This window comes from Oncorhynchus mykiss, chromosome 9 (assembly GCF_057628025.1).
Source record: "Oncorhynchus mykiss isolate SJ-2025 chromosome 9, ASM5762802v1, whole genome shotgun sequence".
In the NCBI taxonomy this organism is placed as follows: domain Eukaryota; kingdom Metazoa; phylum Chordata; class Actinopteri; order Salmoniformes; family Salmonidae; genus Oncorhynchus; species Oncorhynchus mykiss.
This window is the reverse complement of record NC_143030.1, coordinates 5,577,865-5,649,059: the sequence shown is the minus strand read 5'-3', so window position 1 is coordinate 5,649,059 and position 71,195 is coordinate 5,577,865. Positions and strand designations below refer to the sequence as shown.

General features: G+C 43.0%; 3 protein-coding genes and 1 long non-coding RNA gene across 16 annotated transcripts in view; 3 read left to right on the top strand and 1 right to left on the bottom strand.

The window, feature by feature from the left end:
- LOC149980726 (arfaptin-1-like) overlaps positions 1-13,940 on the bottom strand; it is a 15,733-nt gene extending 1,793 nt beyond the window's left edge. Inside the window, exons 1-9 of one of the 13 annotated variants that reach the window (XR_016483030.1) lie at positions 13,733-13,940; positions 11,615-11,710; positions 10,259-10,295; positions 8,316-8,422; positions 7,569-7,790; positions 4,083-4,240; positions 3,763-3,937; positions 1,136-2,984; positions 1-1,028 (exon numbers count right to left, since the gene is read on the bottom strand). The exon at positions 1-1,028 is cut by the window's left edge and continues 1,793 nt beyond it. Coding sequence is in view for 3 of the 13 variants with exons in the window: in XM_090183335.1 (XP_090039461.1) it covers positions 2,817-2,984; positions 3,763-3,937; positions 4,083-4,240; positions 7,569-7,790; positions 8,316-8,422; positions 10,259-10,298; positions 11,615-11,701 (957 nt within the window). In the remaining 10 variants the exon portion in view is untranslated. Of the gene's footprint in view, positions 2,985-3,762; positions 3,938-4,082; positions 4,241-7,568; positions 7,791-8,315; positions 8,423-10,258; positions 10,299-11,614; positions 11,711-13,732 lie in introns of all 13 variants that reach the window. The other 12 variants (XR_016483022.1, XR_016483021.1, XR_016483028.1 and 9 more) reach the window with 12 other exon arrangements.
- Positions 13,941-26,882: 12,942 nt separating this feature from the next.
- Positions 26,883-29,831, top strand: LOC149980725 (galactose-specific lectin nattectin-like). The gene is made up of 6 exons (XM_090183339.1): positions 26,883-26,959; positions 27,102-27,368; positions 27,869-27,963; positions 28,615-28,749; positions 29,392-29,530; positions 29,681-29,831. Exons 1-6 carry the CDS (start codon positions 26,890-26,892, stop codon positions 29,746-29,748), a joined length of 774 nt encoding a protein of 257 aa, XP_090039465.1. The 5' UTR covers positions 26,883-26,889; the 3' UTR covers positions 29,749-29,831.
- A 17,506-nt stretch (positions 29,832-47,337) lies between these two features.
- On the top strand, positions 47,338-47,866 carry LOC149980724 (uncharacterized). Its single transcript, XR_016483031.1, has 2 exons — positions 47,338-47,476; positions 47,591-47,866. It is a non-coding gene; the product is annotated as an uncharacterized LOC149980724 (long non-coding RNA).
- A 14,066-nt stretch (positions 47,867-61,932) lies between these two features.
- Positions 61,933-65,714, top strand: LOC118965971 (galactose-specific lectin nattectin-like). Its single transcript, XM_090183338.1, has 6 exons — positions 61,933-62,002; positions 62,441-62,696; positions 63,280-63,385; positions 63,757-63,891; positions 65,268-65,406; positions 65,561-65,714. The coding sequence occupies exons 1-6, from the start codon at positions 61,933-61,935 to the stop codon at positions 65,626-65,628; spliced, it is 774 nt and encodes a 257-aa protein (XP_090039464.1). The 3' UTR covers positions 65,629-65,714.
- The last annotated feature ends 5,481 nt before the right edge of the window (positions 65,715-71,195 follow it).

Below are 71,195 nucleotides of genomic sequence, written 5' to 3'. Positions count from 1 at the left end.
ACCTATAGAGTAAGAGGATAACCTATAGGATCTATAGGGTAAGAGGAGAACCTATAGGGTAAGAGGAGAACCTATAGGATCTATAGGGTAAGAGGATAATCTGTAGGGTAAGAGGAAAACCTATAGGGTAAGAGGAGAACCTAAGATGAGGACCTATAGGGTAAGAGGAGAACCTATAGGACCTATAGGGTAAGAGGAGAACCTATAGGACCTATAGGGTAAGAGAAGAATCTATAGGACATATAGGGTAAGAGAAGAACCTATAGGAAATATAGGGTAAGAGAAGAACCTATAGGGTAAGAGGAGAACATATAGGTTCTATAGGGTAAGAGGATAACCTATAGGTTCTATAGGGTAAGAGGAGAACCTATAGGGTAAGAGGAGAACCTAGAGGTCCTATAGGGTAAGAGGAGAACCTATAGGGTAAGAGAAGAACCTATAGGGTAAGAGAAGAACCTATAGGACCTATAGGGTAAGAGGAGAACCTATAGGACCTATAGGGTAAGAGAAGAATCTATAGGACATATAGGGTAAGAGAAGAACCTATAGGAAATATAGGGTAAGAGAAGAACCTATAGGGTAAGAGGAGAACATATAGGTTCTATAGGGTAAGAGGATAACCTATAGGTTCTATAGGGTAAGAGGAGAACCTATAGGGTAAGAGGAGAACCTAGAGGTCCTATAGGGTAAGAGGAGAACCTATAGGGTAAGAGAAGAACCTATAGGGTAAGAGAAGAACCTATAGGGTAAGAGGAGAACCTATAGGGTAAGAGGAGAATCTATAGGGTAAGAGGAGAACCTATAGGGTAAGAGGAGAACCTATAGGATCTATAGGGTAAGAGGAGGACCTATAGGGTAAGATGAGAACCTATAGGATCTGTAGGGTAAGAGGATAATCTGTAGGGTAAGAGGAGAACCTATAGGGTAAGAGGAGAACCTATAGGTTCTATAGGGTAAGAGGAGAACCTAAGATGAGGACCTATAGGGTAAGAGGAGAACCTATAGGACCTATAGGGTAAGAGAAGAACCTATAGGGTAAGAGAAGAACCTATAGGACATATAGGGTAAGAGATGAACCTATAGGACCTATAGGGTAAGAGGAGAACCTATAGGACCTATAGGGTAAGAGAAGAACCTATAGGACATATAGGGTAAGAGAAGAACCTATAGGAAATATAGGGTAAGAGAAGAACCTATAGGGTAAGAGGATAACATATAGGTTATATAGGGTAAGAGGATAACCTATAGGTTCTATAGGGTAAGAGGAGAACCTATAGGGTAAGAGGAGAACCTAGAGGTCCTATAGGGTAAGAGGAGAACCTATAGGGTAAGAGAAGAACCTATAGGGTAAGAGGAGAACCTATAGGGTAAGAGGAGAACCTATAGGGTAAGAGGAGAACCTAGAGGTCCTATAGGGTAAGAGGAGAACCTATAGGTTCTATAGGGTAAGAGGAGAACCTAGAGGTCCTATAGGGTAAGAGGAGAACCTATAGGGTAAGAGAAGAACCTATAGGGTAAGAGAAGAACCTATAGGGTAAGAGGATAACCTATAGGGTAATAGGAGAACCTATAGGATCTATAGGGTAAGAGGAGGACCTATAGGGTAAGATGAGAACCTATAGGATCTATAGGGTAAGAGGATAATCTGTAGGGTAAGAGGAGAACCTATAGGTTCTATAGGGTAAGAGGAGAACCTAAGATGAGGACCTATAGGGTAAGAGGAGAACCTAGAGGTCCTATAGGGTAAGAGGAGAACCTATAGGACCTATAGGGTAAGAGAATAACCTATAGGGTAAGAGAAGAACCTATAGGGTAAGAGGAGAACCTATAGGGTAAGAGGAGAACCTATAGGATCTATAGGGTAAGAGGAGGACCTATAGGGTAAGATGAGAACCTATAGGATCTATAGGGTAAGAGGATAATCTGTAGGGTAAGAGGAGAACCTATAGGGTAAGAGGAGAACCTATAGGTTCTATAGGGTAAGAGGAGAACCTAAGATGAGGACCTATAGGGTAAGAGGAGAACCTAGAGGTCCTATAGGGTAAGAGGAGAACCTATAGGACCTATAGGGTAAGATAATAACCTATAGGGTAAGAGAAGAACCTATAGGGTAAGAGGAGAACCTATAGGTTCTATAGGGTAAGAGGAGAACCTATAGGTTCTATAGGGTAAGAGGAGAACCTATAGGGTAAGAGGAGGACCTATATGGTAAGAAGAGAACCTAGAGGTTCTACAGGGTAAGAGGAGAACCTATAGGTTCTATGGGGTAAGAGGAGAACCTAGAGGTCCTACAGGGTAAGAGGAGAACCTATAGGTTCTATAGGGTAAGAGGAGAACCTATAGGGTAAGAGGAGAACCTAGAGGTCCTATAGGGTAAGAGGAGAACCTATAGGTTCTATAGGGTAAGAGAAGAACCTATAGGTTCTATAGGGTAAGAGGAGAACCTATAGGTTCTATAGGGTAAAAGAAGAACCTATAGGGTAAGAGGAGAACCTATATGGTAAGAAGAGAACCTAGAGGTTCTACAGGGTAAGAGGAGAACCTATAGGTTCTATAGGGTAAGAGAAGAACCTATAGGACATATAGGGTAAGAGAAGAACCTATATGGTAAGAGGAGAACCTATAGGTTAAGAGGAGAACCTATAGGGTAAGAGGAGAACCTATAGGGTAAGAGAAGAACCTATAGGATCTATAGGATAAGAGAACAGGAGTGTCGACAATACCCTCTGTTTTGGCCCACAGATGTGGCAGTTGAGAGGCCCCAACTTGCATTAAGATACTGGAAAGTTTCATGGACCCCCAGATATGGTGGATGGTCATTGGGGTGATGAGCTCTCCTCTAGCCAGGAAGGAGGCTCCGTGCCGGGCATGGGTAGCTTGGTGCTTGCCTGCTGCAAGCTGAGCTCCAGGTGCTGGTGGTTGGAGGTGCTGTTGGAGGCTACAGCACCATGGAACAATACCAACTGATGCTGGAGAACCTTTACCTGGGGGAGAGGAGGAGGGGGGGGGAGTGGGAAAATGACGGAGGGAGAGGAGTGAATGAGTGTGTTCCATCCAAATCCACCCCACCCCCCTCTCCCTCCAGGGTGGCAGTCAATAATGTCTGATCCCTGGCCGTGACCCCACTCTCTGAGGGTGACTCAGTAGGAAGTGATCCCTGGCCGTGACCCCACTCTCTGAGGGTGACTCAGTAGGAAGTGATCCCTGGCCATGACCCCACTCTCTGAGGGTGACTCAGTAGGAAGTGATCCCTGGCCATGACCCCACTCTCTGAGGGTGACTCAGTAGGAAGTGATCCCTGGTCACGACCCCACTCTCTGAGGGTGACTCAGTAGGAAGTGATCCCTGGCCGTGACCCCACTCTCTGAGGGTGACTCAGTAGGAAGTGATCCCTGGCCATGACCCCACTCTCTGAGGGTGACTCAGTAGGAAGTGATCCCTGGTCACGACCCCACTCTCTGAGGGTGACTCAGTAGGAAGTGATCCCTGGCCATGACCCCACTCTCTGAGGGTGACTCAGTAGGAAGTGATCCCTGGCCATGACCCCACTCTCTGAGGGTGACTCAGTAGGAAGTGATCTCAGGTCACGACCCCACTCTATGAGGGTGACTCAGTAGGAAGTGATCCCTGGCCATGACCCCACTCTCTGAGGGTGACTCAGTAGGAAGTGATCTCAGGTCACGACCCCACTCTCTGAGGGTGACTCAGTAGGAAGTGATCCCTGGTCATAAATGCACCCCCTATTTGACCTCGTCTCCTTACCTTATTCTCCTCCAGTAGTTTGAGTTTGACTGACAGGTCGTTTCGGCTCTTCTCATACTTCTCTCTCTGGTTCTGGAAGGTTCTCTGGGCCTGCTCTAGTTTGGGGAGGGTGGCGGTGTCTCGAGGTCCCAGGTTCAAGTCCTCCAGGTCACAACGGTACGCATCGTACTCTATCCTGTAAGACATTAGTTCTGTTAAATTTTTACATCCCGATGTGGCCCTCGAGCCAAAATGGTCGCTGGCCTAGCGAGATGACACAAAGGTTGTTGTGTTGCCTGGTCTCTCTCTGTTGGGTGTGTGTGTGTGTGTGTGTGTGTTACCTGGCTGTCTCGTAGTGTTTCACGTTAACCATGGTGTCTTCTATAGTTTTGTTAATCAGTGTGTTCATATCGGAGGTGAAAGAGTTCATAGCCGAGACCATGACCTCTCCGCTCTTCGACAGGAACCGCTGGGTGTCCCCGTTCAGACCAAACTCTACCTGAGAAATACAGACCAGAACAAGAGGATTTGAGAGGACATTTGCACACAAAAACTGTTGAAAACATTCAAGTCTGTATTTTAAGCCTTATCCAGAAATTAGAATTAAACCAACAATAAAAGCAATTGTCTGAGGACGGTGCTGGTCATTTCACCCCTATCTACATGATCTATATCTATCTATCTATCTATATCTATCTACATGTACAGATTACAATTTAAGTATCTCTCTCTCGCTCTCTCTCTCTCTCTCTCTCCCTCTCTCCCTCTCTCCCTCTCTCCCTCCCTCCCCAGACTAGAGAACCATCTGGCTTGATGACTCCTTGCTGTCCCTGGCGCCCAGGCTAGAGGACTGGCGCCCAGGCTAGAGGACTGGCGCCCAGGCTAGAGGACTGGAGCCCAGACTAGAGGACTGGAACCCAGACTAGAGGACTGGAACCCAGACTAGAAGACTGGTACCCAGACTAGAAGACTGGTACCCAGACTAGAGGACTGGAACCCAGACTAGAGGACTGGTACCCAGACTAGAGGACTGGAACCCAGACTAGAGGACTGGTACCCAGACTAGAGGACTGGAACCCAGACTAGAAGACAGGTACCCAGACTAGAGGACTGGAACCCAGACTAGAGGACTGGAACCCAGACTAGAGGACTGGAACCCAGACTAGAGGACTGGAACCCAGACTAGAGGACTGGAACCCAGACTAGAGGACTGGAACCCAGACTAGAGGACTGGAACCCAGACTAGAGGACTGGAACCCAGACTAGAGGACTGGTACCCAGACTAGAGGACTGGTACCCAGACTAGAGGACTGGAACCCAGACTAGAGGACTGGAACCCAGACTAGAGGACTGGAACCCAGACTAGAGGACTGGAACCCAGACTAGAGGACTGGAACCCAGACTAGAGGACTGGAACCCAGACTAGAGGACTGGTACCCAGACTAGAAGACTGGTACCCAGACTAGAGGACTGGAACCCAGACTAGAGGACTGGAACCCAGACTAGAGGACTGGAACCCAGACTAGAGGACTGGAACCCAGACTAGAGGACTGGAACCCAGACTAGAGGACTGGAACCCAGACTAGAGGACTGGAACCCAGACTAGAGGACTGGAACCCAGACTAGAGGACTGGAACCCAGACTAGAGGACTGGTACCCAGACTAGAGGACTGGTACCCAGACTAGAGGACTGGAACCCAGACTAGAGGACTGGTACCCAGACTAGAGGACTGGTACCCAGACTAGAGGACTGGAACCCAGACTAGAGGACTGGTACCCAGACTAGAGGACTGGTACCCAGACTAGAGGACTGGAACCCAGACTAGAGGACTGGAACCCAGACTAGAGGACTGGAACCCAGACTAGAGGACTGGAACCCAGACTAGAGGACTGGAACCCAGACTAGAGGACTGGAACCCAGACTAGAGGACTGGAACCCAGACTAGAGGACTGGAACCCAGACTAGAGGACTGGAACCCAGACTAGAAGACTGGTACCCAGACTAGAGGACTGGAACCCAGACTAGAAGACTGGTACCCAGACTAGAGGACTGGAACCCAGACTAGAGGACTGGTACCCAGACTAGAGGACTGGAACCCAGACTAGAGGACTGGAACCCAGACTAGAGGACTGGAACCCAGACTAGAGGACTGGAACCCAGACTAGAGGACTGGAACCCAGACTAGAGGACTGGAACCCAGACTAGAGGACTGGAACCCAGACTAGAGGACTGGAACCCAGACTAGAGGACTGGTACCCAGACTAGAGGACTGGAACCCAGACTAGAGGACTGGAACCCAGACTAGAGGACTGGAACCCAGACTAGAAGACTGGAACCCAGACTAGAGGACTGGAACCCAGACTAGAAGACTGGTACCCAGACTAGAGGACTGGAACCCAGACTAGAGGACTGGAACCCAGACTAGAGGACTGGAACCCAGACTAGAGGACTGGAACCCAGACTAGAGGACTGGAACCCAGACTAGAGGACTGGAACCCAGACTAGAGGACTGGAACCCAGACTAGAGGACTGGTACCCAGACTAGAGGACTGGAACCCAGACTAGAGGACTGGTACCCAGACTAGAGGACTGGAACCCAGACTAGAGGACTGGAACCCAGACTAGAGGACTGGTACCCAGACTAGAGGACTGGAACCCAGACTAGAGGACTGGTACCCAGACTAGAGGACTGGAACCCAGACTAGAGGACTGGTACCCAGACTAGAGGACTGGAACCCAGACTAGAGGACTGGAACCCAGACTAGAGGACTGGTACCCAGACTAGAGGACTGGAACCCAGACTAGAGGACTGGTACCCAGACTAGAGGACTGGAACCCAGACTAGAGGACTGGAACCCAGACTAGAGGACTGGAACCCAGACTAGAGGACTGGAACCCAGACTAGAGGACTGGAACCCAGACTAGAGGACTGGAACCCAGACTAGAGGACTGGTACCCAGACTAGAGGACTGGAACCCAGACTAGAGGACTGGTACCCAGACTAGAGGACTGGTACCCAGACTAGAGGACTGGAACCCAGACTAGAGGACTGGTACCCAGACTAGAGGACTGGAACCCAGACTAGAGGACTGGTACCCAGACTAGAGGACTGGTACCCAGACTAGAGGACTGGTACCCAGACTAGAGGACTGGAACCCAGACTAGAGGACTGGTACCCAGACTAGAGGACTGGAACCCAGACTAGAGGACTGGTACCCAGACTAGAGGACTGGAACCCAGACTAGAGGACTGGAACCCAGACTAGAGGACTGGTACCCAGACTAGAGGACTGGTACCCAGACTAGAGGACTGGTACCCAGACTAGAGGACTGGAACCCAGACTAGAAGACAGGTACCCAGACTAGAGGACTGGTACCCAGACTAGAGGACTGGAACCCAGACTAGAGGACTGGAACCCAGACTAGAGGACTGGTACCCAGACTAGAGGACTGGAACCCAGACTAGAGGACTGGAACCCAGACTAGAGGACTGGTACCCAGACTAGAGGACTGGAACCCAGACTAGAGGACTGGTACCCAGACTAGAGGACTGGAACCCAGACTAGAGGACTGGTACCCAGACTAGAGGACTGGAACCCAGACTAGAGGACTGGAACCCAGACTAGAGGACTGGAACCCAGACTAGAGGACTGGAACCCAGACTAGAGGACTGGAACCCAGACTAGAGGACTGGTACCCAGACTAGAGGACTGGAACCCAGACTAGAGGACTGGTACCCAGACTAGAGGACTGGTACCCAGACTAGAGGACTGGTACCCAGACTAGAGGAATGTTCTTTCAAAATAAAATGTATTAAAATCTCTCACGTGTAGTGGCGCCGTTTTGAGGCTGAGCTCGGTGAAGGCATCGCCCAGAGTCCTTTGCGTCTGTGTGACCTGGGCGAGCTGCGTGGCGAGTGTCTGGGCTAGGCAGGTCACGTGATCATAACGACGGCGGTCATCACGGAGAATGTCGATGCGGGCCTCGAGTTCTGGGTCGACCGTACGGGATCCACGACCCATCTTCTCTGACAGAACCTGCTTAGTACACTGGGGAGGAGGGGGAGGGTGGAGATGAGGGAAGGGCAGAAGGGGGAGTAAGGAATGGAGAGGGAGGGAAGAGAGGAAGAGAGAGATGTAACATGCAAGACAAGCAGAGAAAGGAGTTTCCCCTCCATCTCTCTCCCTCCTCCCTCATCTCTCCATCCCTCCCCCTCATCTCTCCCACTCATCTCTCCATCCCTCTCCCTCCTCCCTCCCCCTCCCCCTCATCTCTTCCCCTCATCTCTCCATCCCTCTCCCTCCTCCCTCCATCCCTCTCCCTCCTCTCTCCCCCTCATCTCTCCATCCCTCTCCCTCCTCCCTCCCCCTCATCTCTCCATCCCTCTCCCTCCTCCCTCCCCCTCATCTCTCCATCCCTCTCCCTCCTCCCTCATCTCTCCATCCCTCTCCCTCCTCTCTCCCCCTCATCTCTCCATCCCTCTCCCCCCTCCCTCTCCATCCCTCTCCCCCCTCCCTCCCCTCTCTCTCTCTATCCCCTCCCCCTCCCTCCCCCCCTCCCTCCCCCTCTCTCACCTTATAAGTAGTGATGCTCCATTTGCGAACCTGGTCCAGTTTCTCAATGGCGGGCATTTTCTGGTTTCCCGTGACAACCACTGGTCCTGTGGTTGGCTTCCGTGGACCTAGATGGTAGAGACCCAAACAGATATAATATTAGACGAAAACATCATTTAAAAACGTACATTTGTTTACCATCACATATCTCTGGAATGCGTGGGAAGAGTTTTGAACAGATTACCAAAATTAAAAATCACTTGGAGCTGATTTGCTGTTGTATAGAGTATAGTATATTAGTAGTAGTATAGTATATTAGTAGTAGTAGTAGTAGTAGTAGTATAGTATATTAGTATTAGTAGTAGTAGTAGTATAGTATATTAGTATTAGTATTAGTAGTAGTATAGTATATCAGTATTAGTAATAGTAGTAGTATAGTATATTAATATTAGTAATAGTAGTAGTATAGTATATTAGTAGTAGTAGTAGTATAGTATATTAGTAGTAGTAGTAGTATAGTATATTAGTATTAGTAATAGTAGTATAGTAGTATTAGTAGTAGTAGTATAGCATATTGGTAGTAGTAGTAGTATAGTATATTAGTATTAGTAATAGTAGTAGTATAGTATATTAGTATTAGTAGTAGTAGTAGTATAGTATATTAGTAGTAGTAGTAGTAGTATAGTATATTAGTATTAGTAGTATAGTATATTAGTATTAGTAGTATAGTATATTAGTAGTAGTAGTAGTAGTAGATTAGTATTAGTAATAGTAGTAGTATAGTATATTAGTAGTAGTAGTAGTATAGTATATTAGTATTAGTACTAGTAGTAGTATAGTGTATTAGTAGTAGTATAGTGTATTAGTAATAGTAGTAGTATAGTAATATAAGTAGTAGTAGTATAGTAGTATTAGTGGTAGTAGTATAGTATATTAGTATTAGTAGTAGTAGTAGTATAGTATATTAGTAGTAGTAGTAGTAGTAGTAGTAGTAGTATAGTATATTAGTATTAGTAATAGTAGTAGTATAGTATATTAGTATTAGTAATAGTAGTAGTATAGTATATTAGTATTAGTATAGTATATTAGTATTAGTAGTAGTATATTATATTAGTATTAGTATTAGTAGTAGTAGTATAGTATATTAGTAGTAGTAGTAGTATAGTATATTAGTAGTAGTAGTAGTAGTAGTAGTATAGCATATTAGTATTAGTAGTATAGTATATTTGTATTAGTAGTAGTAGTAGTATAGTATATTAGTAGTAGTAGTAGTAGTAGTATAGTATATTAGTAGTAGTAGTAGTAGTATAGTATATTTGTAGTATTAGTAGTAGTAGTAGTAGTATAGTATAGTAGTAGTAGTAGTAGTAGTATATTAGTATTAGTAGTAGTATAGTATATTAGTAGTAGTAGTATATTAGTAGTAGTAGTATAGTATATTTGTAGTAGTAGTAGTATAGTATATTAGTATTAGTATTAGTAGTAGTATAGTATATTAGTAGTAGTATAGTATATTAGTATTAGTAGTAGTAGTATAGTATATTAGTAGTAGTAGTAGTAGTAGTATATTAGTATTAGTAGTAGTAGTATAGTAGTATTAGTAGTATAGTACTATTAGTAGTAGTAGTATAGTAGTATTAGTAGTAGTAGTAGTATAGTATATTAGTATTAGTAGTAGTAGTATAGTGTAGTAGTAGTATAGTATATTTTATATAGCCAAGTTACATCGTTACTCTTTGTGGATTCATTATTACGCGTCTTACTTTTCTATTATTTCTCTATTTTCTGCATTGTTGCAAAAATAAAAGTATTATTGTAATTATTTTTGCTTAGAAAACCTGGGGGTCCAAATTAAAAAGTGCCAAATTCGGCCCACGGGCCACTAGTTTGGGACCACTGCTATAGGGTCTGGGGTGAGAGGTCAGGGGTGAGAGGGTGATTCATTGATTTTATTGCTGCCTTACCCTCATCGGGTTCTGTGTTGTCCTCGACAACGGACTCCTTCTGGTAGGAAGTGAAAACAGACAGAATGAAAGAATAGAACACCTGTGCTGAGTCACCTTGCAGTCCGGGCACACTGAGTCACCTCTACCTGCTGCACACAGTAACGTCACCTTGGACAAACACTGCTGTGTGTATGTGTGTGTATGTGTGTGTGTGTGTGTGTGTGTGTGTGTGTGTGTAAGCAAAAAGAAGAAAGACAAAACAGAGAGAGAGTAGACAGAGAGACGGGGAGGTTAGTAGACAGAGAGACGGGGAGGTTAGTAGACAGAGAGACGGGGAGGTTAGCAGACAGAGAGACGGGGAGGTTAGTAGACAGAGAGACAGGGAGGTTAGCAGACAGAGAGACGGGGAGGTTAGCAGACAGAGAGACAGGGAGGTTAGCAGACAGAGAGACGGAGAGGTTAGCAGACAGAGAGACGGGGAGGTTAGCAGACAGAGAGACAGGGAGGTTAGCAGACAGAGAGACAGGGAGGTTAGCAGACAGAGAGACGGGGAGGTTAGCAGACAGAGAGACGGAGAGGTTAGCAGACAGAGAGACGGAGAGGTTAGCAGACAGAGAGACGGGGAGGTTAGCAGACAGAGAGACAGGGAGGTTAGCAGACAGAGAGACAGGGAGGTTAGCAGACAGAGAGACTGGGAGGTTAGCAGACAGAGAGACGGGGAGGTTAGCAGACAGAGAGACGGGGAGGTTAGCAGACAGAGAGACGGTGAGGTTAGCAGACAGAGAGACGGGGAGGTTAGCAGACAGAGAGACGGGGAGGTTAGCAGACAGAGAGACGGGGAGGTTTAGCAGACAGAGAGACGGGGAGGTGTGTGTGTGTGTGTGCGTTTGCTACTTCCGTGCCACAGGTGAGTCACCTGTTGATGACATCATTGTGCCACACCCTTTACCTGACACGTCACTGGACAAATCACTTAGTCAGCTGGACAATGGTACTCTTATCTCATAAATACACTGATCAGAACAGTAGACAGGCTGAACGAACCAGTGACGTTACCCAGCCGATATCCTTGACATGATACAGTGTTATAATAATATTACTATTGTATATTACATACTACATTTAACATAACGCATTGTTCATACTGTTAAAGTAGACTCAGGGATCTGGAAACCTCTCCAATGGTCACTTTTAAATATTTTTCTATTTACCCAAATTGATTCTGGAAGAATATCCAGAGGAGACCACAGAGAGAGTCCGGGTTTTGTTGTTTTTCAAATCACAGAATGCTGTTTTTATATATATGTTCTCTTCTTGTCCCAAACATATTATCATCAACACTCAGTAGTGTCCTGGATACCTGGTAGTTCTTACCATGTCGATGGCCTCCTGTCCACCAGACCCCTCTCCCTCGCTGGGTATGAGGGTCTCCCCTCTCTGGTTCTCCACCTCCACCATCATCCTACCTTTCTTTGTACAGAATACACATTTTTACAGACAGTCAAACCCGGAGAAGTTGAAACATGGAAATATAAATATTAGATTCTACTTCCTTTCATTTCGAGCTGAACACTTCCCTTTTGACTGCCGTGCCCCTCCTCTCTGACTGAGCTTTAATCCTCTCCTCCTCCTCCTCCTCTCTGACTGAGCTTTAATCCTCTCCTCCTCCTCCTCTCTGACTGAGCTTTACTCTCCTCCTCCTCCTCTCTGACTGAGCTGTACGCTCCTGCTCCTCCTCCTCCTCTCTGACTGAGCTTTACTCTCCTCCTCCTCTCTGACTGAGCTGTACTCTCCTCCTCCTCTCTGACTGAGCTGTACTCTCCTCCTCCTCTCTGACTGAGCTGTACTCTCCTCCTCCTCCTCCTCCTCTCTGACTGAGCTGTACTCTCCTCCTCCTCCTCCTCCTCCTCCTCTCTGACTGAGCTTTACTCTCCTCCTCCTCCTCCTCTCTGACTGAGCTTTACTCTCCTCCTCCTCCTCTCTGACTGAGCTTTACTCTCCTCCTCTCTGACTGAGCTTTACTCTCCTCCTCTCTGACTGAGCTTTACTCCCCTCCTCTCTGACTGAGCTTTACTCCCCTCCTCTCTGACTGAGCTTTACTCCCCTCCTCTGACTGAGCTTTACTCTCCTCCTCTGACTGAGCTTTACTCTCCTCCTCTCTGACTGAGCTTTACTCTCCTCCTCTGACTGAGCTGTACTCTCCTCCTCCTCCTCCTCTCTGACTGAGCTTTACTCTCCTCCTCCTCCTCTCTGACTGAGCTTTACTCTCCTCCTCCCCTCTGACTGAGCTTTACTCTCCTCCTCCTCCTCTCTGACTGAGCTTTACTCTCCTCCTCTGACTGAGCTGTACTCTCCTCCTCCTCCTCCTCTCTGACTGAGCTTTACTCTCCTCCTCCTCCTCTCTGACTGAGCTTTACTCTCCTCCTCCCCTCTGACTGAGCTTTACTCTCCTCCTCCTCTCTGACTGAGCTTTACTCTCCTCCTCCTCCTCTCTGACTGAGCTTTACTCTCCTCCTCTCTGACTGAGCTTTACTCTCCTCCTCTGACTGAGCTTTACTCACCTCCTCTGACTGAGCTTTACTCTCCTCCTCTGACTGAGCTTTACTCTCCTCCTCCTCCTCTCTGACTGAGCTTTACTCTCCTCCTCCTCCTCCTCCTCTCTGACTGAGCTTTACTCTCCTCCTCCTCCTCCTCTCTGACTGAGCTTTACTCTCCCCCTCCTCCTCCTCCTCCTCTCTGACTGAGCTTTACTCTCCTCCTCCTCCTCTCTGACTGAGCTTTACTCTCCTCCTCCTCCTCTCTGACTGAGCTTTACTCTCCTCCTCCTCTCTGACTGAGCTTTACTCTCCTCCTCCTCCTCCTCTCTGACTGAGCTTTACTCTCCTCCTCCTCCTCCTCTCTGACTGAGCTTTACTCTCCTCCTCCTCTCTGACTGAGCTTTACTCTCCTCCTCCTCCTCCTCCTCTCTGACTGAGCTTTACTCTCCTCCTCCTCCTCATCTCTGACTGAGCCTTCCTACTCTCCCCTCTCCCCTTCAGCTGGTTTGGTTAGCATACACTGCCACCTGCGGTTATTCACCAACACTACAAACACACAATAGTTGTCTCGTAAATCATTTTTTATAACAACCGGATAAAATGTCTATAATTCTAGTATAATAAGCTTGGCCCATTGCAAATAGCCCCCCAATAAACATTCACAACACACATAGTTACTGGCCATTCATATTATACAACAAGTTGGCCAGGGCAGTGAGAGGTTTCGTTGTCTTCCTCTCATCTGACTACTAGTCACACGACGGACAGATAGTCATATCAATTAGAAATCATTCGCAATCCATTTCTCTATACAACATCCGCTGTTTCCGTGATTAGAAGTATAAGTTAGGCCTGTTTAAAGTACAACTTGTAGGCTACTTACTCGTTGTTAGTTATGAATGTCTCCTGGCGAAAAAATCGTAAACAACGACCAGAAAAGTTTGCAAAGTTTTACCTTCTATTTCTTTCAGATGTATTTCTTCGTCCGTTTTCTTTGGATTTAATCTCTAGATCAATGTAAAACTGCGCCAGGAAACTATTAGAGACTTTGGGACAAAAGTACAATTGGAACTTTTCTGAAAACCGGAAATGTAAAACAAAATATCAAAACTACATTCAAATCCCGGAAGTATTTCTACCTTGCTGTGCGCAAGGTCGTAACTAGTCAACACAGCCACAAAGTCATTAACAAACCGACTATTTCTAGAATTGATCTTCTAAAAATCGGATTTTAAATCGAACCTTAACCACACTGACAACTTTATGTCTAATCCTAAACTTAAATTAAGATTTTAAAAAACGAAGTTTTGTTTTCTAGAATTATTACTATCGCCAAATGTTGACTTTGTGGCTGTGCTATCTAGTGGGGATCTGTGCGTAGCCACAATGTAGGAGAAGCGTCAAGGGACGTTTTTTTCCCTGAATAATCTGAGACTACATTTCTTCTTCTTTTTATTATTTAAATCATCATCAATGTGAACCCAAAGGTTCACCAGGGCCCAGTTGATCTAAAAGTATCTGGATTTCGTCTCTCAAATAGGATTACATGAATAGAACGGACAAATCATTGAACTGAATGGAGACTTCCGATCTATTCATTCCATTTCTATGTATCTGATCGGGCGAAATCCAGATAGATCACGTTAGAAAAACTAGGCTCCAGAGTTGCTCGATCACCTATCATAGGACCATGTAACAGCATAACTCTAGACCGTCCCCTCGCCCATACCCGGGCGCGAACCAGGGACCCTCTGCACACATCAACAACAGTCACCCACGAAGTATCGTTACCCATCGCTCCACAAAAGCCTCGGTCCTTGCAGAGCAAAGGGAACTACTACTTCAAGGGCTCAGAGCAAGTGACGTCACCGATTGAAACGCTTTTTAGCGCGCACCACCGTTAGCCGTTTCACATCCGTTACATGTGTCACCACATTTCAATAAATACATGTTGTTATTCTTCCTGTAAACAACTAATCTCCCAACCTAGATAGGTTATTAGCAGAATACTGTCAATAAATTGTACAGATATTAATCTGAAAGGTATTTACCCCAAAACTGATCTGGGACCAGGCTAGCACTTTTGACTTCAATGGGACTTCCTGTTTTAATAAAGTTTTTTTTTTAAACGGCCGTTGAGATGCTCGTTTTTTGGTCTGCGGGTGTCTAAGTAAGAAGTTGAACACTTTACAGTGGGATAAATCCTTTAGGGGTGGCACACTTAGTTTCTGGAGGGCCGAGTTTCTGAGGGTTTTCGCTCCTCCCTTATACTTGATTGATCAATTAAGGTCATTGATTAGTTAGGGACTCCTTTCACCTGGTTGTCGAAAGGAAATAGAAAAAATATGCAGACAAAGGACACAGCCCACCAGGAATTAGAGACCCTGCTATAGGAACGGCTTCCCATCAGAGACAATGCTATGGGACCAGGTTCCCCTTAGAGACCCTGCTATAGGAACAGCTTCCCATCAGAGACAATGCTATGGGACCAGCTTCCCATTAGAGACAATGCTATGGGACCAGCTTCCCCTTAGAGACCCTGCTATAGGAACAGCTTCCCATCAGAGACAATGCTATGGGACCAGGTTCCCCTTAGAGACCCTGCTATAGGAACAGCTTCCCATCAGAGACAATGCTATGGGACCAGCTTCCCATTAGAGACAATGCTATGGGACCAGCTTCCCCTTAGAGACCCTGCTATAGGAACAGCTTCCCATCAGAGACAATGCTATGGGACCAGCTTCCCATTAGAGACAATGCTATGGGACCAGCTTCCCCTTAGAGACCCTGCTATAGGAACAGCTTCCCATCAGAGACAATGCTATGGGACCAGCTTCCCATTAGAGACAATGCTATGGGACCAGCTTCCCCTTAGAGACAATGCTATGGGAACAGTTTCCCCTTAGAGACAATGCTATGGGAACAGTTTCCCCTTAGAGACAATGCTATGGGACCAGCTTCCCATTAGAGACAATGCTATGGGACCAGCTTCCCCTTAGAGACAATGCTATGGGAACAGTTTCCCCTTAGAGACAATGCTATGGGAACAGTTTCCCCTTAGAGACAATGCTATGGGAACAGCTTCCCCTTAGAGACAATGCTATGGGAACAGCTTCCCCTTAGAGACAATGCTATGGGAACAGCTCCTTAGAGACCCTACAATAGGAACAGCTCCTTAGAGACTAGATACCCTACAATAGGAACAGCTCCTTCGAGACCCTGCTATAGGAACAGCTCCTTAGAGACTAGAGACCCTGCTATAGGAACAGCTCCTTAGAGACCCTACAATAGGAACAGCTCCTTAGAGACCCTGCTATAGGAACAGTTCCTTAGAGACCCTGCTATATTAACAGCTCCTTAGAGACCCTACAATAGGAACAGCTCCTTAGAGACTAGAGACCCTGCTATAGGAACAGCTCCTTAGAGACCCTGCTATAGGAACAGTTCCTTAGAGACCCTACAATAGGAACAGCTCCTTAGAGACTAGAACCCTACAATAGGAACAGCTCCTTAGAGACCCTGCTATAGGAACAGTTCCTTAGAGACCCTGCTATAGGAACAGCTCCTTAGAGACTAGAGACCCTGCTATAGGAACAGCTCCTTAGAGACTCTGCTATAGGAACAGCTCCTTAGAGACCCTGCTATAGGAACAGCTCCTTAGAGACCCTACAATAGGAACAGCTCCTTAGAGACTAGAGACCCTGCTATAGGAGCAGCTCCTTAGAGACCCTACAATAGGAACAGCTCCTTAGAGACTAGAGACCCTGCTATAGGAGCAGCTCCTTAGAGACCCTACAATAGGAACAGCTCCTTAGAGACCCTGCTATAGGAACAGCTCCTTAGAGACCCTGCTATAGGAACAGCTCCTTAGAGACCCTGCTATAGGAACAGTTCCTTAGAGACCCTGCTATAGGAACAGCTCCTTAGAGACTAGAGACCCTGCTATAGGAACAGCTCCTTAGAGACTCTGCTATAGGAACAGCTCCTTAGAGACCCTGCTATAGGAACAGCTCCTTAGAGACCCTACAATAGGAACAGCGCCTTAGAGACCCTGCTATAGGAGCAGCTCCTTAGAGACCCTGCTATAGGAACAGCTCCTTAGAGACCCTACTATAGGAACAGCTCCTTAGAGACCCTGCTATAGGAACAGCTCCTTAGAGACCCTGCAATAGGAACAGCTCCTTAGAGACTAGAGACCCTGCTATAGGAACAGCTCCTTAGAGACCCTGCTATAGGAACAGCTCCTTAGAGACCCTGCTATAGGAACAGCTCCTTAGAGACTCTACAATATGAACAGCTCCTTAGAGACCCTGCTATAGGAACAGCTCCTTAGAGACCCTGCTATAGGAACAGCTCCTTAGAGACTAGAGACCCTGCTATAGGAACAACTCCTTAGAGACCCTGCTATAGGAACAGCTCCTTAGAGACTAGAGACCCTGCTATAGGAACAGCTCCTTAGAGACCCTTCTATAGGAACAGCTCCTTAGAGACCCTACAATAGGAACAGCTCCTTAGAGACCCTGCTATAGGAACAGCTCTTTAGAGACCCTGCTATAGGAACAGCTCCTTAGAGACCTTGCTATAGGAACAGCTCTTTAGAGACCCTGCTATAGGAACAGCTCCTTAGAGACCTTGCTATAGGAACAGCTCTTTAGAGACCCTGCTATAGGAACAGCTCCTTAGAGACCCTGCTATAGGAACAGCTCTTTAGAGACCCTGCTATAGGAACAGCTCCTTAGAGACCTTGCAATAGGAACAGCTCCTTAGAGACCCTACAATAGGAACAGCTGCTTAGAGACCCTGCTATAGGAACAGCTTTTTAGAGACCAGCTTCCCCTTGCATCTCTCTGAGCTTAACACTAGCTAGTTAGCAGTGTGAAATGACTAGCCAGTTAGCGGTGTGAAATGACTAGCCAGTTAGCGGTGTGAAATGACTAGCCAGTTAGCGGTGTGAAATGACTAGCCAGTTAGCGGTGTGCTAGTAGCATTCAATCGGTGACGTCACTCGCTCTGAGACCTAGTTGTTTCCTTTACTCCACATGGGGAGCGATAGACAGGTAATTCTTTGTGGGTGATGGTTGCTGATGAGTTCAAAGGATCCCTGGTTTGAGCCCAGGTGGTGGCAATGAAGCAGTACTGTTACACTAGAACAGTTTGGTTTGGTGAGCATGTACTTCCACCTTGTGGTCATTCATTAGTCCTACACACACTGTTGCTTCTACTGGTTTAAATTGAACCTTTCTTTAACTAGGCAAGTCAGTTAAGAGTTTACTCCCTGTGTAACTCTGTGTTGTCTGTTCACACTGCAATGCTTTATCTTGGCCAGGTCGCAGTTGCAAATGAGAGCTTGTTCTCAACAAGCCTACCTGGTTTAATAAAGGTGAAATAAAATAAAGAACAAATTCTTATTTACAATGACTGCCTATACCGGCCAAACTCGGACGATACTGGGACAATTGCGTGCCGCCTTATGGGACGGCCGGTTGCAATACAGCCTGGATTCAGCCTGGATTCGAACCAGAGTGTCTGTAGTGACACCTCTAGCACTGAGCTGAAGTGCCTTAGACCGCTGCGCTACTCGGGAGTCACATTTAATGACAGAATAGTTTTTTGGTATAGTTGACCGAAAAGCGATCTATTGCAGCCAACTCAAGCCACAGAGTCTGCCGTAGCTTAGACTACTCGTTTGATTGGGGTATTTTATCAACGCACAGTAGTGATGCCAGAAGAATCTGTTTACATTGCAGTCGGCAGCTTTCCATCTTTATCTAGAGAGAACGGTACGTGACGAGAACATTCTAATCACACTTCCTTATGACATTCAAAACAAAATGAACCTAGAACAAATTAAATAAGGACATTGAATTATCATTGTCCATTGGCTTTGTTACAAATGGCTCCCTAATCCCTACATAGTGCACCACTTTTCACTGAAACCTATAGGCCCCAGGTATAAGTAGTGCGCTATATACAGAGCCATTTCGGGCTACATGGCAGCCCGCTGATGTCCAGGGAATTGGAAGAATGAGCACAATTCTCAGAACAATTATTCAGTACATTTAACAACCTAAAATGAACAGTTTAAAACACATGCTACTATCAAAAGCGCACAGTCGTGAATGTTTGAGTCATTTCAATCAGACATATCAGAAGAAGCTATGTAAACGTTGCAGTCAACTGCTTCATGTTTACTGTAAAGGACGTTTGTGGTACATGTGTGGCGAGTACCGCTTTCCTCCTGATTCCGCTGAAACTCTGAACCCCGCTCTGCCTACCTAAACACAACGTGACCCGTCCGTCCTCCTGAAGAGTCTCTACCCCGTCGCGCCCTTAGCCTTCTTCAACTAGGGGCAACACGTCAGGCCGAGGAAGGAGTTTCAAAAGCTACTCATCTGCTATATACGATTTATATGTACTATTTATTTCCCTTAACTAAATATTACTCTCATCACCTGGTTTATTATTAGGCAATGACCCACCTTTGTGACCCAAATAAATCAAGTTCTACATCAAGTTCTACAGTACATTTTCCCCAGTCTCCCTGTGACAGAGTTTTATCAACAGCTAACATATATTAGTAGTATAGGGTTTTGTGTATTGTTGTATTAGTAGTATAGGGCTGTGTGTGTAGTTGTATTAGTAATTTAGGGCTGTATGTGTTGTTGTATTAGTACTTTAGGGCTGTGTGTGTAGTTGTATTAGTAGTATGTGTAGTTGTATTAGTAGTATGGGGCTGTGTGTGTAGTTGTATTAGTAATTTAGGGCTGTGTGTGTAGTTGTATTAGTAGTATATGTAGTTGTATTAGTAGTATATGTAGTTGTATTAGTAGTATGTGTAGTTGTATTAGTAGTATGGGGCTGTGTGTGTAGTTGTATTAGTAGTATGGGGCTGTGTGTGTAGTTGTATTAGTAGTATGGGGCTGTGTGTGTAGTTGTATTAGTAATTTAGGGCTGTGTGTGTAGTTGTATTAGTAGAATGTGTAGTTGTATTAGTAGCATGGGGCTGTATGTGTAGTTGTATTAGTAGTATATGTAGTTGTATTAGTAGCATCGGGCTGTGTGTGTAGTTGTATTAGTAGTATGGGGCTGTATGTGTAGTTGTATTAGTAGTATATGTAGTTGTATTAGTAGCATCGGGCTGTGTGTGTAGTTGTATTAGTAGCATGGGGCTGTGTTTGTAGTTGTATTAGTAGTGTTATTGTGTCACCTTAATAACGATGTTGTGTTTGTCCTCTTTAACTCTATCTAGGTTACGATGAGTAAACAATCCCAATTGTTTCAGAAAGTTTGATGTGATAGTTTTGTTGTCATCAGGTCGTCCTCAAGGCTGGAACATCGGGTCCTGTGCTCCAAGGGAATGGAGACCTCAGAACCAAAACAATGAGGTCCTTGATCCCATTGCAGTTAGATACCCCTCTTCAGGCTTGACATTGAAATGATTGAACATGTCTGGTGTAATATGACTTTTGATTGCATTCAGTACTTATGAACTGCAATACACTCACTGAACATCTTGGTGCTTATTCACGAAGTGTCTCAGAGTAGAAGATCTGGGCCCTTATTCACAAAGAGTCTCAGAGTAGAAGATCTGGGCCCTTATTCACAAAGAGTCTCAGAGTAGAAGATCTGGGCCCTTATTCACAAAGAGTCTCAGAGTAGAAGATCTGGGCCCTTATTCACGAAGAGTCTCAGAGTAGAAGATCTGGGCCCTTATTCACGAAGAGTCTCAGAGTAGAAGATCTGGGCCCTTATTCACAAAGAGTCTCAGAGTAGAAGATCTGGGCCCTTATTCACAAAGAGTCTCAGAGTAGAAGATCTGGGCCCTTATTCACAAAGAGTCTCAGAGTAGAAGATCTTGGCCCTTATTCACAAAGAGTCTCAGAGTAGAAGATCTTGGCCTTTATTCACAAAGTGTCTCAGAGTAGAAGATCTGAGCCCTTATTCACGAAGAGTCTCAGAGTATAAGATCTGGGCCCTTATTCACAAAGAGTCTCAGAGTAGAAGATCTGGGCCCTTATTCACAAAGAGTCTCAGAGTAGAAGATCTGGGCCCTTATTCACAAAGAGTCTCAGAGTATGTGATCTGGGCCCTTATTCACAAAGAGTCTCAGAGTATGTGATCTGGGCCCTTATTTACCTTCGCCTCTCCCGGAGACCATTGAGGAGTTGCAAATTTAAGCCAAGGGACAAAACGGGGTAAAAAAAACAATAAGCTTGTGGCCAAACAACCCTGACACACCTGGTCATAGTCTGGCCTGGTTAGCGGGAGGCCGCTTGGAAATTCTTTTTTTTTTTAAATAACTTGCCAATTTATTAATCACTACATTAAGCAAACATTAGATAGTCAATCCAGAGATTCTTACCTTTGCCTCGATTCAGCAGTCTCGTCCAGATCATCATGGTATTTGTAGTTATTTATGATAGCCTCATTAGCAGCTAATTAGCATAATTAGCATAAAGTCACCTTGTCAAAGAGGGATTTACATGGTTATCAAAATGTTATGTAAGCCTACATGAATAAATAAAGGTGAATTATTTTTTTTACATAAAATAATGAAACAGCCTTTATTTTAAGTGTTTCTAAAATCCCCTATGGCGAAAAATGAATGGTGGAAAAATTATTGGTACCATTTCCCTGTTCGACCGCTAGGTCTTATGGGTATTATGACTCATACTGTGGTACTCTATGGAACGCTGACGTTTGCCTTGAAGAGGCAGGTGCAGTGTGTTCTGTGTGGTGCATAGGTTGGGTTTATCAAATTTACACGTCGCAAAAAAGTCTACAGCATTATCGCACAAAATGCCACGCAGCATCATCTGGATATGTCCGCAACAAAAGTTCAACATTCACCTTCTGCGACCATTTCTGTCAAACCGTCTACACATAAATCCCACTTAAGCATCACACATAAAGCAACGCAGCTTCCATTGGAAATGTATGTATTTGTGGTGTGCAGAAACGCAATGACCTGACGCCGCCGTTGTGATCGAGTCATTATGCACCAAACGTTATTCATAGACGGCTTTAAATAAATATTGGCAGGTGAATGTTGAACTTTTGTTGAGCACATACTGTGTACCATATTGCGCAATGAAGCGGTAGGTGTGATCAAGGAGTTGCGCAAACGCGACTTCCTGTCGTTTTTTTCTTCATGAGGGGTTATAGGCTACAATGCACCTATTTACATGTTTTACACAAAATACTTTTGTCGACATGTTCGTACAAACTTTGTGGTCAGTATTGCAAACGTAATAACGATTTAATGTTCTTCTTAGCTGCTGAGTTACATGCAACTATTTACTCTCGCCAAGATATTAGCATATATGGCAAAACTATGGCGCCGGGCGATACAAAACGATCCCGCACCAGTGTCAGACTCTTTTCACCGGTATTCATAGTTGCTCGGCCGCCTGAAACTTTAGGGAGCCCAGAGGTGGAACACAAACAAGCAGTCTAATTAGCGATGACATGTCCTTTATTCATCGTCACTACAAACATTGGCTAAGCTGTGCAGGAGTCAGTCAAGTAGTGGTATCTTTTCAGGAACTAAGATTGTGACAGCAACTATAACGATGACCCAAAACATCATCACAAAACAAAAAGGGGCCAAAGTTTGTTCAACTGCAGAATCCGTTAGGACAGACAGATAGGTTGTAGTCCTCAGAATATATACACTGCTCCAAAAAATATAAAGGGAACACTAAAATAACACATCCTAGATCTGAATGAATGAAATATTCTCATGAAATACTTTTTTCTTTACATAGTTGAATGTGCCGACAACAAAATCACACAAAAATTATCAATGGAAATAAAATGTATCAACCCATGGAGGTCTGGATTTGGAGTCACACTCAAAATTAAAGTGGAAAACCACACTAGCTAACATTAAGGTTGGGGGAAGGGTTAGCTAACATTAAGGTTAGGGTTGGGGGAAGGGTTAGCTAACATTAAGGTTAGGGTTGGGGGAAGGGTTAGCTAACATTAAGGTTAGTGGAAGGGTTAGCTAACATTAAGGTTAGGGTTGGGGGAAGGGTTAGCTAACATTAAGGTTAGGGTTGGGGGAAGGGTTAGCTAACATTAAGGTTGGGGGAAGGGTTAGCTAACATTAAGGTTAGGGATGGGGGAAGGGTTAGCTAACATTAAGGTTAGGGTTGGGGGAAGGGTTAGCTGACATTAAGATTGGGGTTGGGGGAAGGGTTGGCTAACATTAAGGTTAGGGTTGGGGGAAGGGTTAGCTAACATTAAGGTTAGGGTTGGGGGAAGGGATAGCTAACATTAAGGTTAGGGGAAGGGTTAGCTGACATTAAGGTTAGGGTTGGGGGAAGGGTTAGCTAACATTAAGGTTAGGGGAAGGGTTAGCTGACATTAAGGTTAGGGTTGGGGGAAGGGTTAGCTGACATTAAGGTTGGGGTTGGGGGAAGGGTTAGCTAACATTAAGATTAGGGTTGGGGGAAGGGTTAGCTAACATTAAGGTTGGGGGAAGGGTTAGCTAACATTAAGGTTAGGATTGGGGGATGGGTTAGCTAACATTAAGGTTAGGGTTGGGGGAAGGGTTAGCTAACATAAAGGTTGGGGTTGGGGGAAGGGTTAGCTAACATTAAGGTTAGGGTTGGCGGAAGGGTTAGCTAACATAAAGGTTGGGGTTGGGCGAAGGGTTAGCTAACATTAAGGTTAGGGTTGGGGGATGGGTTAGCTAACATTAAGGTTAGGGTTGGGGGAAGGGTTAGCTAACATTAAGGTTAGGGTTGGGGGAAGGGTTAGCTAACATTAAGGTTAGGGTTGGGGGAAGGGTTAGCTAACACTAAGGTTAGGGTTGGGGGAAGGGTTAGCTAACATTAAGGTTAGGGTTGGGGGAAAGGTTAGCTAACATTAAGGTTAGGGTTGGGGGAAGGGTTAGCTAACATTAAGGTTAGGGTTGGGGGAAGGGTTAGCTAACATTAAGGTTAGGGTTGGGGGAAGGGTTAGCTAACATTAAGGTTAGGGTTGGGGAAGGGTTAGCTAACATGCTAATTAGTTGTAAAGTAGAAACAAAGGGTTAGGGTTAGGGTTAGTAGCTAATTATCTAAAATTGTCCATGATGAGATTTGAACAAGCAACAGTTGGGTTGTTAGACATTTGCGTTATACGCCCCAACCATCCACTACAACTAACCACTCTCCTTTGGTTTTGGGCCTAGTGTACTATTTACTGTATGTTACGTCTAGTCACTGAGACCAGGCTGCAACTACAAAAGGAAAACATCAAATGACCCCCTGGGAAAGAGAGAACATCGCTCAGAGATGCACAAAAACGATAACATTCAAAATGGGCTAAACTTAACTTTAGAAAACGATCAAATCTGTGAGCTAACTTGGGACAAATAAAATACTGCAGCATGATCAATTCATAAAGCACGAGGAATAATTATATTACATTATATAGAAAATGATGTTGTTCCATAGAATAAGTTTATATTGGGAAGTGACAGATGCTATCTACTGTGTGACCACAAGTTGTCAAAGTGAGTGATAATTCCTACTTGTTATATTGGGCTCCATGTTTAGACTTCAAAGACAACTTTGGTAGTGTTATTAACCTTACAATATCTGGTATCTTGTAGGCTATAGAATTATAGAGGAGGGATGTTTCTCTGAAGCTCAGGCAGTAGGGCTCAAACAAGCTTGTTTCTCTGAACCTGAGGCAGTAGGCCCAAACAAGCTTGTTTCTCTAAACCTGAGGCAGTAGGCCCAAACAAGCTTGTTTCTCTGAAGCTCAGGCAGTAGGGCCCAAAAAAGCTTGTTTCTCTGAAGCTCAGGCAGTAGGGCCCAAACAAGCTTGTTTCTCTGAAGCTCAGGCAGTAGGGCCCAAACAAGCTTGTTTCTCTAAACCTGAGTCAGTAGGCCCAAACAAGCTTGTTTCTCTGAACCTGAGTCAGTAGGCCCAAACAAGCTTGTTTCTCTAAACCTGAGTCAGTAGGCCCAAACAAGCTTGTTTCTCTAAACCTGAGTCAGTAGGCCCAAACAAGCTTGTTTCTCTGAACCTCAGTGACTTCATTTGCCGCACAGAATCACAGTGTTCAGAGACTACAGTAGATATCAGGGTCCTCTGTCCTTGTTCCTCCAGTCTGGCGTCAATCACTATCAACGGATTGGAATTTAACCCATAACATTCTGATTCAATTCTAGTGACCATCAACCCAAATGTCACAAACAGAACAGTGGAAATCGTGTGTATTACGATTAAATATGATGAATATTGTTTTAATCTCTAAAATTATAATGCACCTTATTCATTTTAAATATTCCCGGTACACAGTCAATTCAGGAAGTTAATTTAAATTCCATTTCAACTTAAAGGATGATAGAGAGAGATAGAAAAATAGAGGGAGGGGTCTGACTGGATGGGTCCTTAAAAAGGAGAGGAGGGAGAGGAAGAACTCAACTCAGAGGCAGGACAGACAGAGAGAGAGAGAGAGAGAGAGAGAGAGAGAGACTAGAAGTCAACTCACAGGCAGGACAGACAGAGAGAGAGAGAGAGACTAGAACTCAACTCACAGGCAGGACAGACAGAGAGAGAGAGACTAGAACTCAACTCACAGGCAGGACAGAGAGAGAGAGAGAGAGAGAGAGACTAGAAGTCAACTTACAGGCAGGACAGACAGAGAGAGAGGGAGACTAGAAGTCAACTCACAGGCAGGACAGACAGAGAGAGAGAAAATAGTGAAAACCTTTTAAGATCTCTGAAGAAGTGAAGCTACAACTGAAGACTTCAGAAGGTGAGATTTCAACATCTGTTCATCTAATACTGTACTTGAGTGCATCCCAACTGACCTCCCATTCCCTTTGTAGAGCACTACTTTAGACAAGGGCCCTGGTTATATGTAGCTCTGGTCAAAAGTAGTGCACTACATAGGGAAACTCTGTACTAGGGACACAAATGGGTGAACGTTTTGGACAGAGTTTAGGAACCGCTGTGCTAAGGAATTCAAGGAATACTAATTACAGTAGATTAGCCTAGTACACATGAATATGTACTCACAGATTGGGGTCCCCAGGACCGAGTTTGGAAAACGCTGCCTTGTCAAGTAAATCACCAAGCCGTTCATTAGTTGAATCTGCTCTGATCGTACTGGAATACATCTGTGGAACGGCGGGAGGTTCCAAAAGGGTTCTTCTTCCCCATAGGACAACCCTTTGAAGATCCATTTTTGGTTCCAGGTAGAACCCTTTTGGTTCCAGGTAGAACCCTTTTGGTTCCAGGTAGAACCCTTTTGGTTCCAGGTAGAATGGCTGGATGGTTCCAGGTAGAACCCTTTTGGTTCCAGGTAGAATGGCTGGATGGTTCCAGGTAGAACCCTTTTGGTTCCACGTAGAACCCTTTTGGTTCCAGGTAGAATGGCTGGATGGTTCCAGGTAGAACCTTTTTGGTTCCAGGTAGAACCCTTTTGGTTCCAGGTAGAATGGCTGGATGTACTTTGAGAGGTCTTTGAAACACTGCACTCCCCTACACTCTGAAGTACTCACTGAATTTGTCTTGACGGCTTCTCTCTTTGTCCCTCTCTCTGTCTCTGTCTCTCTCTCTTTGTCCCTCTCTCTGTCTCTCTGTCTCTCTCTCTTTGTCCCTATCTCTGTCTCTCTGTCTCTCTCTCTTTGTCCCTCTCTCTGTCTCTCTGTCTCTCTCTCTTTGTCCCTCTCTCTGTCTCTCTCTCTCTCTCTCTCTCTCTCTCTCTCTCTGTCTCTCTGTGTCTCTCTCTGTCTCTCTCTCTCTCTCTCTCTCTCTCTCTCTCTCTCTCTGTCTCTCTCTGTCTCTCTCTGTCTCTCTCTCTCTCTGTCTCTCTCTCTGTCTCTCTCTCTGTCTCTCTCTGTCTCTCTCTCTCTCTCTCTCTCTTTGTCTCTCTCTCTCTGTCTCTCTCTCTCTTTGTCTCTCTCTCTCTCTTTGTCTCTCTCTCTCTCTTTGTCTCTCTGTCTCTCTCTCTTTGTCTCTCGCTCTCTTTGTTTCTGTCTCTCTCTCTCTCTTTGTCTCTCTCTCTCTATGTCTCTCTCTCTCTCTCTCTTTGTTTCTGTCTCTCTCTCTCTCTCTCTCTCTCTCTCTCTCTCTCTCTCTCTCTCTCTCTCTCAGGAGACAATCACCATGGCGATGTTGACCACTCTTCTGCTTCTCAGCGCTGTCTTTGCTCTGGGAGATGCAAGGGGTAGCAGAGGTATTCTGACCGAAGGTTTTGTTGACCTGTACCTTTTAATTTCTATCATGGAATCTGTAATGCTGATTGAATAAATCCCCAAGACTTTTAACAAGCACGTGTCTCAATATTCCCTCTCTCTGTGTCTCTCTTTTTGTTGTAGGGGATCGGCATAATCACTGTGACTCGGAGGAAATCATTCCTCCTCCGAAAGATCCGTACGACTCAGAGGAAAACAGTTCTCCTTCGGAGGAACACATTCCTCCTCCGAAAGATTGGTCTGATTCAAAGGAACACTTTCATCCTCCGAAAGATCGGTCTGATTCAAAGGAACACATTCATCCTCCGAAAGATCGGTCTGATTCAAAGGAACACATTCATCCTCCGAAAGATCGGTCTGATTCAGAAGAAAACATTCCTCCCCGGAAAGGTGAGAAACATATTATGTATAAACAACCTGATCTGCAAACTGCGGTGAAATGACAGTTTATGTTAGAAAACAAGCGTGTAGAGAATCATTGTACTAATCTAAACTGCTATGAAATATATTTTCAACAACCACAAATATTAAAATATTATATATAAAATATTGTTTAGCTGTTTGAAGTGTACAAAACCAAAAGTAAAACACACAAACACAAAATGTTATAACGGATAGCGCACATAGATCTACCGCTTCTTAGACTGGCTTTCAATGAGAATTACAGATCTATGACACACATTTCTATGCGAATTTGGTCATGTTGCCCGAAAAGGTACATTTCAAAGTGAATCGGTTATTTTTCCACAACACACGGTTAGCCGCGGTGTGTTGGTCATGTAACGTCACAGCTGGAACGCACTTTTGACGGATCAGATTGTCTGGTGGGAACAAACCATTTCATAATTTAATTTAATATGATCTCTCTATGATCTCTCTCCCCCTTACAGAGTGGCATCACAGAGTCTGCCCAAACGGCTGGCACAGATATAAGACACACTGCTATCACTACGTCCCCTTCATGACCACATGGCCAGAGGCAGAGGTACCTGGATGTCTGCTGTACATAATTGAGATGATCTGTGTGCATGATGTTAAGTATTGGTGGTTTAATGAGAGATCAGCAGGTTAGAATCTGGTAGCAGTGATGGAATTGAAGGATTTTGGACACTGGCCAGCCGGGTTAGTAGACAGCAATTTCTACTAGCCAGGATCCAAAATGTGCCATGGGATAATGGAAAAACAATAATTGACCTGCATCTTATGCTAGTTGGAACCATTTTCTAGAAGCCTGGTCTGAAAAGCACTATAGTTGACTAGAGGGGATGCTATTTCCATCCCTGTCTGGGGGTCGTACAGGGTTGCAGTTGACTCTGTAGGTTTAGTCTGTGTTCAACAGGGTTGAGAAACTATATCATGACGTGCTGTTCCTTCTATTTATCTTTATATTCTACCTCTGTTTCTCTCTCCCCTCTCTCTGTGTCTCTCTGTGTCTCTCTGTGTGTCTCTCTCTCTCTCCCCTCTCTCTGTGTACCTCTCCCCTCTCTCTGTGTGTCTCTCCGTCTCTCTGTGTCTCTCTGTGTGTCTCTCTCTCTCTCTCTCTCTGTCCCCTCTCTCTGTCTCTCTCTCTCTCACTTCTTCTCTCCCCTCTCTCTCTCTCTCTCTTTCTCTCTTTCTCCCCTCTGTCTCTCTCCAGAGGAAATGTTTGCGCTTGGGAGGTAACCTGGCATCAGTGCACAGCCTTCCCCAGTATCGTTTCCTTCAGTCTGTCATCAGGAAGAGTACCAGGAAAGTCCAGCGTACCTGGATAGGAGCCAACGACGCCATCAAGGTCAGAAGCACCGTCTGTTCAACACTCCTGAAAACATATAGGATGCATTGACCACAGAACCTTAACCCACAAATTCTGAATGCTGCCCTCTACCCTATTGAAGTTAACCTAGGGTCTGTGGGATGCTTAACATATAGGATGCATTGACTACAGAACCTTAATCCACAAATTCTGAATGCTGCCCTCTACCCTATTGAAGTTAACCTAGGGTCTGTGGGATGCTTAACATATAGGATGCATTGACCACAGAACCTTAATCCACAAATTCTGAATGCTGCCCTCTACCCTATTGAAGTTAACCTAGGGTCTGTGGGATGCTTAACATATAGGATGCATTGATTCTTTATGAATAGAACCTATAAAGGCCTGGTTTAACCCACAGATCCGTTTGTTTTCAAAGCTTGTTACCTAATATTACAAACACTGTCTAGTTTCAAGCCATGGTTACATCATGCTTATCTCATAGATGGTCAGTCCTGGTATCCATAACTCTGTCTAGGAATCTGAGTGGTTACATTTCTCCTGACCCATCCCTCAGCTTTTTACCCAATTCCCAGATTGCCTCTTTAAAGACAGTAACTACAGTGTGTATATATAGTGTTTACTGTCTGCTAGTGATGCATCGTCCTGTGTGCTCTGTAGGAGGGTCTCTGGCTGTGGAGCGACGGGTCCAGGTTTAACTACCAGAACTGGGGCCCGGGTCAACCCTCTAACTATAACCATGGTGTTATTAAGGACAACACGAACGGCCGGGAGCATTGCATGGAGATGAACTATGGAGGTACAATCCTGTCACCAGACTAGTCTCCTGCTCATTATACATCAAACATTTGGATACTAGGAAAATACATCTTAAAGGGAATTTGTTCCTTAGCTACATATTTATAAAACAAAAATAACACCTACCTCTCTGTGTTTCTCTCGTTCCCAGCTTCTCGCTGCCAGAACGATGCCCCTTGCTGGTTTACATTTCCCTTCCTGTGTTGCAGAAAGTTGTGATGTCCACATTTTGGGAGAGACGACGTTGGAGAAGCTCTCTAAAGATGAGATTGTTTTAAATAAAGGCACCATCTGAAATGTTACCTTTTGTTCAGTGGTCATTTATACAAAACAAAACACCAGCTGGATCCAACTATTAAACTCTGTAGTGTGAAGTAAATAACATCTTTGGTAAAAAAATAAATGTTAAAGAGTTGCTTTTCACTTTTTGTAACACGTAATCATCATCATCATCATCATCATCATCACTACCATCTTCATGTTTAAAGGTCAATGAGGGGCTGAAAGAATATTGATTCATGACGTTTTTCAAATTTCTTACACACATTTCGTACACCTGTAAAATCGTGTCAGATATCCTCAAGGGCATAGGATGTAAGTTAGATTTAGAATGGGGTCAGGGTTAATGGTATAATGTACTGAACATTAGTGGTTCTATGAGCAAATACTGCCACCTGGTGGTCATTCATCAGTCCTAAAAACACTCACAAACACACACACACACACTACTGTTGCTGGTATTCAATGACAGAATAGTTGAACGGTATAGTTGACAGAAAGGAGGAGAGGAGTAGCGTGGAGAGGTAAGCAACACCGGTAAAATAGTATGTATTAGAATGAATGAAGAGAAGTTGATATTTCAGCTGGAGCCTCGTCTACTATTATTATATTACAGCCAACTCAGAGAGTCTGTAGTAGATTAGCACACTGGTTTTCCTTTCTCCTCCTGGAATTTAATTGTAGAAATACAGTTGATAGAACTGCACAGCTACGTTGTTGATTACCTGATTACCTAATAATTCTGTATATCTGTTGATTAGTTGATGAAACTACAAGGTACAAGGTCTTTGATTCTGGTCATTTTGAGCCTATAATCGAACCCACAAATGCTGATGCTCCAGATACTCAACTAGTCTAAAGAAGGACAGTTTTATTGCTTCTTTAATCAGGACACCAGTTTTCAGCTGTTCTAACATAATTGCAAAAGGGTTTTCAATTGATCAATTAGCCTTTTAAAATGATCAACTTGGATTAGCTAACACAACAGGAGTGATGGTTGTTGATAACGGGCCTCTGTAGATATTCCATAAATAAATCAACCGTTTCCAGCTACAATAGTCATTTACAACATTAACAATGTCTACACTGGATTTCTGATCAATTTGATGCTATTTTAATGGACGAAAAAATAGACATTTCTAAGTGACCCCAAACCTTTGAACAGTAGTGTACGTTGTTGATTAGCTGATAAAACTGTATAACTACGTTGTTGATTAGCTGATAAAACTGTATAACTACGTTGTTGATTAGCTGATAAAACTGTATAACTACGTTGTTGATTAGCTGATAAAAATTAACAAATAGCAGTAATAGTTGTCACGCCCTGACCTTAGAGAGCCGTTTTATTCCTCTATTTGGTGAGGTCAGGGAGTGATGTGGGGTGGGCATTCTAGTTTTTCTATTTCTTTGTTGGCCGGGTCCCCATTCAGAGGCAGCTGTCTATCGTTGTGTCCGATTGGGGTTCATATTTAGGCAGCCTTTTTCCCCCCTTTAGTTTGTGGGATCTTGTTTTTGTATAGTTGCCTTGAGCACTGCAATACTGCACGTTTGGTATATTCTTTGTTGTTTCACTATTAAATATCATGTGGAACTCTACGCACGCTGTGCCTTGGTCCAATCCATCTTTCAACGAACGTAACAGAAGATCCCACCACCAAAGGACCAAGCAGCGGAAGTGAGGCAGCGATGTACAACGACAACCCCGGGGTTCGCGTCCACAAAGACTGCCCAATGGACAGCCCAGAAAAACACGGGGTGGTCGGCCGAGGGAGAGTGCCAGAGCCTTCCGGCGAGAGTTCCCAGTCCAGAGCTTCCAGCGACAGTTCCCAGTCCAGAGCTTCCAGCGACAGTTCCCAGTCCAGAGCTTCCAGCGACGGTCCACAGTCCAGAGCTTCCAGCGACAGTTCCCAGTCCAGAGCTTCCAGCGACAGTTCCCAGTCCAGAGCTTCCAGCGACAGTTCCCAGTCCAGAGCTTCCGGCGACAGTTCCCAGTCCAGAGCTTCCAGCGACAGTTCCCAGTCCAGAGCTTCCGGCACAGTTCCCAGTCCAGAGCTTCCAGCGACAGTTCACAGTCCAGAGCTTCCAGCGACAGTTCCCGGTCCAGAGCTTCCAGCGACGGTCCACAGTCCAGAGCTTCCAGCGACAGTTCTCAGTCCAGAGCTTCCAGCGACAGTTCCCAGTCCAGAGATTCCAGCGACAGTTCCCAGTCCAGAGCTTCCAGCGACAGTTCCCAGTCCAGAGCTTCCGGCGACAGTTCCCAGTCCAGAGCTTCCGGCGACAGTTCCCAGTCCAGAGCTTCCAGCGACAGTTCCCAGTCCAGAGCTTCCAGCGACAGTTCCCAGTCCAGAGCTTCCGGCGACGGTCCACAGTCCAGAGCCTCCAGCGGGGGTTCCCAGTCCGGAGCTTCCAGCGACAGTTCCCAGTCCAGAGCCTCCAGCGGGGGTTCCCAGTCCAGAGCCTCCAGCGGGGGTTCCCAGTCCAGAGCCTCCAGCGGGGGTTCCCAGTCCAGAGCCTCCAGCGGGGGTTCCCAGTCCAGAGCCTCCAGCGGGGGTTCCCAGTCCGGAGCCTCCAGCGGGGGTTCCCAGTCCAGAGCCTCCAGCGGGGGTTCCCAGTCCGGAGCCTCCAGCGGGGGTTCACAGTCCAGAGCCTCCAGCGAGGGTTCCCAGTCCGGAGCCTCCTGCGAGGGTTCCCAGTCCAGAGCCTCCAGCGGGGGTTCCCAGTCCAGAGCCTCCAGCGGGGGTTCCCAGTCCGGAGCCTCCAGCGGGGGTTCCCAGTCCAGAGCCTCCAGCGGGGGTTCCCAGTCCGGAGCCTCCTGCGAGGGTTCACAGTTCAGAGCCTCCAGCGGGGGTTCCCAGTCCAGAGCCTCCAGCGGGGGTTCCCAGTCCGGAGCCTCCAACGGGGGTTCACAGTCCGGAGCCTCCAGCGGGGGTTCACAGTCCAGAGCCTCCAGCGGGGGTTCCCAGTCCGGAGCCTCCAGCGGGGGTTCACAGTCCGGAGCCTCCAGCGGGGGTTCACAGTCCGGAGCCTCCAGCGGGGGTTCACAGTCCAGAGCCTCCAGCGGGGGTTCACAGTCCAGAGCCTCCAGCGGGGGTTCCCAGTCCAGAGCCTCCAGCGGGGGTTCCCAGTCCGGAGCCTCCAGCGGGGGTTCCCAGTCCAGAGCCTCCAGCGGGGGTTCCCAGTCCAGAGCCTCCAGCGGGGGTTCCCAGTCCAGAGCCTCTAGCGACAATCTACGGTCCGGAGTTAGATGGGGCTGTGTGTGTAGTTGTATTAGTAGTATAGGGCTGTATGTGTAGTTGTATTAGTAGTATAGGGCTGTATGTGTAGTTGTGTTAGTAGTATAGGGCTCTCTAGGAAGTTGTGTTTGTAGTATAGGGTTGTGTGTGTAGTTGTATTAGTAGTATAGGGTTGTGTGTGTAGTTGTATTAGTAGTATAGGGCTGTATGTGTAGTTGTATTAGTAGTATAGGGCTGTATGTGTAGTTGTGTTAGTAGTATAGGGCTGTGTGTGTCGTTGTATTAGTAGTGTGGGGCTGTATGTGTAGTTGTATTAGTTGTATGGGGCTGTATGTGTAGTTGTATTAGTAGTATGGGGCTGTGTGTGTAGTTGTATTAGTAGTATGGGGCTGTATGTGTAGTTGTATTAGTAGTATGGGTCTGTATGTGTAGTTGTATTAGTAGTATGTGTAGTTGTATTAGTAGTATAGGGCTGTATGTGTAGTTGTATTAGTAGTATAGGGCTGTGTGTGTAGTTGTATTAGTAGTATGGGGCTGTGTGTGTAGTTGTATTAGTAGTATGGGGCTGTGTGTGTAGTTGTATTAGTAGTATAGGGCTGTGTGTGTAGTTGTATTAGTAGTATAGGGCTGTATGTGTAGTTGTATTAGTAGCATGGGGCTGTGTGTGTAGTTGTATTAGTAGTATGGGGCTGTATGTGTAGTTGTATTAGTAGTATAGGACTGTATGCGTAGTTGTATTAGTAGTATAGGGCTCTCTAGGAAGTTGTGTTTGTAGTATAGGGTTGTGTGTGTAGTTGTATTAGTAGTATAGGGTTGTGTGTGTAGTTGTATTAGTAGTATGGGGCTGTGTGTGTAGTTGTATTAGAAGCATCGGGCTGTGTGTGTAGTTGTATTAGTAGCATGGGGCTGTGTGTGTAGTTGTATTAGTAGTATATGTAGTTGTATTAGTAGTATGTGTAGTTGTATTGGTAGTATGGGGCTGTGTGTGTAGTTGTATTAGTAGTATAGGGCTGTATGTGTAGTTGTATTAGTAGTATGGGGCTGTATGTGTAGTTGTATTAGTAGTATAGGGCTGTACGTGTAGTTGTATTAGTAGTATGTGTAGTTGTATTAGTAGTATAGGGCTGTATGTGTAGTTGTATTAGTAGTATGGGGCTGTGTGTGTAGTTGTATTAGTAGTATAGGGCTGTATGTGTAGTTGTATTAGTAGTGTATGTAGTTGTATTAGTAGTATAGGGCTGTATGTGTAGTTGTATTAGTAGTATAGGGCTGTATGTGTAGTTGTATTAGTAGTATATGTAGTTGTGTTGGTAGTATAGGGCTGTGTGTGTAGTTGTATTAGTAGTATAGGGCTGTGTGTGTAGTCGTATTAGTAGTAGGGTTGTTTGAGAAGTTGTATTAGTAGTATGGGGCTGTATGTGTAGTTGTATTAGTAGTAGGGCTGTATGTGTAGTTGTATTAGTAGCATATGGCTGTGTGTGTAGTTGTATTAGTAGCATAGGGCTGTATGTGTAGTTGTATTAGTAGTATAGGGCTGTGTGTGTAGTCGTATTAGTAGTAGGGCTGTTTGAGTAGTTGTATTAGTAGTATGGGGCTGTATGTGTAGTTGTATTAGTAGTAGGCCTGTATGTGTAGTTGTATTAGTAGCATAGGGCTGTGTGTGTAGTTGTATTAGTAGTATAGGGCTGAGTGTAGTTGTATTAGTAATTTAGGGCTGTATGTGTAGTTGTATTAGTAGTATGGGGCTGTATGTGTAGTTGTATTAGTAGTGTATGTAGTTGTATTAGTAGTATAGGGCTGTATGTGTAGTTGTATTAGTAGCATGGGGCTGTGTGTGTAGTTGTATTAGTAGTATGGGGCTGTATGTGTAGTTGTATTAGTAGTATGGGGCTGTATGTGTAGTTGTATTAGTAGTATAGGGCTGTATGTGTAGTTGTATTAGTAGTATAGGGCTGTATGTGTAGTTGTATTAGTAGTATGGGGCTGTATGTGTAGTTGTATTAGTAGTATAGGGCTGTGTATGTAGTTGTATTAGTAGTATAGGGCTGTATGTGTAGTTGTATTAGTAGTATAGGGTTGTATGTGTAGTTGTATTAGTAGTATGGGGCTGTATGTGTAGTTGTATTAGTAGTATGGGGCTGTATGTGTAGTTGTATTAGTAGTATAGGGCTGTGTGTGTAGTTGTATTAGTAGTATAGGGTTGTGTGTGTAGTTGTATTAGTAGTATGGGGCTGTGTGTGTAGTTGTATTAGTAGTATAGGGCTGTATGTGTAGTTGTATTAGTAGTATGGGGCTGTATGTGTAGTTGTATTAGTAGTATATGTAGTTGTATTAGTAGTATGTGTAGTTGTATTAGTAGTATAGGGCTGTGTGTGTCGTTGTATTAGTAGTGTAGGGCTGTGTGTGTAGTTGTATTAGTATGGGCTGTGTGTGTAGTTGTATTAGTAGTATAGGGCTGTATGTGTAGTTGTATTAGTAGTATGGGGCTGTATGTGTAGTTGTATTAGTAGTATAGGGCTGTGTGTGTAGTTGTATTAGTAGTATAGGGCTGTATGTGTAGTTGTATTAGTAGTATGGGGCTGTATGTGTAGTTGTATTAGTAGTATAGCGCTGTATGTGTAGTTGTATTAGTAGTATGGGGCTGTATGTGTAGTTGTATTAGTAGTATAGCGCTGTATGTGTAGTTGTATTAGTAGTATAGGGCTGTATGTGTAGTTGTATTAGTAGTATGGGGCTGTATGTGTAGTTGTATTAGTAGTATGGGGCTGTATGTGAATTTGTATTAGTAGTATAGGGCTGTGTGTGTAGTTGTATTAGTAGTATGGGGCTGTATGTGTAGTTGTATTAGTAGTATGGGGCTGTATGTGTAGTTGTATTAGTAGTATAGGGCTGTATGTGTAGTTGTATTAGTAGTATAGGGCTGTATGTGTAGTTGTATTAGTAGTATAGGGCTGTATGTGTAGTTGTATTAGTAGTATGGGGCTGTGTGTGTAGTTGTATTAGTAGTAGGGCTGTATGTGTAGTTGTATTAGTAGCATGGGGCTGTGTGTGTCGTTGTGTTAGTAGTGTTATTGTGTCACCTTAATAAAGATGTTGTGTTTGTCCTCTTTAACTCTATCTAGGTTACGATGAGTAAACAATCCCAATTGTTTCAGAAAGTTTGATGTGATAGTTTTGTTGTCATCAGGTTGTCCTCAAGGCTGGAACGTCGGGTCCTGTGCTCCAAGGGAATGGAGACCTCAGAAACAAAACAATGAGGTCCTTGATCCCATTGCAGTTAGATACCCCTCTTCAGGCTTGACATTGAAATGATTGAACATGTCTGGTGTAATATGACATCGACGATTAAACTGTTCAGTTTGACGCATTCAGTACTTATGAACTACAATACACTCACTGCACATCTGGAGCCTTATTCACAAAGAGTCTCAGAGTAGAATATCTTGGCCCTTATTCACAAAGAGTCTCAGAGCTGAAAATCTTGGTCCTTATTCACAAAGAGTCTCAGAGTATAAGGTCTTGGCCCTTATTCACAAAGAGTCTCAGAGTAGAAGATCTTGGCCCTTATTCACAAAGAGTCTCAGAGTAGAAGATCTTGACCCTTATTCACAAAGAGTCTCAGAGTATAAGGTCTTGGCCCTTATTCACAAAGAGTCTCAGAGTATAAGATCTTGGCCCTTATTCACAAAGAGTCTCAGAGTAGAAGATCTTGGTCCTTATTCACAAAATCACAACAGCAAGTCTTCAGATGGGTTACAGGTGATCATGATGAATAACAGATGGGCTACAGGTGATCATGATGATTAACATATGGGATACAGGTGATCATATTGAATAACAGATGGGATACAGGTGATCATGATGAATAACAGATGAGATACAGGTGATCATATTGAATAACAGATGGACTACAGGTGATCATGATGAATAACAGATGGGATACAGATGATGATGCTGAATAACAGATGGGTTACAGGTGATCATGCTGAATGACAGATGGGATACAGGTGATCATGATGAATAACATATGGGATACAGGTGATCAAGATGAATAACAGATGGGCTACAGGTGATCATGATGAATAACATATGGGATACAGGTGATCAAGATGAATAACAGATGGGATACAGGTGATCATGATGAATAACAGATGGGATACAGGTGATCATGCTGAATAACAGATGGGATACAGGTGATCATGATGAATAACAGATCGGCTATAGGTGATCATGATGAATAACAGACCGGCTACAAGTGATCATGTCGAATAACAGATGGGATACAGGTGATCAGGATGAATAACAGATGGGATACAGGTGATCATGCTGAATAACAGATTGGATACAGGTGATCATGATGAATAACATATGGGATACAGGTGATCATGATGAATAACAGATTGGCTATAGGTGATCATGATGAATAACAGACCGGCTACAAGTGATCATGCCGAATAACAGATGGGATACAGGTGATCAGGATGAATAACAGATTGGAAATGGGTAACAGGTGATCATGCTGAATAACAGATGGGATACAGGTGATCATGCTGAATAACAGATGGGATACAGGTGATCATGATGAATAACAGATGGGATACAGGTGATCATGATGAATAACAGGTGGGATAGAGGTGATCATATTGAATAACAGATGGGATACAGGTGATCATGATGAATAACAGATGGGCTACAGGTGATCATGATGAATAACAGATGGGATACAGGTGATCAGGATGAATAACAGATTGGAAATGGGTAACAGGTGATCATGCTGAATAACAGATGGGATACAGGTGATCATGATGAATAACAGTTGTGTCAAAGACTATCATGCTGAATGACAGATGGGATACAGGTGATCATGCTGAATAACAGATGGGATACAGGTGATCATGCTGAATAACAGATGGGATACAGGTGATCATGCTGAATGACAGATGGGATACAGGTGATCATGATGAATAACAGGTGGGATACAGGTGATCATATTGAATGACAGATAGGATACAGGTGATCATGCTGAATGACAGATGGGATACAGGTGATCAAGATGAATAACAGATGGGATACAGGTGATCATGCTGAATAACAGATGGGATACAGGTGATCATGCTGAATTTCAGATCGGCTACAGGTGATCATGATGAATAACAGATGGGCTACAGGTGATCATGATGAATAACAGATGGGATACAGGTGATCATGATGAATAACAGATGGGATACAGGTGATCATGATGAATAACAGATGGGATACAGGTGATCATGCTGAATAACAGATGGGATACAGGTGATCATGCTGAATGACAGATGGGTAACAGGTGATCATGATGAATAACAGATGGGATACAGGTGATCATGATGAATAACAGATGGGATACAGGTGATCATGATGAATAACAGATGGGATACAGGTGATCATGCTGAATAACAGATGGGATACAGGTGATCATGATGAATAACAGATGGGATACAGGTGATCATGATGAATAACAGATGGGATACAGGTGATCATGCTGAATAACAGATGGGATACAGGTGATCATGCTGAATAACAGATGGGTAACAGGTGATCATGATGAATAACAGATCGGCTATAGGTGATCATGATGAATAACAGACCGGCTACAAGTGATCATGCTGAATAACAGATGGGATACAGGTGATCAGGATGAATAACAGATGGGATACAGGTGATCATGCTGAATAACAGATTGGATACAGGTGATCATGATGAATAACAGATCGGCTATAGGTGATCATGATGAATAACAGACCGGCTACAAGTGATCATGCCGAATAACAGATGGGATACAGGTGATCATGATGAATAACAGATGGGCTACAGGTGATCAGGATGAATAACAGATGGGATACAGGTGATCAGGATGAATAACAGATTGGATACAGGTGATCATGATGAATAACAGATCGGCTATAGGTGATCATGATGAATAACATACCGGCTACAAGTGATCATGCCGAATAACAGATGGGATACAGGTGATCATGATGAATAACAGATGGGCTACAGGTGATCATGATGAATAACAGATGGGATACAGTTGATCAGGATGAATAACAGATTGGAAATGGATAACAGGTGATCATGCTGAATAACAGATGGGATACAGGTGATCATGCTGAATAACAGATGGGATACAGGTGATCATGATGAATAACAGATGGGATACAGGTGATCATGATGAATAACAGGTGGGATACAGGTGATCATATTGAATAACAGATGGGCTACAGGTGATCATGATGAATAACAGATGGGATACAGGTGATCAGGATGAATAACAGATTGGAAATGGGTAACAGGTGATCATGCTGAATAACAGATGGGATACAGGTGATCATGATGAATAACAGTTGTGTCAAAGACTATCATGCTGAATGACAGATGGGATACAGGTGATCATGCTGAATAACAGATGGGATACAGGTGATCATGCTGAATAACAGATGGGATACAGGTGATCATGCTGAATGACAGATGGGATACAGGTGATAATGCTGAATAACATATGGGCTACAGGTGATCATGCTGAATAACATATGGGCTACAGGTGATCATGCTGAATGACATATGGGCTACAGGTGATCATGCTGAATGACAGATGGGATACAGGTGATCATGATGAATAACAGGTGGGATACAGGTGATCATATTGAATGACAGATAGGATACAGGTGATCATGCTGAATGACAGATGGGATACAGGTGATCATGATAAATAACAGATGGGATACAGGTGATCATGATGAATAACAGGTGGGATACAGGTGATCATGCTGAATGATAGATGGGATACAGGTGATCATGCTGAATGACAGATGGGATACAGGTGATCATGTTGAATAACATATGGGCTACAGGTGATCATGCTGAATGACAGATGGGATACAGGTGATCATGCTGAATAACATATGGGCTACAGGTGATCATGCTGAATACCAGATGGGATACAGGTGATCATGCTGAATAACAAATGGGATACAGGTGATCATGATGAATGACAGATGGGATACAGGTGATCATGCTGAATAACAGATGGGATACAGGTGATCATGCTGAATGACAGATGGGATACAGGTAATCATGCTGAATAACATATGGGCTACAGGTGATCATGCTGAATAACAGATGGGATACAGGTGATCATGCTGAATAACAAATGGGATACAGGTGATCATGATGAATTACAGATGAGATACAGGTGATCATGCTGAATGACAGATGGGATACAGGTGATCATGCTGAATGACAGATGGGATACAGGTGATCATATTGAATAACAGATGGGCTACAGGTGATCATGCTGAATTACAGATGGGTAACAGGTGAAGGGCACACAAATAGATTTGTGGGTTATGACATTTAAATTGAGTTAAAGGTAACTTTCTGAACTGTTAGCATTAGACCAAAGGTTTTAAGTAATACATAGTGTTGGTTTTTCAGTTGAGTTTCGGATATATTGACCAAATTATCAGGAGAGTTGTGGACATGTTTTCCATTTACAATTCACCAGAAACAGCTATTTATTCACAAAGTTGCTTGTAAAAAGTCAAAACAGAAAGCAGTGAGTTCATTTGCCGCCTGCTGTTTTGATAATACAATAATAATCAGGGTCCTCTGTCCTTGGTCCTTCCAGTCTGACGTCAATCACTATCAACAGATTGGAGTTTAACCCATAACATTCTGATTCAAGTCTAGTGACCTTCAACCCAAATGTCCCAAACAGAACAGTGGAAATCAACCCAAATGTCCCAAACAGAACAGTGGAAATCAACCCAAATGTCCCAAACAGAAGAGTGGAAATCAACCCAAATGTCCCAAACAGAAGAGTGGAAATCAAACCCAAATGTCCCAAACAGAACAGTGGAAATCAACCCAAATGTCCCAAACAGAACAGTGGAAATCAAACCCAAATGTCCCAAACAGAACAGTGGAAATCAAACCCAAATGTCCCAAACAGAAGAGTGGAAATCAACCCAAATGTCCCAAACAGAACAGTGGAAATCAACCCAAATGTCCCAGACAGAAGAGTGGAAATCAACCCAAATGTCCCAAACAGAAGAGTGGAAATCAACCCAAATGTCCCAGACAGAAGAGTGGAAATCAACCCAAATGTCCCAAACAGAACAGTGGAAATCAACCCAAATGTCCCAAACAGAACAGTGGAAATCAACCCAAATGTCCCAAACAGAAGAGTGGAAATCGTGTGTATTACAGAAAGGTAACACATTTAAATATGATGAATATTGTTTTAATCTCTAAAATTATTATGCACTTTATTCGTTTTAAATATTCCCGGTACAAAGTCAATTCAGGAAGTTTAAATTTAAATTCCATTTCAAGTTAAAGGATGATAGAGAGAGATAGAAAAATAGAGGGAGGGGTCTGACTGGATGGGTCCTTAAAAAGGAGAGGAGGGAGAGGAAGAACTCAACTCAGAGGCAGGACAGAGAGAGAGAGAGAGAGAGAGACTAGAAGTCAACTCACAGGCAGGACAGACAGAGAGAGAGAGGGACTAGAAGTCAACTCACAGGCAGGACAGAGAGAGAGAGGGAGACTAGAAGTCAACTCACAGGCAGGACAGAGAGAGAGAGAGAGAGACTAGAACTCAACTCACAGGCAGGACAGACAGAGAGAGAGAGACTAAAACTCAACTCACAGGCAGGACAGACAGAGCGAGAGAGAGAGAGAGAGAGAGAGAGAGACTAGAAGTCAACTCACAGGCAGGACAGACAGAGAGAGAGAGACTAGAACTCAACTCACAGGCAGGACAGACAGAGAGAGAGAGAGGGAGACTAGAAGTCAACTCACAGGCAGGACAGAGAGAGAGAGAGAGAGACTAGAAGTCAACTCACAGGCAGGACAGACAGAGAGAGAGAGAGACTAGAAGTCAACTCACAGGCAGGACAGACAGAGAGAGAGACTAGAACTCAACTCACAGGCAGGACAGAGAGAGAGAGAGAGAGAGAGACTAGAACTCAACTCACAGGCAGGACAGACAGAGAGAGAGAGACTAAAACTCAACTCACAGGCAGGACAGACAGAGCGAGAGAGAGAGAGAGAGAGAGAGAGAGACTAGAAGTCAACTCACAGGCAGGACAGAGAGAGAGAAAATAGTGAAAACTTTTGAAGATCTCTGAAGAAGTGAAGCTACAACTAAAGACTTCAGAAGGTGAGATTTCAACATCTGTTCATCTAATACTGTACTTGAGTGCATCCCAAATAGAACCATTTTCCCTTTGTAGAGCACTACTTTAGACAAGGGCCCTGGTTATATGTAGCTCTGGTCAAAAGTAGTGCACTACATAGGGAAACTCGGTACTAGGGACACAAATGGGTGAACGTTTTGGACAGAGTTTAGGAACTGTTGTGCTAAGGAATTCAAGGAATACTAATTACAGTAGATTAGCCTAGTACACATGAATATGTACTCACAGATTGGGGTCCCCAGGACAGAGTTTTCTCACTGAACGTGTCTTGACGGCGTCTGTCTGTCTGTCTGTCTGTCTGTCTCTCTCTGTCCCTCTCTCTCTGTCCCCCTCTCTCTGTCTCTCTCTCTAATTTTCTCTCTCTCTCTCTCTCTCTCTCTCTCTCTCTCTCTCTCTCTCTCTCTCTCTCTCTCTCTCTCTCCCTCTCTCTCTCTCTCTCTCTCTCTCTCTCTCTGTCTCTCTCTCTGTCCCTCTCTCTGTCTCTCTCTCTCGGTCTCTCTCTCTCTCTCTCTCTCTCTCTCTCTCTCTCTCTCTCTGTCCCCCTCTCTCTGTCTCTCTCTCTAATTTTCTCTCTCTCTCTCTCTCTCTCTCTCTCTCTCTCTCTCTCTCTCTCTCTCTCTCTCTCTCTCTCTCTCTCTCTCTCTCTCCCTCTCTCTCTCTCTCTCTCTCTCTCTGTCTCTCTCTCTGTCCCTCTCTCTGTCTCTCTCTCTCTCTCTCTCTCCCTCTCTCTCTCTCTGTCTCTCTCTCTGTCCCTCTCTCTGTCTCTCTCTCTCGGTCTCTCTCTCTCTGCCCCTCTCTCTCTCTCTCTGTCTCTCTCTCTGCCCCTCTTTCTCTGTCCCTCTCTCTCTTTATTTCTGTCCCTCTCTTTCTGTCCCCCCCCCCCCCCCAGGAGACAATCCCCATGGCGATGTTGACCACTCTTCTGCTTCTCAGCGCTGTCTTTGCTCTGGGAGATGCAAGGGGTAGCAGAGGTATTCTGACCGAAGGTTTTGTTGACCTGTTCACACTCATCAGATGCAATTTGATGTTATTGTCGCGACCTTAACCCAACACCCAGTGACCTAGGTTTTGGCTCGACAGTCACCGGACCCCCGAGCTCCTGGTTGGGGCTCCCGTCAGATTCGCTAAAATAGAATTCTATATAGATCTGTTGTGGATTCATAGTTCTGAATCTCTATTCAATCCGGTTCGATCAGTTTGAAATTTAAAGGTTCCCTCTTTAGCAGAGACAACGTTACTTTTGACTAATTTGATTTTGTGGTGGGAACTAACCATTTCATAATGTTATTTATTGTGATATCTCCCCCCTACAGACTGTGATCGCAGAGCCTGCCCACCTGGCTGGCCCAGCGATTCGACACACTGCTATCACTACGTCCCCATCATGACCACATGGCCAGAGGCAGAGGTACCTGGATGTCTGCTGTACATAAATTGAGATGATCTGTGTGCATGATGTTACCTGCATCTTATGCTAGTTGGACACATTTTCTAGAAGCCTGGTCTGAAAAGCACTATAGTTGACTAGAGGGGATGCTATTTCCATCCCTGTCTGGGGGTCGTACAGGGTTGCAGTTGACTCTGTAGGTTGACTCTGTAAGTCAACTCTGTAGGTTTAATCTCTCTTTCTCTCTCTCCCTTCTCTCCCTTCTCTCCCTTCTCTCCCTTCTCTTCCTTCTCTCCCTTCTCTCCCTTCTCTGTCTGTCTGTCTGTCTGTCTGTCTCTCTCGCCCCTCTCTTTGTCTTTCTCTCTGTATCTCTGTCTCTTTCTTTCTGTCTCTCTCTCCCCTCTATCCCCACCCCTCACTCTCTCTCTGTTTCTCTCTCTCCGTCTCTCCCCCCCCCCTCTCTCTCTCTCTCTCTCTCTCTCTCTCTCTCTCTCTCTCACTCTCCTTTCTCTCACCACTCCCCCTCTCATCTCTCTGTCTCTCTTTCTTTCTCCCCTCTGTGTCTCTCTCTCTGTCTCTCTGTCTCTCTGTCTCTCTGTCTCTATCTCAATTCAATTCAATTCAATTCAATTCAAGGGCTTTATTGGCATGGGAAACATGTGTTAACATTGCCAAAGCAAGTGAGGTAGACAACATACAAAGTGAAAATATAAAGTGAAAAACAACAAAAATTAACAGTAAACATTACACATACAGAGGTTTCAAAACAGTAAAGACATTACAAATGTCATATTATATATATATATACAGTGTTTTAACAATGTACAAATGGTTAAAGGACACAAGATAAAATAAATAAGCATAAATATGGGTTGTATTTACAATGGTGTGTGTTCTTCACTGGTTGCCCTTTTCTCGTGGCAACAGGTCACAAATCTTGCTGCTGTGATGGCACACTGTGGAATTTCACCCAGTAGATATGGGAGTTTTTCAAATTTGGATTTGTTTTCGAATTCTTTGTGGATCTGTGTAATCTGAGGGAAATATGTCTCTCTAATATGGTCATACATTGGGCAGGAGGTTAGGAAGTGCAGCTCAGTTTCCACCTCATTTTGTGGGCAGTGAGCACATAGCCTGTCTTCTCTTGAGAGCCATGTCTGCCTACGGCGGCCTTTCTCAATAGCAAGGCTATGCTCACTGAGTCTGTACATAGTCAAAGCTTTCCTTAATTTTGGGTCAGTCACAGTGGTCAGGTATTCTGCCGCTGTGTACTCTCTGTTTAGGGCCAAATAGCATTCTAGTTTGCTCTGTTTTTTTGTTAATTCTTTCCAATGTGTCAAGTAATTATCTTTTTGTTTTCTCATGATTTGGTTGGGTCTAATTGTGCTGTTGTCCTGGGGCTCTGTAGGGTGTGTTTGTGTTTGTGAACAGAGCCCCAGGACCAGCTTGCTTAGGGGACTCTTCTCCAGGTTCATCTCTCTGTAGGTGATGGCTTTGTTATGGAAGGTTTGTGAATCACTTCCTTTTAGGTGGTTGTAGAATTTAACGGCTCTTTTCTGGATTTTGATAATTAGTGGGTATCGGCCTAATTCTGCTCTGCATGCATTATTTGGTGTTCTACGTTGTACACGGAGGATATTTTTGCAGAATTCTGCGTGCAGAGTCTCAATTTGGTGTTTGTCCCATTTTGTGAAGTCTTGGTTGGTGAGCGGACCCCAGACCTCACAACCATAAAGGGCAATGGGCTCTATGACTGATTCAAGTATTTTTAGCCAAATCCTAATTGGTATGTTGAAATTTATGTTTCTTTTGATGGCATAGAATGCCCTTCTTGCCTTGTCTCTCAGATCGTTCACAGCTTTGTGGAAGTTACCTGTGGCGCTGATGTTTAGGCCAAGGTATGTATAGTTTTTTGTGTGCTCTAGGGCAACAGTGTCTAGATTGAATTTGTATTTGTGGTCCTGGTGACTGGACCTTTTTTGGAACACCATTATTTTGGTCTTACTGAGATTTACTGTCAGGGCCCAGGTCTGACAGAATCTGTGCATAAGATCTAGGTGCTGCTGTAGGCCCTCCTTGGTTGGTGACAGAAGCACCAGATCATCGGCAAACAGCAGACATTTGACTTCGGATTCTAGCAGGGGGAGGCCGGGTGCTGCAGACTTTTCTAGTGCCCGCGCCAATTCGTTGATATATATGTTGAAGAGGGTGGGGCTTAAACTGCATCCCTGTCTAACCCCACGACCCTGTGTGAAGAAATGTGTGTGTTTTTTGCCAATTTTAACCGCACACTTGTTGTTTGTGTACATGGATTTTATAATGTCGTATGTTTTACCCCCAACACCACTTTCCATCAGTTTGTATAGCAGACCCTCATGCCAGATTGAGTCGAAGGCTTTTTTGAAATCAACAAAGCATGAGAAGACTTTGCCTTTGTTTTGGTTTGTTTGGTTGTCAATTAGGGTGTGCAGGGTGAATACATGGTCTGTTGTACGGTAATTTGGTAAAAAGCCAATTTGACATTTGCTCAGTACATTGTTTTCATTGAGGAAATGTACGAGTCTGCTGTTAATAATAATGCAGAGGATTTTCCCAAGGTTACTGTTGACACATATTCCACGGTAGTTATTGGGGTCAAATTTGTCTCCACTTTTGTGGATTGGGGTGATCAGTCCTTGGTTCCAAATATTGGGGAAGATGCCAGAGCTAAGTATGATGTTAAAGAGTTTTAGTATAGCCAATTGGAATTTGTTGTCTGTATATTTGATCATTTCATTGAGGATACCATCAACACCACAGGCCTTTTTGGGTTGGAGGGTTTTTATTTTGTCCTGTAACTCATTCAATGTAATTGGATAATCCAGTGGGTTCTGGTAGTCTTTAATAGATGATTCTAAGATCTGTATTATCTCTCTGTCTCTGTCTCTCTGTCTCTATCTCTCTGTCTCTGTCTCTCTGTCTCTCTCTCTCTGTCTCTCTCTCTCTCTCTCTCTCTCTCTCTCTCTCTCTCTCTCTCCCCTCTCTGTCTCTTTCTCTCTCTCACTCTCCTTTCTCTCACCACTCCCCCTCTCATCTCTCTTTCTCCCCTCTGTCTCTCTCCAGAGGAAATGTTTGCTCCTAGGAGGTAACCTGGCATCAGTGCACAGCCTTCCCCAGTATCGTTTCCTTCAGTCTGTCATCAGGAATAGTACCAGGAAAGTCCAGCGTACCTGGATAGGAGCCAATGACGCCATCAAGGTCAGAAGCACCGTCTGTTCAACACTCCTGAAAACATATAGGATGCATTGATTCTTTATGAATAGAACCTATAAAGGCCTGGTTTAACCCACAGATCCGTTTGTTTTCAAAGCTTCTTACCTAATATTACAAACACTGTCTAGCTTCAAGCCATGGTTACATCATGCTTATCTCATAGATGGTCAGTCTCATGCTTATCACATAGATGGTCAGTCTCATGCTTATCACATAGATGGTCAGTCTCATGCTTATCACATAGATGGTCAGTCATGGTATCCATAACTCTGTCTAGGAATCTGAGTGGTTACATTTCTCCAGGCCCATCCCTCAGCTTTTTACCCAATTCCCAGATTGCCTCTTTAAAGACAGTAACTACAGTGTGTATATATAGTGTTTACTGTCTGCTAGTGATGCATCGTCCTGTGTGCTCTCATAGGAGGGTCTCTGGCTGTGGAGCGACGGGTCCAGGTTTAACTACCAGAACTGGGCCCCGGGTCAACCCTCTAACTCTGACCACTTTGTTGTGAAAGACAACACGAACAGCCGGGAGCATTGCATGGAGATGAACTATGGAGGTACAATCCTGTCACCAGACTAGTCTCCTGCTCAATATACATCAAACATTTGGATTGTAGTAAAATACATCTTAAAGGGAATTATCTACCTCTCTGTGTTTCTCTCGTTCCCAGCTTCTCGCGGTCAGAACGATGCCCCTTGCTGGTACAAACGTCCCTTCCTGTGTTCCAGAAAGCGCTGATGTCCACATTTTGGGAGAGACGACGTTGGAGAAGCTCTCTAAAGCATATGAGATTGTTTTAAATAAAGGCACCATCTGAAATGTTACCTTTTGTTCAGTGGTCACTTATACAAAACAAAACACCAGCTGGATCCAACTATTAAACTCTGTAGTGTGAAGTAAATAACATCTTTGGTAAAATAAACTTTAAACAGTTTTTCACTTTTTGTAACACGTTTGGTTATCGTCATTATTTTCTACATTTTCAAAGTCAAATCAGAGATGACCAATTAATCATCATCATCATCATCATCATCATCACTACCATCTTCATGTTTAAAGGTCAATGAGGGGCTGAAAGAATATTGATTCATGTTTTAAAATTGCTTTACACACATTTCGTACACCTGTAAAATCGTGTCAGATATCCTATAGGATGTAAGTTAGATTTAGAATGGGGTCAGGGTTAATGGTATAATGTACTGAACATTAGTGGTTCTATGAGCAAATACTGCCACCTGGTGGTCATTCATCAGTCCTAAAAACACTCACACAAACACACACACACACACACACACACACAACTGTTGCTGGTATTCAATGACAGAATAGTTGAACGGTATAGTTGACAGAAAGGAGGAGAGGAGCAGCGTGGAGAGGTAAGCAACACCGGTAAAATAGTATGTATTAGAATGAATGAAGAGAAGTTGATATTTCAGCTGGAGCCTCGTCTACAGCTATTATTATATTACAGCCAACTCAGAGAGTCTGTAGTAGATTAGCACACTGGTTTTCCTTTCTCCTCGTGGAAATTAATTGTAGAAATACAGTTGATAGAATTGCAATAAAAAACATCACACTGATCAGAAATACAGTGTAGATTAATGTTGTAAATGACTGCCAGCATCTCGGGGTCGCCTCTTCACTGTTGACTTTGAGACTGGTGTTTTGCAGGTACTGTTTAATGAAGCTGGTTGAGGACTTGTGAGGTGTCTGTTTCTCAAACTAGACACTCTAATGTTACTTGTCTTCTTGATCAGTTGTGCACCGGGGCCTCCCACTCCTCTTTCTATTCTGGTTAGAGCCAGTTTGCGCTGTTCTGTGATGGGAGTAGTACACAGCATTGTACGAGATCTTAAGTTTCTTGTCAATTTCTCACATGGAATAGCCTTCATTTCTCAGAACAAGAATAGACCGACGAGTTTCAGAAGAAAGTTATTTGTTTCTGGTTATTTTGAGCCTATAATTGAACTCACAAATGCTGATGCTCCAGATACTCAACTAGTCTAAAGAAGGACAGGTGTGCTAACATAATTGCAAAAGGGTTTTCAATTGATCAATTAGCCTTTCAAAATGATAAACTTGGATTAGCTAACACAACGTGCCATTGGAACACAGGAGTGATGGTTGCTGAATATGGGCCTCTCTACTCCTATGTAGATATTCCATAAAAAAAATCAGCTGTTTCCAGCTACAATAGTTATTTACAACACTAACAACGTCTACACTGTATTTCTGATCAATTTGATGTTATTTTAACCTGTTGAGTATAGGGGGCAGTGTTTTGATGTTTGGATGAACCCAAATGAAACTGCCTATTTCTCAGGCCCAGAAACTAGAATCAGATTAGGATAGAAAACACTCTACAGTTTCCAAAACGGTCAAAATATTGTCTGTAAGTATAACAGAACTGATATTGCAGGTGAAAACCTGAGAGAAATCCAAAGAGGAAGTGCCTTCTATTTTGAAAGCTCCCTGTTCCATTGCATGCCTTCCCTCCATTTAAAGGGATATCAACCAGATTCCTTTCCCTATGGCTTCCACATGGTCTGAACAGTCTTTAGACATAGTTTCAGGCTTTTATTCTGAAAAATGAGCGAGAAAGATCACATCGCCTCAGTGGATGGCTGGGTGCCCTCAGAGTTTTGCATGCGCGAGCAGATTGTATCTCGTACCTTTTCTCTCCTATTGAAAAAGCTACAGTCCGGTTGAAATATTATCAATTATTTATTGTAAAAACAACCTGAGGATTGATTATAAAAACGTTTGACATGTTTCTACGAACTTTACGGATACTATTTGGAATTTCCGTCTGCCTGTCATGACCTGCTCGAGCCTGTGGATTTCTGAACATAACGCGCCAACCAAATTGAGTTTTTTTGGATTTAAAAATAATCTTTATGTAACAAAAGGAACATTTATTGTGTAACTGGGAGTCTCGTGAGTGCAAACATCCGAAGATCATCAAAGGTAAGCGATTCATTTTATTGATTTTCTGACTTTCGTGACCAATCTACTTGGCTGCTAGCTGTTTGTAATATTTTGTCTACTGAGAGAGATGTCCTTACATAAACGCTTGGAATGCTTTCGCCGAAAAGCTTTATTGAAATCTGACACGTCAGATTAACAACAAGCTAAGCTGTGTTTTGCGATATTGCACTTGTGATTTCATGAAAATGAAATATTTTTAGTAATTTAATTTGAATTTGGACCGCTGCAATTCAGCGGATGTTGACGGAAATGATCCCGCTAACGGGATCAAGAAGACAATTGTTTTTGAAAGGAAGTGTTGATTAGTTGAGTAGTTGATTAGTTGAGTAGTTGATTAGTTGATAAAACTGTATTACTATGTTGTTAATGTACAATTAGTAGCAACAGTAGTATGTGTAGTTGTGTTATTAGTATATAGCTTTATATGTAGTTATATTTGTAGTAGGTCTGAATGTGTAGTTGTATTATTAGTAGGGCTGTGTGCGTAGTTGTATTACTGGGTTGGTGCCCCCCCCCCTCTTTGTGGGCGAAACTCTGCATTATTTCAGGATGGTAAGTTGGTGGTTGAAGATGTCCCTCTAGTGTTGTGGGGGCTGTGCTTTGGCAAAGTGGGTGGGGTTATAACCTTCCTGTTCGGCCCTGTCCGGGGGTATCATCGGATGGGGCCACAGTGTCTCCTGACCCCTCCTGTCTCAGCCTCCAGTATTTATGCTGCAGTAGTTTATGTGTCGGGGGGCTAGGGTCAGTTTGTTATATCTGGAGTACTTCTCCTGTCTTATCCGGTGTCCTGCGTTAATTTAAGTATGCTCTCTCTAATTATCTCTTTCTCTCTTTCTTTCTCTCTCTCGGAGGACCTGAGCCCTAGGACCATGCCTCAGGACTACCTAGCATGATGACTCCTTGCTGTCCCCAGTCCACCTGGTCGTGCTGCTGCTCCAGTTTAAACTGTTCTGCCTGCGGCTATGGAACCCTGACCTGTTCACCGGACGTGCTACCTGTCCCAGACCTGCTGTTTTCAACTCTCTAGAGACAGCAGGAGCGGTAGAGATACTCTGAATGATCGGCTATGAAAAGCCAACTGACATTAACTCCTGAGGTGCTGACTTGCTGCACCCTCGACAACTACTGTGATAATTATTATTTGACCATGCTGGTCATTTATGAACATTTGAACATCTTGGCCATGTTCTGTTATAATCTCCACCCGGCACAGCCAGAAGAGGACTGACCACCCCTCATAGCCTGGTTCCTCTCTAGGTTTCTTCCTAGGTTTTGGCCTTTCTAGGGAGGTTTTCCTAGCCACTGTGCTTCTACACCTGCATTGTTTGGGGTTTTAGGCTGGGTTTCTGTACAGCACTTTGAAATATCAAATGATGTACGAAGGGCTATATAAATACATTTGATTTTTGATTTGATATTAGTAGTAGGACTGTTTGAGTAGTTGTGTTATTATTATAGGGCTGTATGTGTAGTTGTATTAGAAATAGGGCTGTGTGTGTAGTTGTATTAGTAGTAGGGCTGTGTGTGTCGTTGTATTAGTAGTATGGGGCTGTATGTGTAGTTGTATTGGTAGTATAGGGCTGTGTGTGTAGTTGTATTGGTAGTATAGGGCTGTATGTGTAGTTGTATTAGTAGTATGTGTAGTTGTATTGGTAGTATAGGGCTGTGTGTGTAGTTGTATTAGTAGTATAGGGCTGTATGTGTAGTTGTATTAGTAGTATGGGGCTGTGTGTGTCGTTGTATTAGTAGTATAGGGCTGTGTGTGTAGTTGTATTGGTAGTATGGGGCTGTGTGTGTAGTTGTATTAGTAATTTAGGGCTGTGTGTGTAGTTGTATTAGTAGTATATGTAGTTGTATTAGTAGTATGGGGCTGTGTGTGTAGTTGTATTAGTAGTATGGGGCTGTGTGTGTAGTGGTATTAGCAGTATGGGGCTGTGTGTGTAGTTGTATTAGTAATTTAGGGCTGTATGTGTAGTTGTATTAGTAGTATAGGGCTGTATGTGTAGTTGTATTAGTAGTATGTGTAGTTGTATTAGTAGTATAGGGCTGTATGTGTAGTTGTCTTAGTAGTATAGGGCTGTATGTGTAGTTGTATTAGTAGTATAGGGCTATATTTTTAGTTGTATTAGTAGTATGTGTAGTTGTATTAGTAGTGTATGTAGTTGTATTAGTAGTATAGGGCTGTATGTGTAGTTGTATTAGTAGTATGGGGCTGTATGTGTAGTTGTATTAGTAGTATAGGGCTGTATGTGTAGTTGTATTAGTAGTATGGGGCTGTGTGTGTAGTTGTGTTATTAGTATAGGGCTGTGTGTGTTGTTGTTGTATTGTTTTACACCTGCATTGTTTGGGGTTTTAGGCTGGGTTTCTGTACAGCACTTTGAAATATCAAATGATGTACGAAGGGCTATATAAATACATTTGATTTTTGATTTGATATTAGTAGTAGGACTGTTTGAGTAGTTGTGTTATTATTATAGGGCTGAATGTGTAGTTGTATTAGAAATAGGGCTGTGTGTGTAGTTGTATTAGTTGTATAGGGCTGTGTGTGTAGTTGTATTAGTAGTATGGGGCTGTGTGTGTAGTTGTATTAGTAGTATGGGGCTGTATGTGTAGTTGTATTAGTAGTATGGGGCTGTGTGTGTCGTTGTATTAGTAGTATGGGGCTGTGTGTGTAGTTGTATTAGCAGTATGGGGCTGTGTGTGTAGTTGTATTAGTAGTATGGGGCTGTGTGTGTCGTTGTATTAGTAGTATGGGGCTGTGTGTGTAGTTGTATTAGCAGTATGGGGCTGTGTGTGTAGTTGTATTAGTAATTTAGGGCTGTATGTGTAGTTGTATTAGTAGTATAGGGCTGTGTGTGTAGTTGTATTAGTAGTATATGTAGTTGTATTAGTAGTATGGGGCTGTGTGTGTCGTTGTATTAGTAGTATGGGGCTGTGTGTGTAGTTGTATTAGTAGTATATGTAGTTGTATTAGTAGTATGGAGCTGTGTGTGTCGTTGTATTAGTAGTATGGGGCTGTGTGTGTAGTTGTATTAGCAGTATGGGGCTGTGTGTGTAGTTGTATTAGTAGTATGGGGCTGTGTGTGTAGTTGTATTAGCAGTATGGGGCTGTGTGTGTAGTTGTATTAGTAATTTAGGGCTGTATGTGTAGTTGTATTAGTACTATAGGGCTGAGTCTCTGGCTTTACTGGGGCTCTCTCATGCCGTCCCTGGAGGGGGTGCGTCACCTGAGTGGGTTGAGTCACTCTCAGCCTTGTCTCAGGATGGTAAGTTGGTGGTTGAAGATGTCCCTCTAGTGGTGTTGGGGCTGTGCTTTGGCAAAGTGGGTGGGGTTATATCCTTCCTGTTTGGCCCTGTCCGGGGGTGTCCTCGGAGTGGGCCACAGTGTCTCCTGACCCCTCCTGTCTCAGCCTCCAGTATTTATGCTGCAGTAGTTTATGTGTCGGGGGGCTAGGGTAGGTTTGTTATATCTGGAGTACTTCTCCTGTCCTATTCGGTGTCCTGTGTGAATCTAAGTGTGCGTTCTCTAATTCTCTCCTTCTCTCTTTCTCTCTCCCGGAGGACCTGAGCCCTAGGACCATGCCCCAGGAATACCTGACATGATGACTCCTTGCTGTCCCCAGTCCACCTGACTGTGCTGCTGCTCCAGTTTCAACTATTCTGCCTTATTATTATTCGACCATGCTGGTCATTTATGAACATTTGAACATCTTGACCATGTTTTGTTATAATCTCCACCCGGCACAGCCAGAAGAGGACTGACCACCCCTCATAGCCTGGTTCCTCTCTAGGTTTCTTCCTAGGTTTTGGCCTTTCTAGGGAGTTTTTCCTAGCCACCGTGCTTCTACACCTGCATTGCTTGCTGTTTGGGGTTTTAGGCTGGGTTTCTGTAGAGCACTTTGAGATATCAGCTGATGTACGAAGGGCTTTATAAATACATTTGATTTGATTTGATTTGATTTGTGTGTGTAGTTGTATTAGTAGTATGGGGCTGTGTGTGTAGTTGTATTAGTAATTTAGGGCTGTATGTGTAGTTGTATTAGTAGTATAGGGCTGTGTGTGTAGTTGTATTAGTAGTATGGGGCTGTATGTGTAGTTGTATTAGTAGTGGGGCTGTATGTGTAGTTGTATTGGTAGTATAGGGCTGTGTGTGTAGTTGAATTAGTAGTATAGGGCTGTATGTGTAGTTGTATTAGTAGCATGGGGCTGTATGTGTAGTTGTATTAGTAGTATGTGTAGTTGTATTAGTAGTATAGGGCTGTATGTGTAGTTGTATTAGTAGTATGTGTAGTTGTGTTAGTAGTATTAGGGCTGTATGTGTAGTTGTATTAGTAGTATGGGGCTGTGTGTGTAGTTGTATTGGTAGTATGGGGCTGTATGTGTAGTTGTATTAGTAGTATGGGGCTGTGTGTGTAGTTGTATTAGTAGTATGGCTGCATGTGTAGTTGTGTTATTAGTATGGGGCTGTGTGTGTAGTTGTGTTATTAGTATGGGGCTGTATGTGTAGTTGTATTAGTAGTAGGGCTGTATGTGTAGTTGTATTGGCAGTATAGGGCTGTGTGTGTAGTTGTGTTTTTAGTAATTGGCTGTGTTTGTAGTTGCATTTGTAGTAGGGATGTGTGTGTAGTTGTATTGGTAGTATATGGCTGTGTATGTAGTTGTATTATTAGTATAGGGCTGAATGTGTAGTTGTGTTATTAGTATGGGGCTGTGTGTGTAGTTGTATTAGTAGTATAGGGCTGTAGGTGTAGTTGTATTGGTAGTATGGGTCTGTGTGTGTAGTTGTGTTATTAGTAATTGGCTGTGTTTGTAGTTGCATTTGTAGTAGGGATGTGTGTGTAGTTGTATTGGTAGTATTTGGCTGTGTATGTAGTTGTATTATTTGTATAGGGCTGTATGTGTAGTTGTGTTATTAGTATGGGGCTGTGTGTGTAGTTGTATTAATAGTATAGGGCTGTAGGTGTAGTTGTATTGGTAGTATGGGTCTGTGTGTGTAGTTGTATTAGTAGTATGGGGCTGTATGTGTAGTTGTATTAGTACTATGGGTCTGTGTGTGTAGTTGTGTTATTAGTAATTGGCTGTGTTTGTAGTTGCATTTGTAGTAGGGATGTGTGTGTAGTTGTATTGGTAGTATTTGGCTGTGTATGTAGTTGTATTATTAGTATAGGGCTGTATGTGTAGTTGTGTTATTAGTATGGGGCTGTGTGTGTAGTTGTATTAGTAGTATAGGGCTGTAGGTGTAGTTGTATTGGTAGTATGGGTCTGTGTGTGTAGTTGTATTAGTAGTATGGGGCTGTATGTGTAGTTGTATTAGTAGTATGGGGCTGTGTGTGTAGTTGTATTAGTAGTATGGCTGCATGTGTAGTTGTGTTATTAGTATGGGGCTGTGTGTGTAGTTGTGTTATTAGTATGGGGCTGTATGTGTAGTTGTATTAGTAGTAGGGCTGTATGTGTAGTTGTATTGGTAGTATAGGGCTGTGTGTGCAGTTGTGTTATTAGTAATTGGCTGTGTTTGTAGTTGCATTTGTAGTAGGGATGTGTGTGTAGTTGTATTGGTAGTATATGGCTGTATGTGTAGTTGTGTTAATAGTATGGGGCTGTGTGTGTAGTTGTATTGATAGTATAGTGCTTTTAGTGTAGTTGTGTTAGTAGAATAGGGCGATATGTGTATGTGTACTATTAGTCTAGGACTGTATGTGTAGTTGTATTAGTTGTATAGGGGTGTTTGTGTAGTGATATTGGTAGTCTAGGACTGTGTGTGTAGTTGTATTAGTTGTATAGGGATGTTTGTGTAGTGATATTAGTAGTCTAGGACTGTGTGTGTAGATGGATTAGTTGTTGGGCTGTATGTGTAGTTGTATTAGTAGTATAGGGCTGTGTGTGTAGTTGTATTAGTAGTATAGGGCTGTGTGTGTATTTGTATTAGTAGTATGGGGCTGTGTGTGTAGTGGTATTAGTTGTATAGGGATGTTTGTGTAGTTGTAGTAGTTGTATAGGGATGTTTGTGTAGTGATATTAGTAGCTGGGCTGATTGTGTAGTTGTAATATTATCATGGGGCTGTATGTGTACTGTATTAGTAGTTGGGCTGTATTTGTAGATGTATTAGTTGTATGGGGCTGTGTGTGTAGTTGTATTAGTAGTATAGGGCTGTGTGTGTAGTGGTATTAGTAGTATAGGGCTGTGTGTGTAGTTGTAGTAGTTGTATAGGGTTGTCTGTGTAGTTGTGTTATTAGTAAGGGGCTGTATTTAGTTGTATTAGTATTGTAGTATTATATATATTAGTCGTGTATGGCTGTGTGTAGTTGTATTAGTAGTAGGGCTGTTTGAGTAGTTGTATTAGTAGTTTAGGGCTTTCTGTGTAGTAGTGTTTGTTTATGTATTAGTATTAGAGGGCTGTATGTGTAGTTGTATTAATAGTACAAATCTTCCTGTGTAGTTGTATTAGTAGTATAGGGCTGTATGTGTAGTTGTATTAGTAGTGTGGGGCTGTATGTGTAGTTGTATTAGTTGTATGGGGCTGTGTGTGTAGTTGTATTAGTAGTATGGGGCTGTGTGTGTTGTTGTATTAGTAGTTTAGGGCTTTCTGTGTAGTTGTGTTTGTTTTTGTATTAGTATTATAGGGCTGTATGTGTAGTTGTATTAATAGTACAGTGCTTCCTGTGTAGTTGTGTTAGTAGAATGGGGCATTATGTGTACTTGTGCTAGTAGTGTAGGACTGTGTGTGTAGTTGTATTAGTAGATTAAAGCTGTATGTGTAGTTGTATTTGTAGTAGGGCTGTTTGAGTAGTTGTATTCGTAGTATAGGGTTGTGTGTGCAGTTGTATTAGTAGCTTAGGGCTTTATGTGTAGTTGAATTAGTTGTAGGGCTGTATGTGTAGTTGTCTTCGTAGCATGGGGCTGTGTTTGTAGTTGTTCCAATAGTATTTGGTTGTGAATGTAGTTGGTTTAGTTGTATATGGCTATGTTTGTAGTTGTATCAGTAGTATTTGCTTGTGTATGTTGTCTATTAGTATTATAGGGCTGTGTGTGTAGTTGTATTTGTAATATAGGGCTGTGTGTAGTTGTATTAGTAGTATGGGGCTGTATGTGTAGTTGTATTAGTAGTATGTGTAGTTGTATTAGTAGTATGGGGCTGTATGTGTAGTTGTATTAGTAGTGTGGGTCTGTATGTGTAGTTGAATTAGTTGTATGGGGCTGTATGTGTAGTTGTATTAGTAGTATGGGGCTGTATGTGTAGTTGTATTAGTAGTATATGTAGTTGTATTAGTAGTATAGGGTTGTGTGTGTAGTTGTATATGTAGTATGGGGCTGTATGTGTAGTTGTATTAGTAGTATAGGGCTGTATGTGTAGTTGTATTAGTAGTATGGGGCTGTGTGTGTAGTTGAATTAGTTGTATGGGGCTGTATGTGTAGTTGTATTAGTAGTATGGGGCTGTGTGTGTAGTTGTATTAGTAGTATGGGGCTGTATGTGTAGTTGTATTAGTAGTATATGTAGTTGTATTAGTAGTATGGGGCTGTGTGTGTAGTTGTATTAGTAGTATGGGACTGTATGTGTAGTTGTATTAGTGGTATATGTAGTTGTATTAGTAGTATAGGGTTGTGTGTGTAGTTGTATATGTAGTATGGAGCTGTGTGTGTAGTTGTATTAGTATTATGGGGCTGTGTGTGTAGTTGTATTAGTAGTATGTGTAGTTGTATTAGTAGTATGGGGCTGTATGTGTAGTTGAATTAGTTCTATGGGGCTGTATGTGTAGTTGTATTAGTAGTATGGGGCTGTGTGTGTAGTTGTATTAGTAGTATGGGGCTGTATGTGTAGTTGTATTAGTAGTATATGTAGTTGTATTAGTAGTATGGGGCTGTGTGTGTAGTTGTATTAGTAGTATATGTAGTTGTATTAGTAGTATAGGGTTGTGTGTGTAGTTGTATATGTAGTATGGGGCTGTGTGTGTAGTTGTTTTAGTATTATGGGGCTGTGTGTGTAGTTGTATTAGTAGTATATGTAGTTGTATTAGTAGTATGGGGCTGTGTGTGTAGTTGTATTAGTAGTATATGTAGTTGTATTAGTAGTATAGGGTTGTGTGTGTAGTTGTATATGTAGTATGGGGCTGTGTGTGTAGTTGTATTAGTAGTATATGTAGTTGTATTAGTAGTATGTGTAGTTGTATTAGTAGTATGGGGCTGTGTGTGTAGTTGTATTAGTAGTATAGGGCTGTATGTGTAGTTGTATTAGTAGTATAGGGCTGCGTGTGTAGTTGTATTAGTAGTATAGGGCTGTATGTGTAGTTGTATTAGTAGTATAGGGCTGTGTGTGTAGTTGTATTAGTAGTATGGGGCTGTATGTGTAGTTGTATTAGTAGGATATGTAGTTGTATTAGTAGTATAGGGCTGTATGTGTAGTTGTATTAGTAGTATGGGGCTGTATGTGTAGTTGTATTAGTAGTATAGGGCTGTATGTGTGGTTGTATTTGTAGTATGGGGCTGTATGTGTAGTTGTATTAGTAGTATGGGGCTGTATGTGTAGTTGTATTAGTAGTATGTGTAGTTGTGTTAGTAGTGTTGGGCTGTGTGTGTAGTTGTATTAGTAGTATAGGGCTGTATGTGTAGTTGTATTAGTAGGATTGGTGCTGTATGTATAGTTGTATTAGTTGTGTATGTAGTTGTATTAGTAGTATAGGGCTGTATGTGTAGTTGTATTAGTAGTATGTGTAGTTGTATTAGTAGTGTGGGGCTGTGTGTGTAGTTGTATTAGTAGTATAGGGCTGTATGTGTAGTTGTATTAGTTGTGTATGTAGTTGTATTAGTAGTATAGGGCTGTATGTGTAGTTGTATTAGTTGTGTATGTAGTTGTATTAGTAGTATTGGGCTGTATGTATTAGTAGTATAGGGCTGTATGTGTAGTTGTATTAGTTGTGTATGTAGTTGTATTAGTAGTATAGGGCTGTATGTGTAGTTGTATTAGTAGTATGGGGCTGTATGTGTAGTTGTATTAGTAGTATGTGTAGTTGTATTAGTAGCATGGGGCTGTATGTGTAGTTGTATTAGTAGTATGGGGCTGTATGTGTAGTTGTATTAGTAGTATGTGTAGTTGTATTAGTAGTATATGGCTGTATGTGTAGTTGTATTAGTAGTATGGGGCTGTATGTGTAGTTGTATTAGTAGTATGTGTAGTTGTATTAGTAGCATTGTGCTGTATGTGTGGTTGTATTAGTAGTATGGGGCTGTATGTGTAGTTGCATTAGTAGTGTTATTGTGTCACATTAATAAAGATGTTGTGTTTGTCCTCTTTAACTCTATCTAGGTTACGATGAGTAAACAATCCCAATTGTTTCAGAAAGTTTGATGTGATAGTTTTGTTGTCATCAGGTCGTCATCAAGGCTGGAACGTCGGGTCCTGTGCTCCAAGGGAATGGAGACCACAGAACCAAAACAATGAGGTCCTTGATCCCCCAGCAGTTTGATTCCCCTCTTCAGGCTTGAAATTATTGAACATGTCTGTTGTAATAGGAATGTTTTCTGTTTGCTTGTATTCAGTACTTATGAACTGCATAATAAACTCACAGAAAATCTGGGCCCTTTTTGACAAAGTGTCTCAGAGTAGAACTTCTGGGCCCTTATTCACAACCCAGTGTCCTTGAATAGAATCAACTTGGATATATTGTATACATGATCATGATGAATAACAGATGGACTACAGGTGATCATGCTGAATAACAGATGGGTAACAGGTGATCATGATGAATAACAGATGGACTACAGGTGATCATGCTGAATAACAGGTGGGATACAGGTGATCATGCTGAATAACAGATGGGATACAGGTGATCATGCTGAATAACAGATGGGTAACAGGTGATCATGATGAATAACAGGTGGGATACAGGTGATCATGCTGAATAACAGATTGGATACAGGTGATCATGCTGAATAACAGATGGGTAACAGGTGATCATGATGAATGACAGATGGGCTACATTTGATCATATTGAATAACAGATGGGCTATAGGTGATCATGATGAATGACAGATGGGCTACATTTGATCATGCTGAATGACAGATGGGATACAGGTGATCATGCTGAATGACAGATGGGATACAGGTGATCATATTGAATAACAGATGGGATACAGGTGATCATGCTGAATGACAGGTGGGTAACAGGTGATCATGATGAATAACAGATGGGCTACAGGTGATCATGATGAATAACAGATGGGCTACAGGTGATCATGATGAATAACAGATGGTATACAGGTGATCATGCTGAATGACAGGTGGGCCACAGGTGAAGGGCACACAAATAGATTTGTGGGTTATGACATTTAAATTGAGTTAAAGGTAACTTTCTGAACTGTTAGCATTAGACCAAAGGTTTTAAGTAATACAGAGTAGAGTGTTGGTTTTTCAGTTGAGTTTCGGATATATTGACCAAATTATCAGGAAAGTTGTGGACATATTTTCCATTTACAAGACCTTGTACCTCCAGTCTGGCGTCAATCACTATCAACGGATTGGAATTTAACCCATAACATTCTGATTCAATTCTAGTGACCTTCAACCCAAATGTCCCAAACAGAAGAGTGGAAATCAACCCAAATGTCCCAAACAGAAGAGTGGAAATCAACCCAAATGTCACAAACAGAACAGTGGAAATCGTGTGTATTACGATTAAATATGATGAATATTGTTTTAATCTCTAAAATGATTATGTACTTTATTCATTTTAAATATTCCCGGTACAAAGTCAATTCAGGAAGTTAATTTAAATTCCATTTCAAGTTAAAGGATGATAGAGAGAGATAGAAAAATAGAGGGAGGGGTCTGACTGGATGGGTCCTTAAAAAGGAGAGGAGGGAGAGGAAGAACTCAACTCACAGGCAGGGCAGAGAGAGAGAGAGAGAGAGAGAGAGAGACTAAAGTCAACTCACAGGCAGGACAGACAGAGAGAGAGAGGGACTAGAAGTCAACTCACAGGCAGGACAGAGAGAGAGAGGGAGACTAGAAGTCAACTCACAGGCAGGACAGACAGAGAGAGAGAGACTAGAACTCAACTCACAGGCAGGACAGAGAGAGAGAGAGAGAGAGAGACTAGAAGTCAACTCACAGGCAGGACAGACAGAGAGAGAGGGAGACTAGAAGTCAACTCACAGGCAGGACAGACAGAGAGAGAGGGAGACTAGAACTCAACTCACAGGCAGGACAGAGAGAGAGAGAGACTAGAAGTCAACTCAGACTGAGACAGAGAGGGAGAGAGACCCAGTGAAGACCTTTGAAGATCTCTAAAGAAGTGAAGCTACAACTAAAGACTTCAGAAGGTGAGATTTCAACATCGTTCATTCAATACTGTACTTGAGTGCATCCCAAATAGAACCATTTTCCCTTTGTAGAGCACTACTTTAGACAAGGGCCCTGGTTATATGTAGCTCTGGTCAAAAGTAATGCACTACATAGGGAAACTTGGTACTAGGGACACAAATGGGTGAACGTTTTGTACCGAGTTTAGGAACTGCTGTGCTAAGGAATTCAAGGAATACCAATTACAGTAGATTAGCCTAGTACACATGAATATGTACTCACAGATTGGGGTCCCCAGGACCGAGTTTTCTCACTGAACGTGTCTTGATGTTGTCTGTCTGTCTGTCTGTCTCTCTCTCTCTCAATTCAATTCCATTTTTTTTTTCAATTCAAGGGGCTTTATTGGCATGGGAAACCTTGTGTTAACATTGCCAAAGCAAGTGAGGTAGATAATATACAAAAGTGAAATAAACAATAAAAATTAACAGTAAACATTACACATACAGAAATTTCTAAACAATAAAGACATTACAAATGTCATATTATACATATATATACAGTGTTTTAACAATGTACAAATGGTTGAAGAACACAAGGGAAAATAAATAAGCATAAATCTGTCTCTCTCTCTCTCTCTCTCTCTGTCTCTCTCTGCCCCTCTCTCTCTGTCCCTCTCTCTCTTTATTTCTGTCCTTCTCTTTCTGTCCCCCCCCCAGGAGACAATCCCCATGGCGATGTTGACCACTCTTCTGCTTCTCAGCGCTGTCTTTGCTCTGGGAGATGCAAGGGGTAGCAGAGGTATTCTGACCGAAGGTTTTGTTGACCTGTTCACACTCATCAGATGCAATTTGATGTTATTGTCGCGACCTTAACCCAACACCCAGTGACCTAGGTTTTGGCTCGACAGTCACCGGACCCCGAGCTCCTGGTTGGGGCTCCCGTCAGATTTGCTAAAATATAATTCTATATAGATCTGTTGTGGATTCATAGTTCTGAATCTGATCTAGGATTCAATCCACATCGTTCAGCTTTACAGCGCGACTGAAATTTAAAGGTAATGTTTCCTCTTTAGCAGAGACAGGATTCACGGTAAACGCTGCATGCATACTGCTCAATCTGAAATTACCTTTACATTTCTAGCATGGAATCTGTCATGCTGATTGAATAAATCCCCAAGACTTTTAACAAGCACGTGTCTCAATATTCCCTCTCTCTGTGTCTCTCTTTTTGTTGTAGGGGATCGGCATAATCACTGTGACTCGGAGGAAATCAGTTCTCCTTCGGAGGAACACATTCCTCCTCCGACAGATTATTCTGAGTCGGAGGAACACATTCCTCCTCCGACAGATTATTCTGAGTCGGAGGAACACATTCCTCCTCCGAAAGATCGGTCTGATTCAGAGGAACACATCCCTCCTCCGACAGATTATTCTGAGTCGGAGGAACACATTCCTCCTCCGACAGATTATTCTGAGTCGGAGGAACACATTCCTCCTCCAACAGATTATTCTGAGTCGGAGGAACACATTCCTCCTCCGAAAAATCGGTCTGATTCAGAGGAACACATCCCTCCTCCGACAGATTATTCTGAGTCGGAGGAACACATTCCTCCTCCGACAGATTATTCTGAGTCGGAGGAACACATTCCTCCTCAGACAGATTATTCTGAGTCGGAGGAACACATTCCTCCGAAAAGTGAAACATTATCGAGAACGTAAACTGACAGTAAAATGTCAGTTTATGTGACAAAACGAGGAAGTGTATAGTGTATAAAATAATCTGTTTGAAGTTGGCATACAAAACCGAAAGTAAAAGAAAAACGAAATTTAGAAGAGACCTACCACTTCTTAGACTGGCTTTCAATGAGAATTACAGATCTATAACTCACATTTCTATGTGAATTTGGTCATGTTGCCCGAAAAGTTACATTTCAAAGTGAATCGGTTATTTTTCCACAACACACGGTTAGCCGCGGTGTGTTGCTCAGTAACGTCACAGCTGGAACGCACTGTTGACGGATCAGATTGTCTGGTGGGAACAAACCATTTCATAATTTAATTTAATATGATCTCTCTACCCCTTACAGAGTGGCATCGCAGAGTCTGCCCATACGGCTGGCCCAGATACGCGACACACTGCTATCACTACTTCCCCTTCATGACCACATGGCCAGAGGCAGAGGTACCTGGATGTCTGCTGTACATAATTGAGATTATCTGTGTGCATGATGTTACCTGCATCTTATGCTAGTTGGAACCATTTTCTAGAAGCCTGGTCTGAAAAGCACTATAGTTGACTAGAGGGGATGCTATTTCCATCCCTGTCTGGTGGTCATACAGGGTTGCAGTTGACTCTGTAGGTTTAATCTGTGTTCAACAGGGTTGAGAAACTATATCATGACTAAACTCCCCTCTCTGCCGACCCCTCACTCTCTCTCTCTCTCTGTCTCTCTCTCTCTGTCTCTCTCTCACTTCTTCTCTCCCCCCTCTCTCTCTCTCTCTCTCTCTCTCTCTCTCTCTCTTTCTCTCTTTCTCCCCTCTGTCTTTCTCCAGAGGAAATGTTTGCTCCTAGGAGGTAACCTGGCGTCAGTGCACAGCCTTCCCCAGTATCGTTTCCTTCAGTCTGTCATCAGGAAGAGTACCAGGAAAGTCCAGCGTACCTGGATAGGAGCCAACGACGCCATCAAGGTCAGAAGCACCGTCTGTTCAGCACTCCTGGAAACATATAGGATGCATTGACCACAGAACCTTAACCCACAAATTCTGAATGCTGCCCTCTACCCTATTGAAGTTAACCTAGGGTCTGTGGGATGCTTAACATATAGGATGCATTGACTACAGAACATTAACCCACAAATTCTGAATGCTGCCCTCTACCCTATTGAAGTTAACCTCACGTTCAACCTCAGGTGGTAGCATCCCACCTGGCCAACATCCAGTGAAATTGCAGATCGCCAAATTCAAAAACAGAAATACTCATAATAAAAATTCATAAAACATACCTGTGTTATACATCGGCTTAAAGATGAACATTTTGTTAATCCAGATTGGAAAAAGGCTTTACGGCGATTATCTGAGAATCTTCCTCTTCATTTGGTTGCACTCACAAGACTCCCATTTACTCAATAAACGTTAGTTTTGTTCGATAAAGTTATATCTTTATATCCAAAAACCTCTGTTTTGTTTGTGCGTGTTGTTCAGTAATCAGGCTCAAAAGCAGTCACAACAGGCACGAAAAGTCCAAAAAAGTATCAGTAAAGTTTCGTAGAAACATGTCAAACGATGTTTATAATCAATCCTCAGGTTGTTTTTAGTCATAATAATCAATAATATTTCAACCGGACAAAAGCTTCATCAATATAAAAGGAAAACATGAAAGGCGTGCTCTCAGTCGCTCGCAGGAAAAAGCTCTGTGACACTGCAGGGTCCACTCATTCAGAGTGGTCTTACTCCCTAATTTTTCAGAATACAAGCCTGAAACCATTTCTAAAGACTGTTGACATCTAGTGGAAGCCATAGGAAGTGCAATTTGAGTCCTAAGTCAATGTATACTGTAATGGCATTCAATAGAAAACTACAAACATTAAAAAAAAATTTAAAAAAACACTTCCTGATTTTTCTCAGGTTTTCGCCTGCCAAATCAGTTCTCACAGACATTATTCTAACAGTTCTGGAAACTTTAGAGTGTTTTCCCATCCAAATATACCAATTATATGCATATCCTTCTTCTTCTGGGCCTGAGTAGCAGGCAGTTTACTTTGGGCACGCTTTTAATCCGGAGGTGAAAATAGTGCCCCCTACCCTAGTGAAGCCACATACCAGTTATTTTCAAAGCTTGTTGTCTAATATTACAAACACTGCCATGGTTACATCATGCTTATCACATAGATGGTCAGTCCTGGTATCCATAACTCTGTCTAGGAATATGAGTGGTTACATTTCTCCAGGCCCATCCCTCAGCTTTTTACCCAAACAGTGGTTTGCCTCTTTAAAGACAGTAACTACAGTGTGTATATATAGTGTTTACTGTCTGCTAGTGATGCATCGTCCTGTGTGCTCTGTAGGAGGGTCTCTGGCTGTGGAGCGACGGGTCCAGGTTTAACTACCAGAACTGGGGCCCGGGTCAACCCTCTAACTATAACCATGGTGTTATTAAGGACAACACGAACAGCCAGAAGCATTGCATGGAGATGAACTATGGAGGTACAATCCTGTCACCAGACTAGTCTCCTGCTCAATATACATCAAACATTTGGATACTAGGAAAATACATCTTAAAGGGAATTTGTTCCTTTTTTAGCTATAAATGTATAAAACAAAGATAATACCTACCTCTCTATGTTTCTCTCGTTCCCAGCTTCTCGCTGCCAGAACGATGCCCCTTGCTGGTTTACATTTCCCTTCCTGTGTTCCAGAAAGTTGTGATGTCCACATTTTGGAAGAGACGACGTTGGAAAGGCTCTCTAAAGCATATCAGATTGTTTTAAATAAAGGCACCATCTGCAATGTTACCTTTTGTTCAGTGGTCATTTATTCAAAACAAAACACCAGCTGGATCCAACTATTAAACTCTGTAGTGTGAAGTAAATAACATCTTTGGTAAAATAAACTTTAAACAGTTTTTCACTTTTTTGTAACACGTTTGGTTATCGTCATTATTTTCTACATTTTCAAAACAATTGATGTAAATCACCATCATCATCATCACCACCACCACCATCGTCAGATCGATTAATAATGTTCTCAAATTGCTAACACACATTTCTTACACCTGTCAAATCGTCTCAGATATCCTCATGAGGTCTAGGGTCAGGTTCAGGGTTAATGGTGACTGTGCTGTCGTCCACTCCAACCAAACTAAAACACAGTGGTTCTCAGTCGCTGAGCAAATACTGCCACCTTGGGGTCATTTAAAAACAGACACTTTTGCTTCTGCTGGTATTCAATGACAGTAGTGGTCTGCTATAGATTAGATTTAGAATGGGGTCAGGGTTAATGGTTTAATGTACTGAACATTAGTGGTTCTATGAGCAAATACTGCCACCTGGTGGTCATTCATCAGTCCTAAAAACACTCACACAAACACACACACACACACACACACACACTACTGTTGCTGGTATTCAATGACAGAATAGTGGTCTGCTATAGTTGACAGAAAGGAGGAGAGGAGTAGCGTGGAGAGGTAAGCAACACCGGTAAAATAGTATGTATTAGAATGAATGAAGAGACGTTGATATTTCAGCTGGAGCCTCGTCTACAGCTATTATTATATTACAGCCAACTCAGAGAGTCTGTAGTAGATTAGCACACTGGTTTTCCTTTCTCCTCGTGGAAATTAATTGTAGAAATACAGTTGATAAAACTGCACAGCTACGTTGTTGATTAGTTTATAAAACTATATAACTATGCTGTTTATTAGTTGATAGAACTGCACAGCTACGTTGTTGATTAGTTGATAGAACTGCACAGCTACATTGTTTATTAGTTTATAAAACTATATAACTATGCTGTTTATTAGTTGATAAAACTGTATAACTACATTGTTTATTAGTTGATGAAACGGCACAGCTACATTGTTGACCAGTTGATGAAACTGCACAGCTACGTTGTTGACTAGTTGATAAAACTGCACAGCTACGTTGTTGACGAGTTGATGAAACGGCACAGCTACGTTGTTGACTAGTTGATGAAACTGCGCAGCTACGCTGTTGACAAGTTGATAAAACTGCACAGCTACGTTGTTGACTAGTTGATAAAACTGCACAGCTACGTTGTTGACTAGTTGATGAAACTGCACAGCTACGTTGTTGACAAGTTGATAAAACTGCACAGCTACGTTGTTGACTAGTTGATAAAACTGCACAGCTACGTTGTTGACTAGTTGATAAAACTGCACAGCTACGTTGTTGACTAGTTGATAAAACTGCACAGCTACGTTGTTGACTAGTTGATAAAACTGCACAGCTACGTTGTTGACGAGTTGATGAAACTGCACAGCTACGTTGTTGACTAGTTGATAAAACTGCACAGCTACGTTGTTGACTAGTTGATAAAACTGCACAGCTACGTTGTTGACTAGTTGATAAAACTGCACAGCTACGTTGTTGACTAGTTGATAAAACTGCACAGCTACGTTGTTGACTAGTTGATAAAACTGCACAGCTACGTTGTTGACTAGTTGATAAAACTGCACAGCTACGTTGTTGACTAGTTGATGAAACTGCACAGCTACGTTGTTGACTAGTTGATGAAACTGCACAGCTACGTTGTTGACTAGTTGATGAAACTGTATAACTACGTTGTTGATTAGCTGATAAAACTGTATAACTACGTTGTTGACTAGTTGATGAAACTGTATAACTACGTTGTTGACTAGTTGATGAAACTGCACAGCTACGTTGTTGACTAGTTGATAAAACTGCACAGCTACGTTGTTGACTAGTTGATGAAACTGCACAGCTACGTTGTTGACTAGTTGATGAAACTGTATAACTACGTTGTTGACTAGTTGATGAAACTGCACAGCTACGTTGTTGACTAGTTGATAAAACTGCACAGCTACGTTGTTGACTAGTTGATAAAACTGCACAGCTACGTTGTTGACTAGTTGATGAAACTGCACAGCTACGTTGTTGACTAGTTGATGAAACTGCACAGCTACGTTGTTGACTAGTTGATAAAACTGCACAGCTACGTTGTTGACTAGTTGATGAAACTGCACAGCTACGTTGTTGACTAGTTGATGAAACTGCACAGCTACGTTGTTGACTAGTTGATGAAACTGCACAGCTACGTTGTTGACTAGTTGATAAAACTGTATAACTACGTTGTTGACTAGTTGATAAAACTGTATAACTACGTTGTTGACTAGTTGATGAAACTGCACAGCTACGTTGTTGACTAGTTGATAAAACTGCACAGCTACGTTGTTGACTAGTTGATGAAACTGCACAGCTACGTTGTTGACTAGTTGATGAAACTGCACAGCTACGTTGTTGATTAGAGATCTAATGAGCTGGGCCCTCTGTTTGGCTACAGTGGTTGTAAAAAAGTACCCCTCATACTGTAGTAAAAGTAAAGGTACCTTAATAGAAAATGACTCAAGTAAAAGTGAAAGTCACCCAGTGAAATATTACTTGAGAATAAAGTCTTTAAAGTATTTGGTTTAAAATATACTTAAAGCATCAAAATTAAATGTAATTGACAATTAAATTAAATGTAATTGATAATTAAATGTAATTGATAATTAAATAAAATGTAATTGATAATTAAATTAAATGTAATTGACAATTAAATTAAATGTAATTGATAATTAAATTAAATGTAATTGATAATTAAATTAAATGTAATTGATAAAATTTACCTAAGTATCAAACGTAGAAGTATAAATCATTTCATATTCCTTACATGAAGCAAACCAGACGGCACCATTTTTAAATTGTTTTATTACGGATAGCCAGGGGTACACTCCATCACTCAGACATCATTTACAGATAACCAGGGGGACACTCCATCACTCAGACATAATTTACAGATAACCAGGGGGACACTCCATCACTCAGACATCATTACAGATAGCCAGGGGAACACTCAGACATCATTACAGATAACCAGGGGAACACTCCAACACTCAGACATCATTACAGATAACCAGGGGAACACTCCGTCACTCAGACATCATTACAGATAGCCAGGGGAACACTCCAACACTCAGACATAATTTACAGATATCCAGGGGAACACTCCAACACTCAGATATCATTTACAGATAGCCAGGGGCACACTCCAACACTCAGACATCATTACAGATAGCTAGGGGCACACTCCAACACTCAGACATCATCTACAGATAGCCAGGGGAACACTCCAAAACTCAGACATCATTTACAGATAGCCAGGGGAACACTCCAACACTCAGACATAATTTACAGATATCCAGGGGAACACTCCAACACTCAGACATCATTTACAGATAGCCAGGGGAACACTCCAAAACTCAGACATCATTTACAGATAGCCAGGGGAACACTCCAACACTCAGACATAATTTACAGATATCCAGGGGAACACTCCAACACTCAGACATCATTTACAGATATCCAGGGGAACACTCCAACACTCAGACATCATTTACAGATAGCCAGGGGAACACTCAGACATCATTACAGATAGCTAGGGGCACACTCCAACACTCAGACATCATTTACAGATAGCCAGGGGAACACTCCAAAACTCAGACATCATTTACAGATAGCCAGGGGAACACTCCAACACTCAGACATCATTTACAGATAGCCAGGGAACACTCCATCACTCAGACATCATTACAGATAGCCAGGGGAACACTCCAACACTCAGACATCATTTACAGATAGCCAGGGAACACTCCATCACTCAGACATCATTAACAGATAGCCAGGGGAACACTCCAACACAGACATCATTTACAGATAGCCAGGGGAAAACTCCAACACTCAGACATCATTTGCAGATAACCAGGGGAACACTCCATCACTCAGACATCATTTACAGATAGACAGGGAACACTCCATCACTCAGACATCATTTACAGATAACCAGGGAACACTCCAACACTCAGACATCATTTACAGATAGCCAGGGGAACACTCCAACACTCAGACATAATTTACAGATAACCAGGGGAACACTCCATCACTCAGACATCATTTACAGATAGACAGGGAACTGTCTAAGTACTTTATACCACTGTTTGTCTCCTACTGCGAATTATGTCATTTTGTGGTGAGTTTGGATTCTGTCAGAAACTCGGAGATACAAGTTCCAAAGTCGGAAATAAGCGCTAGAATTTCACTTCGGGAAGGTATTTTTTGTACAGATTTGAACTAGCATTATGAAGTGTGTACTTCCTCCAACCTTCAACTCACTAGCTAGCATTATGAAGTGTATACTTCCTCCAACCTTCAGCTCACTAGCTAGCATTATGAAGTGTATACTTCCTCTAACCTTCAGCTCACTAGCTAGCATTATGAAGTGTATACTTCCTCTAACCTTCAGCTCACTAGCTAGCATTATGAACGATAATAACCTTGATCCCATTTCAGTCAGATTCCCCTGTTACCTTGATACCATTGCAGTCAGATTCCCCTGTTAGATCAGGCTTGACACTTAAATAAACGAATATGCCTGGTTTTTAATTTGATGACAATTTTTTCTTCCCGTTTGATATTTGATTGCATTCAGTGCTTATGAACTGTCAGTACATTCACTGAACATCTTGGCCCTAATTCACAAAGTGTCTCAGAGTAGAAGATCTTGGCCCTTATTCACAAAGAGTCTCAGAGTTGAAGATCTTGGCCTTTATTCACAATGTGTCTCAGAGTAGAAGATCTTGGCCCGTATTCACAAAGAGTCTCAGAGTAGAAGATCTTGGCCCTTACTCACAAAGAGTCTCAGAGTTGAAGATCTTGGCCTTTATTCACAAAGTGTCTCAGAGTAGAAGATCTTGGCCCTTATTCACAAAGAGTCTCAGAGTTGAAGATCTTGGCCTTTATTCACAATGTGTCTCAGAGTAGAAGATCTTGGCCCTTATTCACAAAGAGTCTCAGAGTAGAATATCTGATCTAGGATCAGGTCCCCCTTCACCATGCAACACTATTGATTATTATCGAACAGACCAGGGTTGGGGGATAAGGATGTGGGTACGAAGACCCGCAAGCAACCCCTCATGATGAATTCTGATTTTTGTTGTGTTCCCCACCCCATCAAAGTTGCCCCTCCCTGACATATGGTATCCATCTCTAAGTAACTAGTACAATAGTGGGTCCTGGTCAACACTAGTGTACTATATAGGGAATAGGGTCTAAAGTAGTGCACTATATAGGGAATAGGGTTTAAAGTAGTGTACTATATAGGGAATAGGGTCTATAGTAGTGTACTATATAGGGAATAGGGCTCTGGTCTAAAGTAGTGCACTATATAGGGAATAGGGTCTAAAGTAGTGCACTATA

Excerpts from the sequence above, each read along its gene's own strand:
- LOC118965971 (XM_090183338.1), top strand. The coding sequence starts at position 61,933 with ATGGCGATGTTGACCACTCTTCTGCTTCTCAGCGCTGTCTTTGCTCTG. Across the intron at positions 62,003-62,440 it reads AGATGCAAGGGGTAGCAGAG|GGGATCGGCATAATCACTGT; the intron begins GTATTCTGACCG and ends TTTTTGTTGTAG. Across the intron at positions 63,386-63,756 it reads CCACATGGCCAGAGGCAGAG|AGGAAATGTTTGCTCCTAGG; the intron begins GTACCTGGATGT and ends GTCTTTCTCCAG.
- LOC149980725 (XM_090183339.1), top strand. The coding sequence starts at position 26,890 with ATGGCGATGTTGACCACTCTTCTGCTTCTCAGCGCTGTCTTTGCTCTG. Across the intron at positions 26,960-27,101 it reads AGATGCAAGGGGTAGCAGAG|GGGATCGGCATAATCACTGT; the intron begins GTATTCTGACCG and ends TTTTTGTTGTAG. Across the intron at positions 27,369-27,868 it reads AAACATTCCTCCCCGGAAAG|AGTGGCATCACAGAGTCTGC; the intron begins GTGAGAAACATA and ends TCCCCCTTACAG.